The sequence below is a fragment of the Salvia splendens genome, chromosome 2 (genome assembly GCF_004379255.2).
Source record: "Salvia splendens isolate huo1 chromosome 2, SspV2, whole genome shotgun sequence".
In the NCBI taxonomy this organism is placed as follows: Eukaryota; Viridiplantae; Streptophyta; class Magnoliopsida; order Lamiales; family Lamiaceae; genus Salvia; species Salvia splendens.
The window spans coordinates 33619050-33691138 of NC_056033.1; the positions used below are offsets into that span (position 1 = coordinate 33619050).

Below are 72089 nucleotides of genomic sequence, written 5' to 3' on the forward strand. Positions count from 1 at the left end.
GAGCCTGTTCGGCCTGGTGACGAGCAGCATTCAACTTCCTCTGCATCTCAGCATAATCGTTGGACGCTTTGGAGAGTTCAACGGCGACGAGCTTGGAGAGCATATTGTTCCTCTGAAAATGGAAAAAGGAAAAAGTCAACAGAGGGGCCACAAAAAATATAGGAAAAAAGCAAGGCCAGAAAATCAAGAAGAGAATTCACCTCTACAAAGTCCGTTGGCCATGCAAAAGGCTCACAGACATGTTCCGAAGGGGCCGCCAAGACAATGTCTTTCTCCGGCGCTCTTGGGGGTTTCTGAATCTTCCCCTTCCCCTTTGCCGAAGTCGACTCCGGCTTTTTTGGATCCGAAGAAGAGGTCTTCTGCCTTTTCGGATTCTTCTCGGCATCAGACGCCGAGCCGGTGGCTTTCTGTCTCTCCGGCTCATTAGATTCGGAGGATTTGCGACCGAGCTTGTTTAGCATGTTCACTGCCAAAAAGCAAGAAAACAAGGTTAGTCTTCGTCGTTAAAGCAGTAAAGCATAAAAAAAAAATCCTCACCCTCAGTCTCTTCGTCCGAAGACGAGATATCGAACACGAAGTCACCCTTGACGAGCTCAGATTCCGAGTACTGTTTCCTAATCATAGGAATCTTATTGAGCTCGCCCTCGAGCTCGTTCAACGGTTCTAACCGAGGATGAGGAATTACGGACTTCGGCCCTCTCCAGGGAAAGCCCGGAGCCGCTGTCCTATTGTAAAAAAAGAAACGATTTTGCCATTTCGGCCATTTGGTTTTACAAAAGGCTCTAAAGGGCTGTAAAGGGATCAAGTAAAACCAGGATCCCTTCCTCTTAAACTGAAAGAAATTAAGGATTGCCCTCAGAGACAGATCCTTTCCTAATCTACGCAGTTCGGCAGCAAAGGCCGATAAGTGCCTCCAAGAATTCGGAGTCACTTGACCTAAAGGGAGTTGAAAAAAATCAAGAAGCTCTACAAAGGCAGGGGGAAGAGGGAAACGAAGCCCGCATTCCAAGCAGGCTTCGTAAACGGTTGCGTAACCCTCCGGCGGCGAATCAGCCCTATGAAGGTCGTAGGGAATTACCACTAAACCCCCAGGTAGAAAATATTTTCCGTGTAAGGATATCACAGTATCCTTACTCAAAATGCTCGGAAAATATTCTACCGTCTTCTCCCCGGACTTCTTCCGGCCAGAAGACCCCTTACCCCCCTTCCTACCGCTACCTGATTCAGAAACAGATTCAGAAGAAGAAGACATGATTCTTACTCTCTGATGGTCGAAAGTCTGAAGAAAGTCTTGAAGAAGCGGAAGAAAATTTTTCGAAAAAGGGAGAGAATACAGAAGAAATAATCGCAAAAGTGTTTCCAATGATGAAGAAAGGAAATATTTATCGGATTCGCAAAGGCATTTCAAATTCGTCGCACCGTTTCAAATCCCACTTTTTCCGGATTCTCTGGCCGGATTTGCTGTCACATTTAATGCAGACACGTGCGGAGCACGTCCCCTGACGTCAGCCTCCCCCTTACACTTATCCAAAATGCCGAAGTGATTCACTTCGCTTTTCGGGGGGGGTGGTGATGGGATACGGACTAAACAACTAAACAATAATTGCGAGCCCAATAGCAGTGACGGCCCATCAGCCCAAAATGGTGATGGGATACGGACTAAACAACTAAACAATAATTGCGAGCCCAATAGCAGTGACGGCCCATCAGCCCAAAACCCAAGAAAGAGTATCAGTTCGGCACAACCAAAGAGTTCGGTCATAGCCTATAGCTCGGTAAAAGTCGACCAATCGAGCTCAACTCTCAGATCGGCAAAAGCTGATATCAGTTCGGCACAACCAAAGAGTCCGGTCACAGCCTATAGCTCGGTAAAAGCCGACCAATCGAGCTCAACTCTCAGATCGGCAAAAGCTGATCGGCAAAGTTCAGCAGTTCGGTCTCAGTATTCGACCGAACAAGGAGATAGTGGACCCATGCAGGATCTCCACGACCTCCATTACACCCACGATCTATTTAGTGGTATTAAGCAGTTATCAACCCCACTACCAGGGCTGCAAACCACGATCTTAGTTCGAATGTATAAATAGAACTTAGATCAGATAGACCAGGGTTAAGCTCTCTAGATCCTGAATCTTATAGCAAATCAGTATTGTAATCTGTAAGCGAGACCAAGCAATACAAATTTGCCCTCTCTTCTTCCCGTGGACGTAGATTTACCTCAGTAAATCGAACCACGTAATTTCCCGTGTTGTGATCATTTATTACTTGCATTTATTCCCATCAAAAACTCGCCACTTCATCACTGGCGCCGTCTGTGGGAAACAGAGAACCAAAACTGTGATAAAAGCGAGTTTTTGATCCTTTTCTACCAAAAAAAAAAAATGCGTACCAGATCACATAATACCCATACTTCCGTCCGTGATGAAGGTGAGGAAGCTAGTCCAGTCCATAGGTCTGGAAAACAGCCTCGGGAGAAATCTGCCTCCAGTTCTCACGGTGAAGGAACAAACCACTCAAAAAGTCATCGCACCGAGCCTCCCCAGCAGCTCGCTTTGAATGAGGCTGTCAAGTTGTTCTTGGCTGAGAAGCAGGATGAGTTCCTAACATTCCTGCAAAAGAGCCAGAAGCCGGAGAAGAAAACAGCGGATTCTCCCTCCCCCTCCAGACATGAAAGTCACTACCGCAGTAGTGTCGCACCTTCCAGGAGAAAGAATCCTCACCACCGACATGTTCCTTCTCCTCCTTGTTACCGAAATCACAGGAGAACTCCATCTCCACCATACCGGAGAGATGTCGGATTCGCTATGTATGGAGCGCTGAAGACTCCATTCTCGGATGATATCACCAGAACTCCATTGCCACAGAATTACCGAACTCCGTCAATGACTTATGACGGGTTAGTGGATCCTCATGATTTCCTGGGACGCTATCAGTATAATATGGCGAACCAAGGTCTCAATGAGGTTCACATGTGTAAGCTGTTTCCCGAGCTGCTTATCGGGAACGCAAGAAGGTGGTTTGACAGCCTCCCTCAAGGGAGCATTAGATCTTACAGAGATCTAATGGATGCTTTTCACAGGAGATTCTTCCAGAAAGCGGAAGCCCGAATCACTTCGGCTCAGCTGCTTTCTATACGTCAAGGTCGCGATGAAAAAATTAGCGACTTCATGACGAGATTCCACAAGGAATGCCTACAAGTAGATGATCTCAATGATCTACTTGTCATTTCGGCATTCCAAAATGGAATTCTGCCCGGAGCTCTCTACAGAAAGCTCGTTGAGTGCAGTCCGCAAACAGCTCAAGAGATGTGGGACATTGCGGACCAGTTTTCTCGTGCCGATGAGGCGGACCGTCGAAAACGGTCTTTAGACAGCTCATCCAGAGGAGACAAAAAGAAGCCCGATCATAGCGATCAGGGGCTTCCTCGCCGAACTCCTTTTGAAAGAATTCAAAGGGCACCGGTACAAGGCAGATTGGGACCACGTCTCGATCTTGAGAAACCGCCCGCTCAGTTCGTACCATTGAACAAGTCGAGAGCGGAAATTTTCGAACTGCATTCTGATATGTTCGAAAAACCAAAGCGGATGACGAAATCAGCCACGCGCCGAAGTCAGGATACGTACTGCTCCTACCATCAAGACCACGGTCACGATACCGAGGAGTGCCGAAATTTGGCAGCAGGTATTGATGTTCTTGTGAAAGCAGGGACGTTAAAAAAATACCAAAGCAAGCTGCCGAAGAAGAATAAGAAACAGAGAGGTGCGAACTGCGCTCCTCAGGATCCTAAAAGGCAACAGGATCCCGAAGACGATGACGAGCCGCAATATGACGGAGTAATCCAGACTATTGACGCTCTCCCAGCCGGGAAGACTAAGTCGTCTCTAAAAGCAGAACGCAGAGGCGTCAATCGAGAGGAGCCTATGCATAAAAGGCTGAAGAAGGAGGAAGTAATCACGTTTTCAGATGCAGATCCCGTCCCGGCCATTTCTCCTCATCAAGACGCGATTGTCATTCAGGCCGGAGTGGCAAACAAACTGATCCACAGAGTGTTTGTGGATACAGGAGCGTCGGTTAGCATTCTTTTTAAAGAATGTTTTGATAAACTGGAAGTGGATCCAGCTCGGCTCAGTCCTGGCCCCACTTCCTCTGAAAAGTTTCGCCCAGGAAGACACCCGCCCTGAAGGTACTATCAGCCTTCCGATTACGGTGGGAAGAGCGCCTACTAGCTCCAGTACGATGATCGAGTTTTTTGTGGTAAAAGCTCGGTCCCCGTATAACATCATCCTGGGAAGAGACTGGCTCAACACAGTTCGGGCCATTTGCTCTACTTATCACCTCACAATCAAGATCCCCACTAAAGGAGGGATTGCAGTCATCCGAGGTGATCAAAAGAGAGCAAAAGAATGTTTGCAGATTGCGCTTAAAAGTGCCGAGCAATCAGATCGGCACCATCAAGCATAGCAATCACAGCAGCCGGAGTCAGAGGCAGGCGAAATGACCGAAGTCACACCGGAGCCGAACTCGATGACAGTTCAGTTATACGAAGATGATCCATCCAGAACGGTCAAGATCGGTTTCGCGGGAACACCTCTGCTCCGGGAAAAGACCATTCAGCTCCTCAAAGAGTACAAAGATGTCTTTGCGTGGTCTCCGTTGGACATGACCGGAGTGTCTTCCGAGGTAATTACACATCGGTTAAATATTGATCCCTCAGTCCGGCTTATAAAACAGAAGCAAAGACTCTTTGCGGCAGAAAGAAATCAAGTCATCCATGACGAAGTCCGCCAATTACTGAAAGCGGATGTATTATTCGAAGTAAAATATCCTTCTTGGGTGGCCAATCCTGTGATGATCAAGAAAAAAGAAGGATGGCGGATGTGCATAGATTTTACCGATCTAAATAAGCACTGTCCTAAAGATTGCTACCCCCTTCCGAACATAGATAAAAAAGTAGAAGCTTTGATAGGCTTCGAAATTTTCTGTTTTCTTGATTTGTATAAAGGATACCACCAAGTTTTAATGGATGAGAATGATGCTTCAAAAACGGCTTTCATTACTGACTTCGGCATTTTTGCTTATAAAAAGATGCCATTCGGTTTAAAGAATGCCGGAGCCACATATCAAAGGATGGTAGACAAGCTATTTCGGCACCTGATCGGAAAAGAGGTTGAAGTCTATGTTGACGACATAGTTGTTAAAAGTAGAAGCACTTCGGATTACGAAGACAATCTCAAATCAACTCTCGACGTGCTCAAAAAAGCCAACCTCAAACTCAATCCCCAAAAATGTACCTTTTTGGTAGATTCGGGAAAGTTTCTGGGTTGTTGGGTTTCAAAGGACGGACTCAAGGCAAATCCCCTAAAGGTTCAAGTTGTTCAGAACATGGCAATGCCGAAGTCCATACATGATGTGCAAAGGCTAACTGGATGTCTAGCCGCACTGAATAGATTCCTTTCCCAAGCAGCCGAAAAGCAACTGCCGTTCTTCAATGTTTTGAAGAAGGCACCAAAGTTTGAGTGGGGAGCCGAACAGAAAAAGGCTTTTGACGAACTCAAAAGTTATTTAGCCGAACTCCCTATTCTCTCTGCTCCAACAGATGCCGAAGTGATATTATTATATTTAGCGGCATCAGATCAAACCATTAGCGCGGTACTTGTACGAGAAGAAGGCCTAAAGCAGCGTCCTATCTACTTTACAAGCCGAGCATTAAGAGGTCCCGAAACAAGGTATCAACCTCTGGAAAAAATTGCTCTGGCATTAGTAAATGCAGCAAGGAGACTGCGGCCATATTTCTATGCTCACAAGGTATGCGTCTTAACCGATCTTCCACTTCGGCAAGTTTTGACTAAGCCTGAAGCATCAGGCAGAATTGCCAAGTGGGCCATAGAGTTGGGAGAACATTCAATAGAATATCTACCTCGGAAAGCCATCAAGGGACAAGCCTTGGCAGATTTTCTGGTAGAGGCAAAGTTCGATCAAGCAATCCCTATTATTGCCGAACAGAAAAGCCCTACCAATGATGAACCAACACAGCCCCAGGAACCCGAAGTAGAGCCGCCGGACTGTTGGATTGGATTCGTAGATGGAGCTTCGAATAAGACGGGAAGTGGAGCTGGTATTCTACTTATCGCTCCCGACGGACACGAGGTAACTTATTCACTTCGGTTCTTATTCCCAACCACTAATAACGAAGCCGAATACGAAGCCCTTCTTGCCGGACTTCGGTTAGCGCAAAGTCTATTTATCAAATCTCTCAAAATCCATTGTGATTCACAAGTCATAGTGAATCACATGTTGGGTACAAGTGAAGCCCGAGATGAAAGGATGAAAAAATACTTGGACAAAGCGCAAAGCATTAGCCGAAGTTTCTCTTATTTTCGGATAATCCGCATTCTCAGAGCGGAAAATGGCCGAGCAGATACTTTAAGCAAGTTGGCCTCATATCCGAGCTCAAAAGTGGAGGAATTACCGCACAGAAGCATTGATGATGCTGAGGTACTTTCAGTAACCAGCTCGCCGAACTGGATGACGCCAATATCAAAGTATCTAGATCAAGGACAACTGCCCGAGGATAAGAGAGAAGCTCGGAAAATCACATGCCGAGCACTTCGGTATGAACTTCATGAAGGAGTCCTATATAGAAAGTCCTACCTTCAACCGTTATTGCGATGTGTAGGACCAGAAGAGACGGACTACATCCTTAGAGAAGTTCATGAAGGATCGTGCGGCAGCCACATCGGAGCTAGAGCTTTAGCTAAAAAAGTTCTGAGATGGGGATATTATTGGCCAACTTTGGTACAAGAAGCAGTACAGCTCGTTAAGAAATGTACGAAGTGCCAAATCCATGCAAATATCCCAAGGATGCCGCAGACCGATCTATGTGCTATGCAAAGCCCTTGGCCTTTTATGCAATGGGGCATAGACATAGTAGGACCACTACCACAAGCTCCTCGGCAAATGAAATTCTTGATCGTTGCCGTGGACTACTTCACAAAGTGGGTGGAGGCTGAACCATTAGCTACGATAACGAGCTCGAAGGCATTGGATTTTGTTTGGAAGAACATAGTTTGCCGATTTGGCATACCCCATATCCTCATTTCGGACAATGGGACTCAGTTCACCGACAAGACATTCAAGAATTGGTGCCAAGAGTTGAATATTCAACAGCGGTTCACTTCGGTCTCTCACCCACAAGCAAACGGACAAACGGAAGTAACAAACCGTATTTTGGTGAAATGATTAAAAGCTCGGTTAGAACAAGCCAAAGGACAATGGGTAGAAAATCTTCCTCAAGTCCTATGGTCTTACCGAACTACACCAAAAACCTCCAACGGTGAAACTCCGTACAGTCTAGTGTACGGCACTGAAGCCGTAATTCCGGTTGAGATCGGCATACCAAGCCCCCGAACACTCAATTTCTCAACAGAACTGAATGATGACGGACTGAGAGCCGAACTAGATCTTGCCGAAGAAAGAAGAGAACTGGCCTGCATAAAAGCAGCCAAGTACAAGGAGCAAGTAACCCGGTATTATAACCAAAGGGTGAAAAAGCTGCAGTTTCAAGTGGGAGATCTCGTATTGAGAAACAATGAAGTAAGCCGAGCAGAAAAGCTGGGCAAACTTGAACCCACATGGGAAGGTCCGTATCGGGTGTCAGAAGTCCTGGGAAAAGGGTCTTATAAATTGACTCACATGTCAGGAGAACAAGTACCCCGAACATGGTATATTTCCAACCTCAAGAAGTTCCATTTGTAAGAGACAAGGTCCGGTTAGTCTTGTATCTAGTTCGGTCCTAGGGATATGTGCTTTCATGTTTCTATTTGTCCTTTATGCTGGTCGTTTTATAAAAGTTTAAAATCTTTTTCGTCTTTTTTATTTGTCTTTATGTGCGTTTAGTCTCTATGTGCGTTTTGTCTCTTATAAATATTACTGAGGTATATTGATCTTTAAAGGCTGATCCCCTTTTTAGATCATGTATTAAAGACAATTGTGAGTCCAAGCTTCTAAGGAAGATACAAGACCACAATTCAGCTTAAGAAACAAGCAGTTCGTCTGAAACGGACTGCAATAAGCCGAAAACCACTTCGGTCAATCAGGGAAAGTCCAATCCAAGCGATAAAACTCGCCAAATTAGGACACAAAAGGAAAGTCCAATCCAAGCGATAAAACTCGCCAAATTAGGACACAAAAGGAAAGTCCAATCCAAGCGATAAAACTCGCCAAATTAGGACACAAAGGGAAAGTCCAATCCAAGCGATAAAACTCGCCAAATAAGGACACAAACTAAGTCCGGTCAAAGAAGAGTTTTCTTCATAAGACCGAAGACGAGTCCGGTCAAAGAAGAGTTTTCTTCATAAGACTGAGGACGAGTCCGGCCAAAGAAGAGTTTTCTTCATAAGACCGCGGACGAGTACAATAAATGAAATAAAAAATCGCTGAACTGTAAATACGCAGTGATAGAAGCGAAATGAAAAAATTTCATTTATTAAGTCTTGTTCGGCATACAATTTCGCTGCACTACGAGAAGGCGTTACACCATTACAAAGGACTATTCTACTGTCCACGGTTGCTAAAGTTGAGCCACCTATCCAAAAAATCCTCATGATGCTGAGTTCGGGTGTTCCGAACAGTTGAAGAATAAGTAGGTCGACGAGATGCTCTGATCGACCTACCGCCCCTTCCCTGAGTCCGGGAAGTTCTAGCACCTCGGCGGCGAAGAGTCTCTTCACGAAGCATCCGCTGATCTTGCTCACTCATAGTCACAACTCCTCTACGAACTTCAGGGCGTTCTCGTCTTGACATTTCCGGTTGCTCCGGAGTCCGTTGCTGACTTGGAGTACGTTCTCGTCTTGACGTTTCCGGTTCATCCTGAGTCCGTTGTTGGTTTGGAGTAGAATCTTGAGCAAGTGGATTAGAGGTTTGAGTTGGAGTGTGAGCATCTGTTGGCGGGAAACGCCTAAGGAATCTCTCGATTGAGGGACGCCGGGAAAGAATGATGTCGTACCGAGAAGCCAAGCGCCGCAATGACTTCACAACTTGTTGGCAAGCCGAGCTCTCCAGCGCATTGTTCTTCCGGAGTACATGAAGCTCCTCCCACAGTTCATCAACTTGATTCTGAACTTCAGATATGGTCATTCCCCCGCGCCCGCAGATGAAATCCTCATATGCAGTCCTCTCAGCGATGACAGTGTTCAGCTCGGCCTCCAGATCTTTCTTTATGGACTTTAAGTCCTTATTGTTGGACTCCAGCTCCACTAACCGAGCCAAGAGTTCGTCATACTTCACCTGGTCATCTATGGCTTTTTTCTCAGCTTCGTTTAAAGCCGAAGAGTATAGCCGCTTCCAGTGAAGTACCTCCAGCTCCTTAGAGTTAAGAATACAAAGCAGCTATGTCAGTTCGGCATTTCAGTTTACCGAGCAGGCAGTAAACCACAACAGGAGTAAAAGAGATTACGAAAAGCTATAAAGAAGACACGAGTGTAGAAAGAAGAATTTTTTCATTCACAAGAAAAATTTTTTACACAAGGAGGGCTTCAAGGCCATTTTACAAGGAGAGAGAGAAACTAAACTAAGAGAAGGGAGACGAAATCATACTCCGCCAGTTTCGTCTCCGGCTCCTCTGTGGGTTTCAGCCTCCTTCTCCTTGTCTACTTCGGCTTCAGCCTCGGCCTCCCTACTCCCTCCAGCCTGCTCGGTGCCCCCATCGCCGATCTGCTGCACCTCCTGCTCGGCATGCCCGTCGCCGGCCTGCTGATCCGTCTGCTCGGTCTCCTTGCCGGCCTCGTTTTCCTGCCCACCCTCTTCGTTAAAGATTGAAGCGGGTGAAACAGGTCCCAAGGAGGCAAAGATGGCCTCCATGTTCTCGTCCCGGTCAGCGCGGCAGTTACGGACTCTTTCAGCAGAGAGCAGGACCGAGGAAGAAGCAAGCTCCTCAAGGAGCGGCAGACTCTGGAGACGAGCTGAAATCTCTCGGCCATACAGCGGCAGGACGACTTCGGGTCCCTGCTCAGCGTTATCGGTCATCAATTTCAGCAGATCACCGATAAAGGCCGAAAATTGATTGCTCAAAAAGAGTTTCTCCGCGAAAACACGGAGAGCCTCCCCCTGAGCAACCACGGCGGCAGCCTCCCTCTGTTTAGATTGCTCTCTCTGGATGATGAGCTGGTTTTTGGCACGCTGAGCTTCATCCTGAGCCGAGATCCTAGCGGCCCTTGCCTTCTCAAAGTCTGCCCGAGCCTGTTCGGCCTGGTGACGAGCAGCATTCAACTTCCTCTGCATCTCAGCATAATCGTTGGACGCTTTGGAGAGTTCAACAGCGACGAGCTTGGAGAGCATATTGTTCCTCTGAAAATGGAAAAAGGAAAAAGTCAACAGAGGGGCCACAAAAAATATAGGAAAAAAGCAAGGCCAGAAAATCAAGAAGAGAATTCACCTCTACAAAGTCCGTTGGCCATGCAAAAGGCTCACAGACATGTTCCGAAGGGGCCGCCAAGACAATGTCTTTCTCCGGCGCTCTTGGGGGTTTCTGAATCTTCCCCTTCCCCTTTGCCGAAGTCGACTCCGGCTTTTTTGGATCCGAAGAAGAGGTCTTCTGCCTTTTCGGATTCTTCTCGGCATCAGACGCCGAGCCGGTGGCTTTCTGTCTCTCCGGCTCATTAGATTCGGAGGATTTGCGACCGAGCTTGTTTAGCATGTTCACTGCCAAAAAGCAAGAAAACAAGGTTAGTCTTCGTCGTTAAAACAGTAAAGCATAAAAAAGAAATCCTCACCCTCAGTCTCTTCGTCCGAAGACGAGATATCGAACACGAAGTCACCCTTGACGAGCTCAGATTCCGAGTACTGTTTCCTAATCATAGGAATCTTATTGAGCTCGCCCTCGAGCTCGTTCAACGGTTCTAACCGAGGATGAGGAATTACGGACTTCGGCCCTCTCCAGGGAAAGCCCGGAGCCGCTGTCCTATTGTAAAAAAAGAAACGATTTTGCCATTTCGGCCATTTGGTTTTACAAAAGGCTCTAAAGGGCTGTAAAGGGATCAAGTAAAACCAGGATCCCTTCCTCTTAAACTGAAAGAAATTAAGGATTGCCCTCAGAGACAGATCCTTTCCTAATCTACTACGCAGTTCGGCAGCAAAGGCCGATAAGTGCCTCCAAGAATTCGGAGTCACTTGACCTAAAGGGAGTTGAAAAAAATCAAGAAGCTCTACAAAGGCAGGGGGAAGAGGGAAACGAAGCCCGCATTCCAAGCAGGCTTCGTAAACGGTGGCGTAACCCTCCGGCGGCGAATCAGCCCTATGAAGGTCGTAGGGAATTACCACTAAACCCCCAGGTAGAAAATATTTTCCGTGTAAGGATATCACAGTATCCTTACTCAAAATGCTCGGAAAATATTCTACCGTCTTCTCCCCGGACTTCTTCCGGCCAGAAGACCCCTTACCCCCCCTTCCTACCGCTACCTGATTCAGAAACAGATTCAGAAGAAGAAGACATGATTCTTACTCTCTGATGGTCGAAAGTCTGAAGAAAGTCTTGAAGAAGCGGAAGAAAATTTTTCGAAAAAGGGAGATAATACAGAAGAAATAATCGCAAAAGTGTTTCCAATGATGAAGAAAGGAAATATTTATCGGATTCGCAAAGGCATTTCAAATTCGTCGCACCGTTTCAAATCCCACTTTTTCCGGATTCTCTGGCCGGATTTGCTGTCACATTTAATGCAGACACGTGCGGAGCACGTCCCCTGACGTCAGCCTCCCCCTTACACTTATCCAAAATGCCGAAGTGATTCACTTCGCTTTTCGGGGGGGTGGTGATGGGATACGGACTAAACAACTAAACAATAATTGCGAGCCCAATAGCAGTGACGGCCCATCAGCCCAAAACCCAAGAAAGAGTATCAGTTCGGCACAACCAAAGAGTTCGGTCATAGCCTATAGCTCGGTAAAAGTCGACCAATCGAGCTCAACTCTCAGATCGGCAAAAGCTGATATCAGTTCGGCACAACCAAAGAGTCCGGTCACAGCCTATAGCTCGGTAAAAGCCGACCAATCGAGCTCAACTCTCAGATCGGCAAAAGCTGATCGGCAAAGTTCAGCAGTTCGGTCTCAGTATTCGACCGAACAAGGAGATAGTGGACCCATGCAGGATCTCCACGACCTCCATTACACCCACGATCTATTTAGTGGTATTAAGCAGTTATCAACCCCACTACCAGGGCTGCAAACCACGATCTTAGTTCGAATGTATAAATAGAACTTAGATCAGATAGACCAGGGTTAAGCTCTCTAGATCCTGAATCTTATAGCAAATCAGTATTGTAATCTGTAAGCGAGACCAAGCAATACAAATTTGCCCTCTCTTCTTCCCGTGGACGTAGATTTACCTCAGTAAATCGAACCACGTAATTTCCCGTGTTGTGATCATTTATTACTTGCATTTATTCCCATCAAAAATTCGCCACATCATCACACGTCATAAAAGGAAAAAAAAAGTCTCAAAAAGGAAAAATATCTTGTATTTTCAACGTCACCTATTCGGCTTTTCCTTCCATACTATACATTTTCTATAAACCGACTTGTTTTGTTTATTTATTAAATTAAATAAATGTTTGTTAGATATTAGAGTAAAGGCCAAAATTGGTCCTGAACATATAGCCATTTTACGATTTTGGTCCTAAACATTATCTTTTGGATTTTTTGGTCCTGCACATATGGACATTTGATCATTTTGGTCCTGCACATATGGAAATTTGATCATTTTGGTCCTCCGTCAACATTTTCGTTAAAAACTAACGGTCAACATTATCTTTTGGATTTTTTGGTCCTGTACATATGGATATTTGATCATTTTGGTCCTGCACATATGGAATTTTGATCATTTTGGTCCTCCGTCAACATTTTCGTTAAAAACTAACGGTCAACGGCCGATTTTTGACTAAAACAATGGGTTGGGTCGGGTCGTGTTTGGGTCGGGTTTGGGTTACACGTTAAGAAAAAAAATAATTATTTTTTATTAATTAAAAAATTATAAAACTTTAATTTTTAGTTATTTTTGTTGATTAAAAATATTATAACGACTAAAACATGATGTTATTATACGATTTAAACATGATATTACACGATAAAATAAAAAATTACCAAATTAAAATAATCATTTTTTAATCAAAACAATAAAATTAAAGTATACTAATATTAAATCTATATAATAAAATTAAATAATTAAAAAATTATTTTTAATAAAATCTAAGCATAATATTTTCTTCAAATTCATGAAAAAATTAATTAAAAAATACTATACTTTAATTTTATTAATTAAAAAATATTAATTAATTTTTTAAGAATATTATGCTTAGATTTTAACGAAAATATTATGCTTAGATTTTAAGAAAATATTATTTTTTTCTTAACGTGTAACCCAAACCCGACCCAAACACGACCCAACCCAACCCATTGTTTTAGTAAAAAATCGGCCGTTGACCGTTAGGTTTTAACGAAAATATTGACGGAGGACCAAAATGATCAAAATTCCATATGTGCAGGACCAAAATGATCAAATGTCCATATGTGCAGGACCAAAAAATCCAAAAGATAATGTTGACCGTTAGTTTTTAACGGAAATATTGACGGAGGACCAAAATGATCAAATGTCCATATGTGCAGGACCAAAAAATCCAAAAGATAATGTTTATGACCAAAATCGAAAAATGGCTATATATTCAGGACCAATTTTGGCCTTTACTCTAGATATTACCATGTCATGAAAGGAAAAAAAAGGCTACAAAGGAAAAATATCTTGTATTTTCAACGTCACCTATTCGGCTTTTCCTTCCATACTATACATTCTCTCTAAACCGACTTGTTTTGATCCAATCAATCGCAGCCGTCCATCTGCCGCCAACTCCAGATATATATATATAACCTCGGCAATTCCCCAACCATAAATCTACTTCTTATTCCATGTTTATTTTAAATTCTTGAGGTTTTGTGCTGCGATTTAGATTGGCGACTAGGTTTTCTGTAATCGATTGGATTACTTTCTCTGTGTGGTGCGATTTCTCTGTACTTTTCCCAATCTGGTATGACGGCGAGGATAGATGGGTTTATGATCAGTCCACTGTGAAGTTTCTTTTGTTGTGATTCTTCTTCGATATTGATTATTTGGTTATTTTAAACGATCGAAGCTCTAAGACTATTATGGTTCAAGTTTTGGCGGTCTTTCGTATCATGATTGGTTATGGGGACTCACTTTCGTTTGTTTATGTTGGTGCAATCGATTGTTAGTTCGTGATGTTTCGATTGAGAATGTTAACTTTGCCTCTCTGTCTATGTGAAATTCTATCCATTTGTTCTCCGAGTTTGATAGTTATCGGCAGTTGCGGGAAGATTAATTTACTCATTGTTTCTTCTTCTCTGGCCATGAATGGATATCTTGATGTTCTGTATTCGCGCTACGCCGGTGAGCAGCCTCAGTATCATACTTCAATTAATTTCTATGCAATTGAGGTATATCGTGATTTCCGCTCATCAGTCTTATGGCAAAAGTAGCTGATTCCCTAACTTGGTGTAGGACGTTTTCTCCCAGTGTCTCCATAAATAAATTGAAATAGGCTGTTTGGTATATGGAGTCATCTCTGGCAATGATAGTGTATATGGAGGGTGGTGAGGGAGTATAGTGTGGTATTATTTAAATTTTTTTATCTTCTACATAGACATTCCCCGGTGCCTATCGTTATACTCTTCAATTTCCAGTGTCTTACCAGTGGCTGGTTCTTAATCAACCTTCAGTGGAAGCCACTCCTGGTTTGGTGCTTGGTTATTTTTACTCCATTTCATCAGTTTCTTTTTTGTCACCTGTATATTGAGCTTGGCCTCAACATGTGACAAGAGATGCAAAATAAATTTTAGTTCTGTTGAAGGTGGAGCTTAAGGGGGGTCTGGCTGTGTTGGACTTGGACATGGACCAATATTTGATGCTGGCGTAGAATGAGTTTATGAAGAATGGCAGAGGGAGTATAGTATTTTTCTTCTGTGACATCGCCTTTGGTTATTGTTATGCTCTTTATTTTCCTGATTTCAGATATTTTGGTTCTTCAGTTTCCAAGAGAAGGCTGTTCTGGGCTTTTACAGTTTGACAGAGGGAGTATAGTATAGTGTAGTATAGTATTTTTCTCACTACCTGTTACCATCTACATAGACTTTCCCGTCCTTATTGTTTTTCTCTTTGATATCCAGCCTCTGACTTTTGGGTGGGTTCTTCATCACTGGAAGACAGCTCTTGTTTGATGCTTGGTTAACTGCTCTTTTTAATCTGTTTTTTGTTTAATGTTTAGTCAAATTTTCTGGTTTGATGCCTGGTTAACTTTTTTATGCTAAATGGTTGTTTATTTACCTTATGTGAATATTGTTTTCAGCCTTTGTTGCCGGTTGTTGACGCGGACCAATCTCTGATACTTGCGTTTATGGTGTTTATGAAGGCTGGCCTTTCTCCTGCCATTTATCTTCTAGCTGTGCTTTCCCTTATCTTATTATTATGCTCTTTCAGAGATACCTGATGTTGGGTTGCTCTACCAGTTTTCAGGGGAAGGCTGTTCTTTGTTTTTACGCGGGAGTATAGTATAGTGTTTTTTTTCTAACAACTTTTATCTTCTACCTAGACTTCCTGCCTAAAATTTCCTGTGTTTATCGTTTACTCTTCAGTTTCCAGTATCTGAGGGTTGGGTAGCTCTTAATCAGTTTTCATCGAAAGGCAGTTCTTGATGATGCTCAAGTATCTTTACTTTCTTTTATAAGTTTTTTACTTTTTTTACATAGATGTGTATAATGTTTCTGGCCTCACCCAGTGACACACAGGACATTTTATTTCCATACACATATCTGATGCTGGCAAAGATGGGGCTGGCATTGGGAGTACAGTTTTTCTGTGACGTTTTATCTTCTAGCTGACTTCTCTTCAATTTCCAGATGTATGTTATACATGTGGTTCTATCATAATAAAGGGAAGGTGATTCTCAGGTTTTATTATGTGGCAGTGGAAGGAAAGTATAGTATCTTCTTCTGCTACATTCTATCCTCTTCCTAGATACATACCTGTGCTTATTGTTGTTCTCTTCAGTTTTCAGTGTCTATTTGGGTGGTTCTTAATCAACCTTCACTGGAAGCTGGTTCGTACTTGGTTATCTTTGCTCCGTTTCAATAGTTTTTTTGTTATGTAGATTGTGGATGTTTCTTCTTCTTCTTCTTCTTCTTCATCCTTTGATAGGGATATACGATAAGTTTTGATTCTGTTAAGACTTGGAGCTTAAGGTTAAGCTATGTGGGTCTGGTTGTTGGATATGGACAAAAAGTGTTGATGACATTGTAGTGTTCATACGGCTTGGCAGAGGGAGTATCGTATTTTTTATTATCATTGATCTTCTAGCTGGACTTTCCCATTGCTTACCGGTATGCTCCTTAATTTCCAGATGTCTGCTCTTCGGGTTGTTCGATCAGTTTTCAAGGTATGTCGTTCTGTGTTTTTACAATGTAGGGAGTTTGTCTACTTCGTTTTATCTTCTTCGTCGACCTTTCCAATACTCGTCATTATACTCTTCAATTTCCTGTTTCTGGTCGTTGGCAAGTTCTCAACCTTCACGAAGAGAGTTCTTGTTTGATGATGCATTATCTTTACTCTTTTTCATCAGTATTTTGTTTGTTACACAGATGTAGATTTTATCTTCTACGTAGACATGCCTGGTGCTTACCATTATACTCTTTCAATTTCCAGTGTGTTACCGTTGGCTGGTTCGTAATCAACCTTCCGCGGAAGCCAGTTCTGGGTTGGTGCTTGGTTACTTTTACTCCACTTCATTTGTTACATTTTGTTACATGGATATCTGGTTTGGCCTAAACATGTGACAGGAGATACAAATAAATTTAGTTCTGTTGAAGGTGGAGCTTAAGGAGGGCTATCTTGGTCTGGCTGTTAAACATGGACCAATATTTGATGCTGGCGTTGACCGAGCTTATGAAGGGTGACAGAAGGAGTATATAATATTTTATACTTTCGTTTATCTTCTCCCTGGACATTTCCTTAGTTTATTGTTATGCTCTTCAGTTTCCTGATGTCAGATATTTGGGTACTTCAGTTTCCAAGAGAAGGCAGTTCTGGGCTTTTACATTGTGACATGGAGTATAGTATAGTGTTATTTCACTACCTCGTATTTCTACCTGGACCTCCCTGCCCTTATTGTTGCTCTCTTTGATATCCAGTCTCTGACCGTTGGGCGGATTCTTCATCAGGCTTCACTGGAAGGCAGCTCTAGTTTAACTTTGATGCTTGGTTAACTGTTCCCTCTAATCTGTTCGTTTGAACTTTGATGCTTGGTTAACTTTTCCCTTTAATCTGTTTGTTTATTTACCTATATGTGTATATCTATTTCAGCCATTGTACTGGGTCGTTGAAGTGGACCAATCTCTGATGCTTGCATTTATGGTGTTTATGAAGGGTGACATTTCTCCTGTCATTTATCTTCTAGCTGAGCTTTCTCTTTTCTTACTATTATAGTCTTCAATTTCCAGACGTCTGATCTTTGGGTCGTTCTATCAGTTTCTAGGGGAAGGCCGTTCTTTTTTATACTGTTTGGCAGAGGGAGTATAGTATAGTATTATTTTCTACTAATTTTTTTTTTCCTATATAGACCGTCTTCGCGTTTTTCTTTACTCTTCAATTTCCATTATCTGAGCGTTGGGTGGTTCTTAATCAGCCTTCAGCAGTTTACGTCGGAAGGCAAGTCTTGGTTGATGCTTGAGTATCTTTACTCTGTTTTTTGTTTGCTTATTTTTATGCTCTTCAATTTACAGATGTCAAATATTTGGGTTCTGTCTTCAAGAGAAGGCAGTTATGGACTTTTACAGTGGCAGAGGGAGTATAGTATGATATCTTTTATATTTTATCTTCTACGTAGACATTCCCTGTGATTATCGTTGTACTCTTGAATTTCTAGTGTCTGATCGTTGGATGCCCTTACGCTGTTTTGTCAAGTTTTTTTACTTGCTGTTTCATCATTTTTTGTTTGTTACATAGATATGGGTATTGTTTAACACCTCAACCTGGTACAGGTGATATAAGAACAAGCTATTGGTTTATCTAAGTTGGATCTTATGGTGTGGCTATCTGGTCATGTTGTTACCTGTTGGACATTGATGTAGTGTTTATGGAGGGTTGCATAGGGAGTATAGTATTTTCTGTTCACCACTTATCTTCCACCTAAATTTTCATCTTATCATTATCCTCTTCAATTTCTAGATATCTTTTGTTGTCCCTGATCAGTTTCCATCAGAAGGCAGTCTGGTTTGGTGGCTAGGTTGCTCTGATTTTTCAACTTCTCTTTGTTATTTAATATGGAAATTGTTTCTCTCTCGCCGTGTGACAGGATTACGAATAATTAATGGTTCTATCCAAGTTGGACCTTATGGTGCGGCTATCTTTATCCTGTTTTTGGACAAAACATGAACTCTTAGACGCCGGCATTGATGTAGTGTTTATTGTGGGTAGTAGTGGGAGTATATTGTTTTTTCTGCACCAGTAATCTTCCACTTAGAATTGCCTCTGGCTTATCTTAAGTTTTTCAATTTCCAGGGATCTTTGGGTGGTTCTTGATCAGTGACCATCAGAAGGCAGTTCTGGTTTGATGCTTGGCTCCCTTTGCTCTGTTTTTCAACTTCTATTTTTTTATGTAGAATTGTAGATATGGATATTGTTTTTCAACTCGCCCTGTGGCAGGATAAATTAAGAATAAGTTACGGTTCTATCCAAGTTGGTTCTTCTGGTATGGCTGTCTTTGTCCCTTTGTTTGACAAAGATTACTCTTTGATACTGGCTTTGATATAATGTTTATGGCGGGTAGTAGAGGGATTATATCATTCTTTTACACCAATTTTCTTCCATGTAGAACTTCCTCTTGCTTATTGTTATGCTCTTCAATTTCCAGAGATCTTTGGGTGGCTCTCAATCAGTTTCCATCAGAAGGAAGTTTTGTTTTCATGCTTGGTGTCCTGTGGTCTGTTTCATCCACTTCACTTTATTACGTAGATGTGATTTCTTCTTTCCTCACCCTGTGATATGACAGGCTGTCAGTGGTACACAATAGTTTTTCTAATTCATTTATTCTTCTATCTAGACTTTTTTGCTGCTTATTGTATGATTTACAATTTCCAGATCTTATCTTTTGATGGGTCTTAATTGATTTCCATTGGAAGGCCGCTCTGATTTTATAATTAGTTTCCTCTGTTCCGTATCATCAGCTTTTATTTTTTATGTTGTGGTGTGGATATTTTTTTCTGCCTCACCCTGTGACAGATGATATAAAGAACAGAAACGAATCAAAAGTGAGAAGATTATGGACTGAGCAGTTCAGAAGGGATAAGATAAGTCACCTTATTTCTTCAAAATGTTTGTGGGCCAAGCCAAAATGAGAATTTCTTGAGGATTAATCGAGTTCCATTTCTTTTAAAGAAAAAAGTAGGACATTTACCATTAAACTCTTCAATTTCCAGTATCTTATCATTGGCTGGTTTTTTTTATCGAACTTCAGTGGAAGCCTTCTAGTTTGATGCTTGGTTATTTTTACTCGCTTTCATCAGTTTCTTTTTAGTTAAATGGACATTTTTTTCGGCCTCCACCTGTGACTGAATGATGCAAAATAAATTTTGGTTCTGTTAAAGGTGGAGCTTAAGATGCTTTATCTTGGTCTGGCTTTTGGGCATGAGGATCTTCGATGCTGGCGTTGACAGTGTTTGTATGAGGGGGTGGGGGTGGGGGTGGGCAGAGGGAGTATAGTAATTTTCTACGTTGTTACCTTCTTGCTGGACATTCCCTGCTTATTGTTATGTATTTCAATTTCCAGGTGTCAAATATTTGGGTTCCTCAGTTTTCAAGAGAAAGCAGTTCTGGGCTTTTACATTGGCAGAGGGAGTTTAATTTGTTATCTTTTAGATTTTATCTTCTTCGTAGACATTCTTGTTCTTATCGTTATAGTACTTCTCATTTTCTAGTGTCTGAGCAATGGCTGGTTCTCAATCAACCTTCAGTGGAAGCCAGTTCCAGTTTGATGCTTGGCTGTCTCTACTTTGTTTCATCAGTTCCATTTTTTAACATGGATATTGTGTTTGGCCTCACCCTACAAGGGAAGATACGATCATACAAAATAAATTTGATTCTGTTAACTGCGGAGATTGAGGTGGCTATCTTTGTCTGGTTGTTGGACATGATATTAGGAACCAATCTTTGATGCTGGCCTTGACTTATTTCACTTGGAGCTTTAGGTCAGCTATTTCACTTTTTTACCTCAAAACTGTTCACCTTTCTTGTTGTAACGTGATCATTTTTCTTCGGCTTATGTGTTCAAAGCTGACAAGAAACCCATGATTTCACTGACTAACATTGTCCCACCAATTGTTCAATTTTCCTATGTGAACAAAATTTTCTTAGAACTTCAGTTTCGTATTTGATATGGTAGTAGATGAGTGCAACTATTTAATATAAGAAAAATACAGTCTTGCATGGAGGAGGTAGATAGGGGGCTGGGTTGGTCTACGAATTGGTTATAGAAGAAATGAACAACTAGTTGGCTCTCTACTTGAATCTATATGAACTTTTTAGTCTAGTGAATTTATACGTGTGCTTTTACATGTATTTGTGGGTAAGTAGAGTCGTGTAACTCTGCCTGTGTGCTGGGGTTTCCTGCCACAGCCGGTCCCAAGCCCGGGAAAAGACGAGGGGCGACAATATAATGTAGTAAGAGCATCAGTAGTGGCGGACGTCACCGCGGAATTTCCACCGGCGTGCGGGAATTCCGTGGCGGAAGTCCGCCATTGTGCGTGGCATGCACGGATCCGGAATTCCTCGGCGTGCGGGAATTCCGTGGCGGAAGTCCGCCATTGTGCGTGGCATGCACGGATCCGGAATTCCGTCGAGGAATTCGCAGTTCCTTGACGTTCCGCGGAATTCCACGGGGAATTTTCTAAATTTTAAATTTTCTTGTTTTAAAAATTTCTTGTTTCTCTTCTTCAAAAATTTTATAAATTTTAAAAAATTATGTTTAACCTTCACAGATATTGTTCTGCATAAGAGTCAATGGTCATTGTTGAATGATTGGAAAGAGCTGAATTCGTGAGATTATAAACTTACAAAGAATAAGAATGGTTTCTGAGAGCTTCAGGCAGCCTGATGATGCCGAAACCACAAACAAAGATCCTCAGGTTGCCTGATGATGCCATTCTAGTATTTATGGAGGGTGGCAGAGGGATTATAGTAATATTCTTTGGAATTTTGTGTTCTAGCCGACTTTTTCCTTGCTTACCATTATGCTCTTCAATTTCCAAATGTATGCTCTCTGTGGTTCTATCAGTAACCTGGAAATGGTGGTTCCAAGGTTTTATGTCGTGCTACATTTGATCTTCTACCTTGATTTTCCCCATGCTTATCGTTATCTTGACAATTTACAGTGTGTACTTGGGTGGTTCTTGATAAGCATTGACTGGTCTAATGATAGGAGACATGAAATTAAGTTTTGAAAATAAGGTGGTTTTGTTTTGTTGATTTTTTTTTCTTCTGCACCCATTGTTAGGAGACATGAAAATAAGTTTTGATTCTGATAAACTCGGAGCTTAAGATGGGGCTATCTTGGGCTACTCTTCAATTTACAGCCTCCCTCCCATGGTTATCAATATTGTTCAGTCTCTCTGCCATTACCAAGATGAAGATGAAGATGAAGATGAAGGTAGTTGTTGCCACTGTATTTAGCACTAGTATTGGGGTTTGAGATCATTTGAGGCGTGATTAGTAGCTCTCAAAGGGAGAGTTTTATGTACTGGTGATTATGAGAGACCTTTTTCCTGTACCAGGTTAGCAAAAGGAGTGTTGTAGAAAGAAGGTTGTTGTGAACCATGTTAGCCCTCGGCTGTGTGCCATCATTATTGACACCAATCGCCTTTGCCCACTCCAGCCTCGATTCAGCAAGGCCGCAACATCATGAATATTCAAGGCTCAATCCTTGAGGCATGGACAGCATGACCGAATCATACTCTCTTCCCAAATCAGTGCAAGATTTGATCTTCTTCTGGAACTCTGCATCCAGCTGACCCAAGCAAGTCGCATGACCGGATCATGCAGTCAGTCATACTCTGTTCCTGAACCAGTACAAGATTTGATCTTCTTGAACTCTGCATCCAGCTTACCCAAGCAAGTTCCAACACATTTTTATTTGATCTTAGATAAAAGCTTATTTTTGCTTATCCCATACTATATTTTAATTCTATCTTATCTAATATTTTTCACACTAGGTAAGCTATTCCAATATAATGGTCTAACAATCCACAAGATTGTCTCATAAAAAAATAAAAAAGAAGATGAGAATTCCATTTATAAAGATATAGAAAGGAATGAAATTGTTATTCCTTAATTGATTTTATTTCTATTAAATTAAAAGTAATAGTATAAAAATTGATTGGAATAATGTGTTGACAACTGCTAGTTTTCTAATGATAATTAAAAGTAATAATCGCAATATAAAAAATAAGATGAGGAAGGCGAGGCTTTCGGCTTGGAAAGAGCAACGTGTAATAACTGAATGAGAAAAGGAGAGGAGACGAAGTAAACCACAAACATTCTGCAATCACCATCATCTTTATTTTCAATTTCTCTCTTTTCACATCTTCTTTTCCTTTAACTTTGTTCCTATATATCTCAGCCTCCTTCTCTTTCTCTCCCTTTCTTCTTCTTTCAAGAGAAAGAAAGAGAGAGATACACACAAAAGACATCTCTCTCACCATTGACAGCCTGATTCCTATGTCACATTAGGCAGCACACTTTTTCACATTCAGATTGAGATTGAGGTACGCTTAAATCTCATCCACTGCTGTATAATAATTTATATACATATTTATTTTACCAAAAACCAAATGCATGCACACGAAAAACACACACAAAAAAAACATGATACCTCATATTTCTAAACCAGTTTTTTCTTGTTGTTTCAGAAAATGGCGGAAGAGGTGCTGCAATTCAATGTGGCGTCGGCGGTGGAAGATGTGCTCCAGCAGCACGGCAAGGCAAGAGACTCGCCAACAACGATAATTCCGCCTCTAGAAGAGCTGAAGAAGCTTGTATGATCGATCATCTTTCTTAACAACTCCTCATTTATCCATCTCAATCTTGCATAACTTTTCTTCATTATTCATTGACAAATTGATATGATCAAATGCATATTTTTTAAAAACAATCCTTCAAACGCTAGCCTTGCTAGGCCATCTGCAGATGCATTTTGTTGAACATATACATATTCATATTGGATGTTAATGTAAATGCAGCATTTAGAAGATACGAGGTGGCGGAATGGGTGAGGAAGATGGTAGGGGTAGTTTTAGGAAAAGATTTGCCTGCAGAGCCCTCTGAAGAGGACTTTAGAATTGGATTGAGAAGTGGCATTATTCTTCTTAACAAGATCCAGCCTGCTTCTGTCCCAAAAGTATGCCTTGTACCTCTTTTACTACTATTTCATTATGTTTTTTTGTTTCTCTATTTAATCACTATATTTTGATTTTGGTAGGTAGTTGATGCACCTGTTGATACTGTCATAATTCCTGATGGTGCTGCCCTCACCGCATTCCAATACTTCGAGAATGTGAGGAACTTCCTCACCGCCATACAGGAGATGGGGATTCCCACTTTCGAAGTCCCTGACTTGGAACAAGTATGTACATTCCATTGAACCTTAACTTATAACCATAATTGAATATATGATACAAGATCGTAACGACTAGTGTTGGATTTTTAGGGAGGCGAGTCATCCCAGATTGTGAACTGCATCGTTGCCCTCAAGTCATCACGAGTGGAAGCAGGCCGGTGCCAATGGTGTCTGGAAGTTCAGTGGAAACCCGATGCCTTGCATCACTGACGACGTTTCATCTGCTGATCTTAGTGAAATGGTTTGTTTTCTGACCATGTACCACCATGAAATTTTTTTGTTAGATTATTTTCTATAACATCAGATTTGTGACGCCCCAAATTGCAGTGCGCGTCTTCTTCATTGCAAAAGCTCCTGTGCGAGCTTCTTGCTGATCAGAGAGCAGAAGAAATCCCTATTGTGAGTGACAATGTGATATCATATTCCACCTCTGCCCTTTTGCAGCTTGTTGATTCTCTTTCTGGTGTCTTGTTTCGTGGCGATGAATAGATTGTGGAGAATATAATAGGTGAAGTTAAGGAAGAGTTCGAGCGCAGGCTGGAAAAGCAAACTAAACTAGTAAGCCTAATGTTTGCTGAGTTTAAAATAACTGCATGTTTAGTCACAGTACTTCTTGAAACAGCAATTTTTTTATATACTAGTACCTTTCTTAAGGAAGTTTTTGTTTTATTTTTGGCATGATAGATTAGCACGGTTTGCAAGATAAGGTCGTTCCAACGGGCGAGGAGAAGAAGGATGCGTACGCAGAGGTGGGGTTACATTATTGTTGAGCATATAATGAGGCATTTGACAGAATGTTGTCTGTCACATAACACTTGAATAATGCCAAAGACTAAAATGAGGAATTTTGACAGATGGGAGCAGCTTCACAGGATGAGAGCGACTCGACCTCGTGCATGAGTTCGGAGATTGAGGTCTGATAGCATTTGGCTTAGCCCTACTATATCCACCTCAAACCAAGCAATTCTATAAGGATGTTTTTTAGATCTTCCTTACATTGTAATGACCTGTGCTGTTTCTTGATTCAAGGCGACGTCAAATATAAGAAAACCACACGGTGGAGCTGGGAAAGATTTCTGTAACAAGGCTTCCGGTACTCTTTCCTCGAAACACCAAGATCTCCAGCACAGGACTGTAGAGGTAGGTCATCTGTCAAAAAATAGTGTTCATCATCTCAGGATTAACAGCTTACACGAAGCTGATCTCAATACCTTGTAGGAACTAAGGAAGATCATCGACTCGACAAAACAAGGCATGCACGTACTCCAGCTGAAGTATCAAGAAGATGTTGATAGTCTAGATTAAGACAAACCAGATTCTAAGCGACTTAAAATTTTGTTTTTGGTGTTAGGTAAACAAGTCGTGCGCCTATCTAGCCAAGCTTCTGGATACCAGAAGGTTCTTGAAGAGAACCGGAAGCTGTACAATCAAGTGCGAGACCTGAAAGGTGAAGAATTTGCATTTCAACATTGAATATAGGTGTGCTGAATGTTGATGATATGTGCTTGAATGTAACAGGAAGCATCAGAGTGTACTGCCGTGTGCGCCCTTTCTTACCCGGGCAGGCCAATGGGTTGAACATATTAGACGAGATAGTTGACAACTCGCTCACTATCCAAACAAGTGCAAAACATGGAAATGTGAAGAAAATATTCACTTTCAACAAGGCCTTTGGCACAAACTCAACTCAAGGTATGTAACATCTTCCTGCATTATGTGCCTACAATTTTAGTTTTTGAGAAAAACAAGATGAAGAAATTTGTGTTTCAATCTTTGCAGAAGAAGTATTTGCAGATACTCAGCCACTGGTCCGGTCAGTCCTTGATGGATACAACGTCTGCATATTTGCTTACGGCCAAATAGGATCCGGAAAGACCTACACAATGGTGGGGATTGAACTTGTGTTTGAGCCAGGGCTAATCAACGTGCGCTCGTGCTATAATTCTCACACTTTTTTGTCTGCAGACGGGGCCGAAGGAGCTGACAAAAGAAAGCTTGGGCGTAAACTACAGAGCATTGAGCGATTTATTCGAAATCTCAGAAGAGAGGAAAGACACGATTGATTACAACATCTCAGTTCAAATGATGGAAATCTACAATGAGCAGGTCCGAGATCTCCTTGTGACAGATGGTGGCAACACGAGATTGGAGATCCGCAATAACTCCTCCAATGGAATCAATGTCCCGAATGCTAATCTGGCGAATGTGACCTCAACATCGGATGTCATTGACCTCATGAACCTCGGCCACAAGAACCGCGCAGTGGGCTCCACCTCCATGAACGACCGGTCCAGTCGGTCCCACAGGTACATAGGTCTGATTTAGATGAGATGTATTTTGTTAATCCAAAACTAAAAGTGGAGTTGGTGTATATATCAGTTGCCTGAGGGTTCACGTCCAAGGCAAGGACTTGACATCAGGCACGACTCTGCGGGGGTGCATGCATCTGGTGGACCTGGCCGGGAGTGAGAGATGTGACAAAACGGACGCGGTTGGGGAGAGGTTGAAGGAGGCTCAGCACATCAACCGATCTCTGTCTGCTCTAGGAGACGTGATCGCTGCTGTAGCTCAGAAGAAGGCTCATGTTCCCTACCGCAACAGCAAGCTCACGCAGCTGCTTAAGGACTCACTCGGAGGGCAGGCCAAGACTCTCATGTTCGTCCACATCAGCCCGGAGCCAGACGCTCAGCACTCTCAAATTCGCGGAGCGTGTCTCCACTGTGGAGCTTGGCGCGGCCAAATCCAACAAGGACACCTCCGCCCCTGAGGTCAAGGAGCTCAAGGAACAGGTTTTCTGCTCTTTCTGTGTCTCTTGTTGTTGTTGTGCATTTCCTAATGTGATGCTGGTGAAGATTGCTATGCTGAAAGCGGAATTGGCACGAAAGGAAGAAGCTGCCAACAACCCGAGCAGCCCTACATCAGCAACGAAATTGGCACGAAAGGAAGAAGCTGCCAACGCCCTACATCAGCATCGAGATTGGCACGAAAGGAAGAAGCTACCAACAACCCGGGCACCCCTACATCAGCATCAAAATTGGCACGAAAGGACAAAATTGGCACGAAAGGAAGAAGCTGCCAACAACCCGAGCAGCCCTACATCAACATTAAAATTGGCACGAAAGGAAGAAGCTGCCAACAACCCGGGCACCCCTACATCAGCATCGAAATTGGCACGAAAGGAAGAAGCTGCCAACAACCTGGGCAGCCCTGCATCCAGTTTATGTTGCAAGACAGAGGATCAGAGCAATTTCTGTTCAAGAAGGTCCAGTTTGGACAGCCAAGACGCATGGTCGACGATTCAGGAAGCAGGCAGTCCCTGGCCTCACCAGTAAACACAAGGCACAGCCTAGACCATTCACAAACCCAATATTACATTCAGAAATCCACCATGGTCGCATCGAGGCTCAAACATCCCGTGGCCAAGCCGGTCAAGACCCAAGAGACCAGGTAGGTACAAGCACAAGTAAATAACATTCGGTTTGCAGTGTTTCAACTGAACTTGTTAATGGCTGCATGAGCAGGAGTCCGATTCCTCAGCCAAGTGGGAGGGTCCGAGGCCATTCTCCGTTGAACAAATCTTCACGGCCAACGTCAACACTTGTGAGGCGAAAGACGGCCGGTGGGAAATGAGGGGAGCTATAGCTATTCACTGCAATGAAGCTTAGCTAACTTTATTCTTGCTGCCTGTTTTTTGGAGCTTCTCGTTTTCACTACACATGAATTTAGTGTTGTTTAGAATGGAGTGAATTTCCTTTTTACATTTTCGGAAAAGGGCATCGACAATTTATTCTGACCATTTTCATCTTGTAAAACTTGCTTAGGAGATTTTCTTAGTGAGATATACTACATATAGCTGCGCCACTGTTGTTACACATAATTAAAGCTTGTATTGTAACCACTGTTAATAATAGGGTTTTTTTTTTCTGGACTAAAACTTAGATTCCGTAAGTGTACTGGAGTTTTTTTTTATTGCGGGTTTGGGAGAGACGCATGACCCTCATGCGTCTCCTTTTAATGAGACGCATCACGGACATGCGTCTTTTATAAAGACGCATGAGGGACATGCGTCTCTCAATTTTTTTCAAAATTTTGTATAACGACGCACAACCATCATGCGTCTTAAGGAGAGACACATCTCCCTCATGCGTCTTAGCCCATATATATTTGATGGGCTTGCGAATTTATGAAACCATTCTTGGTTGTTTCTCTTTTATAGAGACATCCTTGAATGTTTTATGTTTCACTTTCGATGTAGGACAAAATCATTCTTGGTTGTTTCTCTTTTATAGAGACATCCTTGAATGTTTTATGTTTCACTTTTGATGTGAGACAAAATCATTCTTGGTTATTTTTTTATTATTGAAATGATATTATTGAAATAAAAGTAGATGACACCGCCGCTGCACTTGGATACAAGAGTGAACTACAAGTTGCCGTAAATAACATGTGCAACTAATTAAAGTTTCTTCACAATTTCTTCATTGGCACGTTTGTAGTAAGTCAATCTGCGAATTGAAGCCAGGCCATCTTCAAAGTTTTGCCTCAAATATGCATCTTCAAATGCCTTGGACCAATCTCTCAATTTTTCTTGCAACTGCAAATGTTGGTACATGTTCAAATTTCAAATAACTAATGATGAGGCAGGGTCATTTTGAACATTGCGTGCATCCATAGTGTCTCACTTACTATATGAATTGATTTTAAATTTCAGCATTGGGGTTTGAATAGTTTCAACCCCAGTTGTGGTGGATATACGTTCGTAAGAGCATCTCCAGTGGTTCTGGACATGCAATAGCTAGAGTTGCCCACCGGTTCCGGTTCCGGCGGTTAACCGCCGAACCGGAACCGGCGGTTCCGGAACCGGAACCGGAACCGGCGCAATATTCCCGAACCGGAACCGGCGCAATTCGGTTCGCGGTCCGGTTCAGGTTCAAGATATTTCGAACCGGAACCGTCACCGAACCGGCGGTTCGGGACGGTTCGGAACCGGCGGTTAACCGTGGAACCGCCGGTTCCGGCGCTTAAATCGAGGCAGGGGGATGGGGGCCGGTGGTGATCTTCAAAAACGGTCGAAACCGCCGGTTTTTCGGCGGTTAACCGGCGGTTAACCGGAAAAAACCGGCGGTTAACCGCCGGTTTAGTGGCTTTCGAGGCGGCGCGGAGCACGAGGCGACAATGGAGCAGCTTTTGCAGACGGTTCGTTGACCGAACCGGCGGTTTTATTTCGGAAACCGGCGGTTTTGGCCCGGAAACCGGCGGTTCCGCCGGTTCCGGCGGTTTTCCGCCAAAACCGCCGGTTTTGTGAAAATTCAAATTTTTTTTTTTTTTAAATTTCAAATTCGAATTCTTCCATTTTCCCCCTCATTTTTTTCTATAAATACCCCCCTCTATCCTCATTTACATTCACCCCACTCTTGTGTTAATAAGAGTTTCTCTCTTCAATCTCTCAATTCTCTCTCTTTGTCTCCAATTTCTCATTTGTGCTATTGTGCTTCCATTTAATTACGCAATTGCTACTCTTATTACGCATTGTTATACACTTATACAGTTATACTTGTTCCCGTAGTTCTATAAGTTGTCTTTCTTTCTCAATTACTAAAACAAAAAAAAATATATTATTCCATATTTCTACATTTCTACATACCATTCCAATATGTCTTCATCTCGGAGATCCGTTATTGATGAAATTTCTCAAATGAACATGGATGAGTGGCAGGTTAATATTTATTATCTACTAATTTCATTAATTTTGAATTACATTTCATTATTGTTCATAATTTTATTTTGTATTTACAATACAAATATTATTTTGTAGGCTCGAGAAGAGCAAGATGTGGCACATGCTATTGCTCTCTCTCGCTCTCAATACCAAGGCGATGCTTATGTTGGTACCGGTAGTGGTGCTCCCGGTCGCGGTGCCTATTCCCAACAAAGTCCAACCCCCGTGAATGTTGATGAAGACGATGATGATGATGATGATGACGACGAGGAGGAGGGGGAGGAGGTAGAAGAGGTTCAAGAAATGCCACCCCCACCACCACCAAGGAGTCGGCGTGGTCGTGGTCGTGGACGTGGACAACCTCCTCAACCTCCTAGACCAGCTGAAAGGTCTTTAACCTCAAACATCTTCGTGAAACATTTCAAGAGGGTACAAGATAGTAACGATCCAAACACTTATAATGTGTATTGCAACTATTGCGAAAACGTATACACATTCCGAAAGGGTGGAGGGTACGGTACATTTACCCGTCACCTGGAGAAAGCGCATCCGGTCGAGTTTGGTATCGCTCCAACCCAAACTCAACTCAACTTTCAACATGGAGTCGGAAGTGGGACGACGGGTTCATCCCAAACATCAGGTATGTGTAGCAATACTCTTTTGAAATATGATCACAAAAATGCTCTTAATGTGATGTCTAGATTTGCCGTTATGAAACATTTTCCATTCAATGCTTTTGATAACGATGCTTTTGAGTCAAGTATGCGGCAAGTATATAATGCCGCTGCAAGAAAATTGAGTCGAACTTCAATGACGCGAGCCGTTGTTCGACAATGCATGGAAAAGAAGGCGCAATTAGGTACGTTTATTATTAACTTAGGGCATAAAGTTTCTATTTGTTCTGATGTGTGGACTGATTGTTTTTGTAAAAATTCGTATATGGGCATCACGGTGCATTTCGTTGATCACAGTTGGACTTTAAACAAACGTTTGATTGCATTTCGGGAATTTCCTGCACCACACACTGCACAAGCAATTGCTCAATTGATCATTCAAGTTTTGAATGAATTTCAATTGATCAATAAAATTTTTTCTATTGGTTTTGACAATGCTGGCGCTAACAATGCTAGCATAGATGATTTAATCAGTGCATGTTCTCCTGTTATTGATGGTAAATATTTCCATGTGCGATGTATTGCCCATATTTTGAATTTGTGTGTTCAAGATGCCATCGATTTGTGGCAAAAGTATGTTGATCCTATTAGAACTGCTGTGAAGTTGATTCATAACAAAGCTCCTATTGGTAGAGCTTGGAAGAGATATTGTCATGGTAAGCAATGCAGGTACACCAACTTTCGTTTGGATGTTTCAACTCGGTGGAACTCGACATATGATATGTTGGAGTCGACTTTGAACCACATTGAGTATTTATGTGATTTTTTTAGAAGTTGTCCTCATGTTCCTTCTGATTTGATTTTGATACCCGCTTGTTGGGACCACAGCATGGATTTATTTCGATTATTCCGCGCTTTCAAAAATGCCACTGTTGAGTTATCCGGTGTTTATTATCCTACTTCTGTGCGCGTTTTGGAGCATTGCATGTATGTGGCAATTGGTTTTAAAACTTGTGTGAAAAATACTCAATTCGTTGAGTTGAAGGCTATTTTGTTTTACATGGTTGAAAAATGGTTAAAATATTTTTCACGTATTCCAAATGTGTTTTTGATTGCAAAATGCTTGGATCCAAAGTGGAAGTTGCATGGTGTTTATAAAATTTTAGACATGTACTATGGTTGTTTGCACGCTTTGGATTTTTCTCAACTCCGCGAAATGGGCTTGACAAGAGGAGAATGCTTCGAACTAAGTATTCCGGATGTTGATGAAATCAAACATAGGTTAGATAGTGCACTTCGTTCTCTCTACGCGGAATATGAAATGCGGTATAACACCGCTCACCAGGTACGTGCTCCTCCTAGTCCTTCTACATTTGATTTTGGTGGAGGGGATTTTTCCAATGTCATGATCGATCCCGACGTAGTATCACAATTGCAAGATCTATACGGTACTACAACCAATAGGACTAGAGCGACTAGTGAATTAGATATATATTTGGAATCGCGCTCTATTTTTCAAGATGCAGGTCCTCCTACTCAACAAATTGACGTCCTTAATTGGTGGGGAACACATGACAAAGAGTTTCCGATACTCTCCATCATGGCTAAGGAGATATTCGCCGTTCCCGCTTCCACCGTCGCCGTTGAACAAGCTTTTAGTGTCGGCGGTTGTGTCCTAGACGACAAAAGGAGCAATCTCTCCGCCAAGAACATGGAAGCCACTATGTTACTTGACGATTGGGCAAAGGCGGACATGAGAGCACAAGAGCCGGATTTCGACTTCCGTGTAGAGAGTGATGGTGAAGAATTTTCTTCCGATGGCGATGACGAGGTCAGAAGCGATAGCACTCAACATTAGCAATGAGTCGACGGGGGCGGTGAACGGCGAGCACTGCCGACCAAAAAGGTAAGCAAGGTAAGAGAACTACGTGGGCTTTGATTCCTCAATAAAATTGTGGATACGTAGGCACCTCAACTTAAATTTGAAAAGTTTAACTTCGAAAGTTTAAGTTGAGCTCAAGCCCTTTTCAATTTTTTTTTTCCCCCCTATTTCATAGATCATTCAGGATGCGGCTATGTTGTACTTGAAGATCATTAAAATATATTCCCCATTTGATACAAATGCGGAATATATTTTAATGATCTTCAAGTACAACTTAGCCGCATCCTGAATGATCTATGAAATCTTACCTTGGAATCAACCTTTTTTTCTTGCAAAATGTTGCCCATTTTCTAAGCAAACACATATCAGCACGCTATATACACATTGCTGCATTTCTAATAGGGGCAATTTGATCTTCCAAAGCAATCAATGCATCTCGAACACACATAGTCAGAACATTATTCAAGCATCTAGCATGGAAAAAATCAGAACAAACTATCTATTAGTACTAATTTTTTCCATGCTAGATGCTTGAATAATATTCTGACTATGTGTGTTCGAGATGCATTGATTGCTTTGGAAGATCAAATTGCCCCTATTAGAAATGCAGCAATGTGTATATAGCGTGTTGATATGTGTTTGCTTAGAAAATGGGCAACATTTTGCAAGAAAAAAGGGTTGATCCCAAGGTAAGAGAACTACGTGGGCTTTGATTCCTCAATAAAATTGTGGATACGTAGGCAACTCAACTTAAATTTGAAAAGTTTAACTTTGAAAGTTTAAGTTGATCTCAAGCCCTTTTCAATTTTTCCTTTTTCCCCCCCATTTCATTTTTTTTTAAATTTACCTTCCGAGTCCGACGAGGCGACGAGCCGACGCCCGACGACACTTGTAAATTATATTACATTGTTGTATGTTGTTGTATTGTATACTTATGTATTGTAAATTGTAATGTATCGTTGTCCGTTACAACTCAAAATCAATAAAATTTATTTCATTTTCTCCTTATTCGTCTTATTTGTGCTTGAATTATGCATTGTCTTGTTCCGATTTGTTGTATAAAGCCAAATTTCAAATTTAAAAAAAAAAAAAAAAATAATTGAACCGGCGAAACCGCCGGTTCAAAAACCGGAACCGCCAAAACCGCCGGAAAACCGGCGGTTCCGAACCGGAACCGGAACCGCCCGGTTTTCGAACCGGAACCGGAACCGTGAAATAGCCTCACGGTCCGGTTCCGGTTCCGCTTCCGCCAAAACCGGAACCGGCGGTTCCGAACCGGAACCGCCGGTTTTCGAACCGTGGGCATCTCTAGCAATAGCCCTCCCATAGCCTTGTCACTGCCACATCATCAGCATTAAAATCCTCCTGCCACATCATCTGGACATGCAATAGCCCTCCCATAGCCTTGCCACATCACTAATAACAATTATATAATTTAATTTACAATCGTAGCAACATACAGAATTTAATTTACGAGACAAATACAGGAAAATTGAATAATACTATTAAAATTTTAAAAAGTACAATAATTTTAAAAAAAAGTACATTAATTTAATATAAATTTTAAAAAAAGTACAAAAATTTAAAAGTACAATAAAAAAATTACATAAAAAATCACTTCTCGCCGCCGTCCTCGCCTCCGTCGTCGCCCAGCCCTTCGTCGTCGCCGCTGCCGCCTCCGTCGCCACCAACGCCGTGGCTACTCCCGCCGGTATCCCTCTGCAACCCCTCCAATTCTTCACGCATGCTTCGGAGCAATACGCGAAGATAAGTCTTCTCCTCGGGGTCCACTGCCGTCCGGAAGTTGGCTAACGTCTTCACCATTTGAGCGCGCGTTTGTTGACGCCCAAAGAATTTGAGCTCCTAGGTGGACCTGCCGACTGGACCTCCTGGGAACTCGGGGTGCCCCCCTCGCATCCCGTTGCGCCCGCCTTTGGCTAACCGTGCGAGGTCGGCGACCGAACGAACGAGGGGTTGGGACCTCCTGGGCCGTCTCGGGGAGGTCGTGGGAACCACCGCTGCTGCCGCTATAATCACCGGTATAGTTCAGTTTCTGCTTCTTTGGCCAGCCAGCCATCGTCGACACCTGCTCGGAATTTCTCCGACTCGTTGAGCACAAGGTAGCAGTTCTAGTAGGTGAACTCATAGTACTTCCTGGGATCCGGGTAGGCTCTCTCCGCAATCCACCTGCAGTCTTCCTCTGTTTGGCCACTGGTCCGCATGCGGAGGGCGTTGGAGTACAAACCCAAAAATCAAGAGACGGCAGACCTGATTCGGTCCCAGCAGTTCCGGTACTCCTCCCCAGTGCGCGGTCTCCCTTCAGGGCAAAATGCCCTGTAGGCTGCGGCTATCTTGGCCCACAAGTTAACGATCCTCTGGTTGTTCGAAACGAGAGGATCATCGCAGACACTCACCCACGCCTTGGCCACCGCAACGTTCTCCGCGTCCGTCCACTTCCTCCGGACCCGGCTATCCTCACCCGGCTACGACGACTCGCCAACCTTCTTGGCCTTGCCCTTCTTCTTAGGGGCACTCCGACCCCGCCCTACTCCCCGGCTTTGAATGGGAGTTTTCGGAACCTCGTTAATATCAAAACCCAACTCCTCTAAGGAGAAGGTCTCATACTGCGTGTACTGTGCATCCGTTGGGGTCGATGTGTGCGAAGAACCGGTGGAAAAATCAAAAGCCGGCCGATAGACGTTTTCTCCCTCGGGCGTCCCATGCGGCGGTGGCATCATCTGCTGCGCCGGTGGCTGCATCCCGGGTGCCCACCCCGGTATCATCTGCATAGGGGGTTGCATCGGCGGTACCCCCTGCCAAGGTGGCACACTTCCCCCGGCGGCCATCGATGGCATCATCTGCTGCCACGGGTACATGTTGTAGTACCCGGTCATCGGAGGCCAACCACCTCCCACGGGAGCCGGGAGAGTCTGAGACCCTCCCTCGGGAGTCGGGGGAGTCTGAGACCCGGTCGTCACTGGAGTACCTTCGTAGTTGTTCTCCATTTCTCGTTGTTGATCTTGTACAGAAATGAAGATAGAGAGAGTACTCGTTAAAACAAGTGGTGTGAATGAAAATGATGTCCAGAGCGCGTATATATAGTGTTTCGAAAAATTTTAAAAAAATTAAAAATCTGACACTGGTCTGACGCCGATCCGGGGCCTACAATGGCGCCGTGAGGATCGGCGTGAGAATCAGCGTCAGCCCAAGAATCGGCGTGGGCACGCCGATTTTGACGCCGATTTCACCGACGCAGCTCACAATGGTTCGGCGTCAGCACCGGCGTCCGCGAAAAATCGGCGTGTCGGTGACGACGCCGCCATTGGAGGTGCTCTAACAGGAGAGGGTGTCTTTTCAATGCATGAATTCGTAGTAGTATGCTTACTTTAGTATTTCCTACTATCTCTACAGTTAGAACTTAATGAGACTCATAAATAAAATCTTAATCTTAATAGGATAAAGCAACTGTTATAGTATTAATAATGATCCAAAAAATGATATGTAGAGTAGATTTCAAATTGTGTTCAGGGGTTGTATAGCTGAGATTTTCATGGTTGACATGTAATCGGTCGAGATGTACATACCTGAGCCTGTGTAGTGCACCCTGTATCCAAGAGAAACAACATTTTGTCCCACATGGAAAGTGAAACATAAAACATTCAAGGATGTCTCTATAAAAGAGAAACAACAAAGAATGATTTTGTCCCACATCGAAAGTGAAGCATAAAACATTCAAGGATGTCTCTATAAAAGAGAAACAACCAAGAATGATTTCATAAATTCGCAAGCCCATCAAATATATATGGGCTAAGACGCATGAGGGACATGCGTCTCTCCCTAAGACGCATGATGGTTGTGCGTCGTTAAAAAAGTTTCGAAAAAATTGAGAGACGCATGTCCCTCATGCGTCTTTATAAAAGACGCATGTCCGTGATGCGTCTCATTAAAAGGAGACGCATGAGGGTCATGCGTCTCTCCCAAACCCGGAATAAAAAAAAACTCCAGTACATTTATGGAATCTAAGTTTTAGTCTAGAACAAAAAAGAAAAAAAACCCTTAATAATATCATGGAGTATATCTATACTTTTATGCTAATCTAATACTGCAGCATATTACATTTGTGGATATTTCATTGTTCTGTTTTCCAACAACTTAAATTTGTGTAATTGCAAAGTTAGAATAGTTGCCTTCATGTGTTGATGCTCGTACCTAGGGATGTATCGGTATGGTATACCTTACTGAGATGATAAAATATCATACTGAATTTTTGGTATACCGCAATCAAGTATACCGAAAATTAATTATGGGTAATAAATTACTTTAGCTTTCTTAGTTAGGGCAAATTCGAACCACTTTTCAAAATTGCCATGGTCACCTTTATGATCGGACATGTCTACCGCCAACTCTTTCATCGACCGCCTCTATGTGAATCCAAGAAATGGTCGACCATACTTACGTAATTTAATAAATCGTGAATCCCACGTCTATATTTTGGGAAATCGAGGTGATCAACGTAGTGATGGAGATGTCGCCAACGAGTCGCTGGTATGTTTAGTCGAAGTAGCTTCTTTCATTGATGTGCAACCGGGAAATTATAGATATCAGAATATCATTTGGCAATTCGGTAATTCAATCTTCACGCACAATCTGCAATATTTCACATATTATAATTATTCTACTCCTATCCAATAATATCTCATAAATCTTAACCTGTGAGATAATATCTCATACGGGTGGGTATTTTGCTATTCCCTCCGTCCCACTAAAGATAACTATATTCTTGAGTGACACGGGATTTTAGAAAGGGTTGTGAGTATTTTAATAAGGAGAGAAGAGAGAGGAGGTTATGTCCAAAATTCAAAAGTGATCATCTTAATTGGAACAAACACAAAAAAGGAAATGTGATCATCTTGAATGGGACGGAGAGAGTATTTAACTTCTCGATGCTATTAGCAACTCCAGAAAAATCCGACATATAGTAGTGGTGTTGACAGTTAGCAACACAAATTTAGATTGATATTTATAAATGTCAACACAAAGACAAAATATGTTAATCTAAATTTGTGTTGACATACTCATGTCATTGTATTGACATTTTTAACATAATGCCTCACAAACTAACAGGAGTGGATCCCCTGCTGTGTTTTCGGCTGCGCGGACCGCGTTTTTATCAGTTTCTACCAACTTCACTTCTATTAAGAGCATCCACAATCGTGCTTTTGCCAGCGGCACGGTTGTGGGCCCGGCCCCACTTTTTCAGCCTGCTCTCTGGCAAGAGCACAACACCCACATCTGTGCTCTTCCGCAAGGACGAGCACAATTAATTTAAAATTCAATTAAACAATAACATTTCCATAATAATAAAATTCATTAAAAAAACCTAAATAAAATTACAAATGGCAAATAAAATAAAAACGACATAATTAAAAGCCTAAAAATTAAAAATTACATAATTAAAATACTAAAAATTAAAAAAAACCACTACTCGTTGCCGAATTTCATCCACATGTGGTTGATTAGGTCTTCTTGTAACTGAATGTGGGTTCGGGTATCGCGCATTGTGTGCCTTGTCTCGATCCTCTGGCCAACCGTCGTATGCTCACCGCGGCGCGGGGGAGACCTCGTTGTTGAGCTTTCGGCTTCATCCTCGTCATAGAAGCTAGCCGCCCTCGGCCCTTCGTCGGCTATAATCATGTTGTGTAAGATAATACACGTGAACATGATGTCGGCGATATTATTCACGTACCACAGCCGAGCCGGGGCCTTCACAATGTTGAATCGGGCTTGAAGGACCCCGAAGGCTCTTTCGACGTCTTTCCGCGCGGACTCTTGACGCTGCGCAAAAAGAACCCATCTCGGGTCGTGCGGGTTGTGGAGCGTCTTCACGAACGTCAACCACCTTGGGTAGATACCATCGGCGAGATAGTAATCCATGTGGTATGTATTTCTGTTGATGGTGAAGTCGATCGCCGGTGCTACACCATTCATCACATCATTGAAGAGTGGTGAAGAATAGAGCACGTTCAAGTCGTTGTTGACTCCGGCAACGCCGAAATATGCATGCTAAATCCATAGGTGGTAGTCGGCGATCGCCTCAAGGATAAGTGTTGTTCGTAGTATTCTTGTTCTTCGCGCTCCGCTTCCGCCATAATATGAGTGAAATCCATTTGAGGTTTTGAGTGAGGGATGAATGTGTTGATAGTTTGTATGAGAATTATGAATGAGAGATGAATGAGAGATGATTTGATGTGATAAATGGATGATGAATGTGTGTATTTATAGATGATTTTGGGGAAAAAAATTTAAAAAAAATTCAAAAAAATTCAGAAAAACAGGAAAAAAACGGCCATATTTTTGGGATTTGGAAAATAAGTTTTTTTTTATATTTTTTTATCATTATTTAAAATTAATTAACGAATTTTAAAAAAAATATTCAAAGGCAACGGCATAGCCGTTGCCCAATCGTGTGCCGCCACGTCGACTGCTCGCTGGCACGGCGCTGCTCGATGCATCGAGCAGCGCCGTGCCAGCGGCGCGAGCGCAGCGGCGATGAGCCTCGTCCTCGCCGCTGGCACGGACGGCGGCATTCTTCCCCACCACCGTTGCGGATGCTCTAAGGTTACTCATGCTGTACTAAGTTCATGAATTAATTTAAACAATAATTAGGTTAAAAACAATTTATTAATGTTGCACTACCGTCGTTGATGAAACAAAAACTTTTTTAATAATTTGCTGCAGTGATTTGACTTATATGGAGTATTAATTTGTTCAATGTTAATATTAATTTTGCTAATTAAATTTTTTTCTCATTTAAAAATTATTTTAACTAGTAGTATTATCTATAAACTAATGTCAATATCAATAAATTATTATTTGAATTAATAATTAGAGCTTATTGTTTCGATCGGGAGAATAAATCCAATTCTAATTTGTTTTGACTAAAAAATTATCAAATTTGTAAGCCCATATTTTATTTAAATTTAGGGATAATTGTTCTGAAAATTATAACTTTTCATTGATTTTAGCCAATTCCATACTGTGGAAACTCAAATATTAACTCCAACCCCTTAAAAATAGAAACTATTTTCATATGTCTCTTAAAAATAGAAACTTTTAAATATTTGTATTTTAGGATGTGGATCCTACATCCCACTTTTCTCTTCTTCACTCTTAATTTACCCATTTTTCTTTTTCTCTCTCCTACTTTACAAATTTTTCTCTCTTACTTTACCAATTGTGCATTAAAATATGTGTCGTTTTAAAAAGTTTCTATTTTTCAAAGACCGAGCTAGTATAACATTTCAATTTTCTAAATTATCTCATGATGGTTAAAATTGAAACTAATATAGCAAAATCAATTTAAATTTAAAATGACTTTGATACATACATATTGAGAGTTAAAATGATTATATTATAATTAAGAGTTATAATTTAAATTTAAAATGAGTTTCCAAATTTGATGGATTTTTTAGTTAAAAGGAATTTTAACTAGAAATTGGTAACTCCTATAATATTGATAATAATTTATTGATAGTATATTAATTTGTCATAATATTAATAGTTAAATAGTATTTAAATGACCCTGATGCAACTGAATTAAAAAAAATGAAATTCCAGTTAGTAAGATAAAAATTCCAGAAATTATTATATGATTAAAAAACAATATTTAGCAAATAATTAAAGAATTGTTTCATGAGCGGCGTTACTACTTAATTGCTTCAACATAAATCACTTAATTATGGATTACTTAGTGCTTGTGTTGAATCGTAGTTTGGCACAGCTGCCCCTGCTTACAGCAGGGGATCCACTCCCCAAACCAACCAACCCATCTCATGTTCAGCACAACATGAAAAATTTATGCAAATGGAAATTGATTACATAAATTAATCTGATAACACAGATACTGCACACAATATGATTATCTCTAAGCGTCTCAATTCTTGACTTAATGAGAGTTACAAGGGTGACTGAATACCTACAGACTACACTAATAAGATGAATGTAGAGAAGAAGCAAGGAAAAAAGAAGAAAAAATCATCTTTGGGGCTGTTCGGCTGCATGGTTGTTGGCTGTGGACGGTGAACCGGTCCTGCCATTTAGTAGTCCGTTGTCAGCAGGAGGTGACACTCCCCACTTGCCATCGGATTCTGTCGGTTCTATCACTTTAACAGACCCATCTGTCAATCCAACCGCAAATTGGTTCGCTTCCTGAGGATGTGCTGCAACCACCACCGGAGATACAGCTTGGCTTCTGCGAACATCAAAATTAAACATGGTCAGCACTCAAAGATTCCCTGAATGCAGAGACAGAGCTCAGTGCAACGTTTTAAATGTAATCCAGGAAATCTAACTCAAAAATTTCACATATAAACAAAATGATGAGGATGAAGGTATTAAGAATAAACAGTAATCTCACCCATTTATTGCTGACGGGGACAAATATGCGGTGGGAGCAACTCGGCATCTTAATCTCAGTGTATCAGCGTCAAACACTCCAACATTCCCATCGAAAAAGGAAGCAAAAACAAGCTGACTGTTACACGAATATGATGCACATGATATAGGAGCTGAGAGGGCATCTTGTGGGACCCACTACAATACAAAGAAGCCATCAGATACATATCAAAAGTGGATGAAATGACAAACGACCTGACATGGTATTTACCTGTCGTATACGTTCCATCTTGGAAGCATCATATATCGCCAACTGAGTTTCATGGGCTACAAGCAACCGAACTTGGTCCGCGTGGAACTGCACTCGGGTGTCACCACTGGGTGCTTTACCTGCTGGAAGTTGTATTTGAACTGTCTTTCTCTTCTCCCATGTGTCAATGCTCCATATGCAAAGCTGCAGAAAATAAGTCATTTATCAAGGAAGGAAGAAACTCAAAATTTAATCCCCACAAATCCAGCAAAAGATGCTTTTGTTTCTCTGTTGTAATAACAGAACATATATAAGAACTGTAAAGTAATTGAAAGGTGGCATACTTGAGCATCGGCACCAGAAGACACCAATATGTTTAGAGTGGTAGAAAAAGCTAATCCAGTAATGCGCTTCTGGTGGCCTTTCAGTTTTGATTTCACCTGTTAAATTTACAGTCGACGTAATTAATTGTAGCAGCTTAGGAGTGTACACCCAAATAATTCAATGAAAAGGGTCGAATAATTACCTCATCAACCCTCACATTGTAGATGTGGATAGTTGAGTCCTCCATTCCAATTGCTATAATGTTGTTATCTTGTGGGTGGAATGCCAAGAAAGTAGAAGCAGGTGGTGGTGGCATAAATGTTGTCATTACCTGTTGAGGAATATTTATTGTTTATCAAAACTAGAGACCTACTCTCAGTAAACAGGTCCTTATGATTATTTACTTACTTTGAATGTCATCATATTGAACAATGAAACTTTTCCACCTGCAGCTGACATTACATAGGAGTCATTCTTCGAGAGAGCAATGCATGGAACGGCTTCCTCAAGGTTAATGCCTGAGATGTCATTAGTCATGACAAGACCACTGTTTGGTTGCCAATGTTGAGGAACAACACTGGCAGTGGCCTTCAAAAATTTAAAAGAAAATCAGATATCATTCAATGAAATAGTCCGAGAGGGATAAATATGAAGTATACAAAAATGAAACAAAGGTAATCAAACTTCAGTTTCGTTACCTTTCCACTCGGGTTTTGCTCATTGCGGACCCACTTCCAAAGCTTTTGAGTGCCATTTGATCCAAGGGCCAATATGCCAACACCAGAATTTGTATAAAGGAGCCTAGCAACCTAGAAAAAAGATGCAGTTATGCATTATGTGGTGGAGAAAAAAACAAGAAAGTATGGGCTACTAGGATACCTTGTTGGCAGCATCAGCACTATCCGGCATGGTGACCATGCGGCAATGGGCAGGATCCATGATTTCAGTTAACTGCCAGGGTTTTGTCTTATCATTCGCATCATCCAGAGCTCTAGGCTTTTCCACGCTTCTAGCCATGGAATCTACACCATTCTGAAACAAAAACCCAAAAATTTACATTAACCATGGAGCACAAACCATGCGCATTAATGAATACAAGAATTAATATTACATACTTGGTTAATCAAAAAAAAGAAAATGCATTTGAATATATAGTTATGCTAGAAATAATTGAACAATGACATACAAGGATGGGAGATGGCCTAACAGGGGAGCTTCGTTCCACTTTCGGAGCGACATTTGGAATGGCAGATCCTGAAGCCTGCTCAGTACAATGGAAGAATATGTCACACAATGCTTCCAGCCAGTGAGCTAAAGATCAGGAGAAATATGGATTTAGATGAAAAACACCTTGATGGCTGCAGCTTCCAGTGGAGACCTTAATGCCTCAAAAGGTGGGGTTTCAACTGCTCTCAAGGATCTCATGCCATTAGCATTCGCTAGTATCTTGATTCCCTTGTCAGCAGTAGTAACAGCAAGCAGATTGCCTTCCTTATTAAATCTCAAGCGTGGAAGACTCTACATGAATAAAAAATACTTCAAAAGAGGGCTTATCAAATAATGATGCATTTACAGGTGAACAAAGGCAATCGACACAATTTCAGCATTCATGTGACATGATAACACAAACACTCACCGGAATACCACCATCGCAATCTGTAGTTGTAAGTACACTGATATTATCCATGTCCCAGAACTTTATCTGGTAATCTTCACCTACAGCAAGAAAATGATTTTGTGTAGTATCAAACTGCAGAACACCAGTACACTTCTTCCTAAATCCAGTGTAAGTTCTTTTTATTGCCCCTTCACTTTCGTTCCATTCCACCAGATGAGCGTCCCCATCTTTGCTATTTCCACAGGAGAACAGCCTGAAAAGGAGTAAGATCCCATTAAATTAAACACTTTCTGGAAACAATGGCATCTATAAACCCACTCCTGGCATAACTTAACAGAGCATAGCTGAGCAGCAAGAGGTAATAAAATATTACCTGCTTCCATCTGCACTGTAGAGCATAGTGGTACACCAAAGCCCAGGAGCATCATAGTCGACTCTAGATCCCATGTTATCATAAAGCCAAGCTTTGATTTTTCCATCAACAGCAGTTGAGAAAATAAACTGCATGCATAGAGCAGAAATAGTTGATAACTTTATATCAAAGAATATCATCTCATTAGGAATTGGTCAATTCAGAGAGTCATGGTCTGATCCAGTGACTCAGGATTATAGTAAAAATAACTTTTACGTAACATATTTATGCTGTTCCACGGCAAGATCATGTTAGCAAGAAGGGTTCAAAACAATTAGCAAGATCTTTTTTTAATCTGATTCTCTATTAAGAAGGGAGCAAGTCAGCAGGGACTGCTGCAAGGGTCAACTATTCTGGAAAAGTTAGGGGAAAGAAGTGTGGTAAAGTACAGAGTTCCAGCGAGCAGCAGCCCTCAAGAAGTTTTTATGGATACTAACTTGGAAGAGCTGTAAGAATCACAATTGATCTAAATCTCAGTATGTATATTACACAAAATAAGCATCATCCATGCACAATTTGCAACTGTACCTGAATGTTTTCTTTCTGATGAGGACAAATTGAATAAACAGGCGATTCATGGCCTTCAAAGTTGAAAAGCTTTCTTCCAGTCATATCCCACACCTGCAACAGTCTCTCTCCCTTAGTTGTTCTGCTGCAAGAATCTTAAACTATGTTTCAGAAAATAAAATGAAGTTTAACTACCCACCTTTATAAGCTTGTCATCCCCACAAGTCACTACACAGAGTTGCTTATTTGGATGAGCAAAAGCAATGTCATTGACTCCTCCTGAGTGAGCATCAATCTACGTAAAAAAATTGAATATGATGACCATTTTCTCAACTTTCCATCAAACTAACAAGTAAAAAATCACAGCATACCTCCAAATGATGGCGTAGATCATTTGGCCCCGCATATGCATACAAATGGACTAAGTGCTTGGAAAATGCAGCTCCTGAAACATAAAATATATTACTTGATTTGATAATGAAAAATCACGACAAACTCAAAGAGAGTAATTCACAAAATTATACCACAGAAAGTCCCATCTGGACTCCAAGTAACACGGCTCACAGAAAATGGTGCCTCCTTGGCAGCAGAAGCCTATTCAGAAATTCAGTTTGTAAGGGAACAGTAATAACTTCACAAGGCATAAAGAAAATACCGACTAATTCTAGCAAGACAATGAACTACTTGTGTTTCAACTTTCACCATGCAAACCTTTTTCATGATATTGTGGTTAATAACTAAAAGCAAGGTGAACTAGCACATGGAAACACTAAATGAAACCCTGGAAAATAAGGTATAAACCTGGAATGTTAATGTGCAAGTTTGCATATCCCAAATCTTAAATGGCTTTGAACATAACTTTTCTCTTATTCCTGCTTCCCAGAGAGTTATTTCGCCACTATTGCAGCCCACTGTTAAGGGACATACCATATTTAAGATCATAGAGTAGCAACATTAACACATGATGGTAAATAGGAAATGGTTTAGATTTTAAAAGAAGAGAAGCAATACCAAGAAGTAATGTTTGGTGTGACGGATGAAAGTCCATGCTTGTTACACCAGATCCCTGATGCAGCGTGAAAGCCACAGTTCTTGGCAAATCATCAAGTGACCAAGATGCCTGTTGACGAACTGTAGGATATGTAACCTGAAAGAAAATGCCTTATTCTTATAAAAAATAAGTTGTTAATATGCAAAAATAAATAGCATTTGATAAAAACATGAATTTATTTTATCAAACAGTTCTATCCAGCCATCCAACAATTAGAAAGAAAATTACCTCTTCAACAGACTGTGCAGGACGTAAACGCTTCATAAGTTGCTCATGATCAGCATTTTGATAGTCAAGCATACCAAGGGTTGCCGGGGGAGTCATTGGGCGCTTTAGTATTGAAACTATTTAAAATTGCAGAACACATCAGCATATTAAAGGAAAATATGTAAAGTCACAAGAAAAAACTATTCTTCTACTAGCATCTCTGCAAGATTGAGCTTCTTCAAAATCGTGACTGAAGCTAACCACCGTTACCTTGATTAAGTGGGACAGGCAAGGAAGAAGCTGTAACAACAGCTGCTTGAACAGATGAAGATGCTGCAGCATTTACCATCCAACCGGCTAAGGCATTAGCATTGGCTGCAGCTGCAGTAGGTGGGAATGGCTGCCAACATAAAACTCAGACGTTACAGTTTAACAAACCCTATAAGACAAAATTAATCTAATACTCATACAAGGTCAGATAATAATCATCAAAAGGTAACCAATTATACCCCATGTGCTCCAAGAGATGTGTAAACAGCAGGCTTTGCAACTGCAGCTGTGGGAAGATTAACAGGAGCAGGTGCATGAGCCCCATTTGAGGGACTGCATGTATGGTCATTGAATAAAGTCTTAATATCTGGATTTGGCCTAGGATTCTTACAGAGTTGGTGCTGCCAATTCAAACTGCACGAATGACACAGTCAGAATCCGGGTTTGAGACAATCAATAATGTCAACAGCACAATCAAGTACATTACATTAAAGACTGATTGGTAAATTACTACATTCTAAAGCAGCAAGCATGTTGAATCAGAGAACTGTACCTTTGGTTAATAAGTGTTCTCAATCTAGATGACTTCAAAGTAGGAAAAACAAGCTTTTCACGGAAAAGAGGATTTGCTTCAATAAGCTTTTTGAGCTCTATTAACATTATGCTGCGAGCAGTCTTAGTGTCACCATATTTGGAAAGCTGCTCATTCTCCCTGTCAATAATTCACATCGATAAGATTAAACGAATACAAAATATCTTCACAACAAAAGACAGGAAACATCCAGAAAAAACTCAGAAGCCCAATGCTCACGAGGCAAGATATATGTACCAAAGTAAATATCTCTCAAAAAAGAAAATCGCGACATGGAAACTTATCCATTTATGCTATAACATGTCATCAAATGTAACCAGTTTTAAAAAGTTGCTGAATAAACTCCTTCCTGGTATAAGGCCACAAGGGAATCAGAAGCCCCGGGTAATCTGATCAAACTTGAAGTGAACCCTTAATCCCAATTACCATAGAAAAAGAACAGATATGCAATGGCCTTATAAAACCTGAACAGAACAAATGGAATACCTAATACCTGAAATTGCTTAGCGTCAGTAACTGAGTTATTTCCTTGTAAAGATCTTCATTAAATGTTGAGAAGACCTTCAAGTCATTCACCAGAATCTCAACAGCCTTAGCTTTGTCTTGCCTAATGATACCAGACAATACTAAGTAAGAAGCAGAAAAGTAGAGGCAGAAAGAGAAAACAAATGATGATACAATTCAAGCATGGAGAAATGAATTCACAACTTTCCAAACAGTGGTAGGCCATAGTAACTCATAAGATTACCTATCAAGAGCTTCAAGATACTTCTGCTTTCGGATTTCAAAAAATATCTTCATTGAGTATCTGTTATCGTCAACTTTAGTAAAACCAGACAAGTACTTCTCAACTTCATCCCATTCACCAGCATGCACCTTCTCCTCAAAGTATTTCATGTTAAAGTAAAAGCCTGATTCTTGTTCAAGCCTACAAAAAAGACAATTTAATATGATGATCAAGGCATAAACATCTCAGAAAACCAGTTAAGACAATAATGTAGTCCCACTTCATTCAAGCAAGACAAAACCGTTTCTCCAAATCATTTGAGGATCGAGAGCGAGGATCCTTAAAAGATGCCAATGACGATATTGCGATGAAATTTTTTTAACACGGATGGCAAAACCCATTACTTCAGCTAAGTTTTATGTAGTTGTTAACTTTTCCTTTTCAAGACTCTGCAGTTGTTCATTTAATTTTCCATTGAGAGATAAAACTATTAGACCTTCTTCGATCCAGTAAAAACAGAGAATTTTCAAGAAATCATTGCATAGCAGCAGTCAAATACTAAAGGCTAGCAATCTCTTTAAACCCAATCAAAACAGCATATTCACCACTGGAATAAAACCTTGATAAACTAAATCGAATCAATTAGCCAACTGCAACCTTCATCCTCCTCTGCTCTTCTTAGTGAATTGATAACCAAGCAAAAAGGTAAAAACTTCCATATCAATTTCACCATAAAAAGCTCCAAAATCATTAACCACGTCTATCCCCAATACACCACACGCCCATAAAGGCAGAAAATAATCCAACGGTAAAGCCACAAAGAACTCAAAACAGGAAACAAATACCAAATTAGAAAAAGCAAAAAAAAAATAGAGTGAAAAGCTGCAGGAATGTACTTGTGAACGGACTCCTTGAATTTCTCCTCCTCGAGGAACTGGAGAATTAAGAAAACCAATTCTCTGCTGAGCGACGACATTCCGACCTCAGATTTCGCAAAATCTAAAGCCAAAATCCACAGATCGAACCCCCGAAAACAAAATTCCGATGGCTCCCGACTAGGATATTTTCCCCTTTCTAGGGTTTCTCTAAAAACACAGGCTGCTACGACAAAGAAAGGTATAGAGAGAGGGATAGAACTTGTTCTATATATATGGAGAGATAGAGATAGAGAAAGTTGTATATATAGAAAGAGAGAGAAATGGAAAGTAGAATTAGAGGTGGTGGTGGGGAAATTAAGACTTGGTCTCGCTATCTTCGATGCGTTTGGCAGGAGTCTCTTTTTCCCACTGACTTATCACTGATTATCTATCGTACATATTAATAAGCTATTTAACTTATATATTATAAGCACGCCTGCTTATCTTATAGATTATCATTGCGTGAGGTGGAGGGGAAAGTATAGGGGTTGGCGGATTTGAAACGGGCGATCAAATCTAGTTGAATATTCGGGTTGGGTTACAGACGCGCTGTCCTAATTAATGAAATCGTCGCGGTTATCGCGATATATACGGGCACGATATTTTGTTTAGATCTGATACTGAACATGGACATGTTTTGGGTCAGACACTATTAACTTTATCTAACAAAAAGAATTATTGAGTCATCAAAACGCAATTATTTTTTGTCCACTTCTACTCGTGTATTTATGGTATTTATTTTATTTTCGCAATTTTCATTTCACATAAGTTGCAAGTACTTTGGTTTTATTTTTTATTGAAAACTATTTGCAGTTCAAATCACACGAGAAAATAGTATTGAAGAAATTCAAATTTAAGATCTTTGACCATAAATGTTCTCACTCAATATAGAAATTCTTAATTGAATCATTTAATAATTATACAATGTACATATATATTGTGTGCTCATGGAAGATGCGAAATCCATAAACTACAACTTGTAGTTATTACATAAAAATACAAAATAAAAATTTATGTAAAGGGAAATAATATATCACCATAGATATGAAAGCTTTACAAGGCATTCAAATTTTTGGGAATTATCACGATTCGCGATAAATTCATACTCCTTTGGTCTAATAAGATATGCGATTGTCATTTTAGTCCATTTTATAAAAATAACAATTTCTATTTTAAAATATTTTTCTATCTACTAGAGTGGGTTTCATTCATCCATTAACAATACTTCAATGACTTTTTTATTTACCTATCTCTTATTTTATTAATTGTATATTAAATCTCGCATCATTTCAAAAGTGGTATATTTTTATGGGATTGATGAAGTATAAAATTATTACTCCGTCTATCTCAAGTTAATTGATTCAAATTCTTTTTCGGAACCTCCCATATTAATTGTCTCATTTCATTTTTCGCCAAAAATTAACTCCCTTTTCTCTTCTACTTTTGTCTATTTCCTATTTTATTCTTCATTTTTTCTATTTTATTCTTTTTCCTACTTTATTATCTTATAACTTGTTCACTAAAGATATTTTTCTTAATTCATACTCCCCCCATCCCAATAAAAAAATGGGCATATGATATGACACGAGAATTAAGACAAAATTGATAAATAAGAGAGAGAATGAGAAGAATAGTTAAAGTAGCATGACCCATATTATTATTAGTCTTTTGATAGTGGTATAAGTTGTAAATAACTTGATGTATAGTGGCAACAAATTGACATAACTTTCCATAAATGGAAATGCTCATACTCCCTCCGTCCATGAAGAGTATGCACTATTTCCTTTTTCGTCCGTCCCAAAAAAGTATGAACATTCCAATTTTGTAACTCTCTTCTCTCTAATGATGTTGGACTCATTCTCCACTAACAATGCTTAAAAAACTTTATCTATCCCTCTCTCTCTTACTTTAACAATAATGAATTAAAACTCGTACCGAACTCAAAGTGCATACTCTTTGTGGACGGATGGAGTATTTTTTATGGGATGGACGAAAATAAAATGCACATATTTTAATAGAACGGATGGAGTATTTCCAAAAGAACTTGTTTAGTTGAACCGACACAGATAGAATATTTATAAATAAGATATTTTCCATAATTTTAAAGAGAAATCACTTGTCAAAATACAAGAAAATTTTGATTGTTCTGATGTTACCATGATAGCTTAATTAACTACTAAAAATTTATAGTACTCTCTTCGTTCCTCTATAAGTAAGATATTTATTTGGGTTTGAAATTTAAGAAAATTTCTAAAAGCAAGGTATTTATTTGGTACTGAGATTTAAGAAGTTAGGAGAAAAACTAATCAAAATCACAAGTGTATCAAATGACACAATGAAATACATTACCCTAAACTTCACGGAAACTATCAACACGTATAGACTTGACAAATATAAAAATATGATCTATTCATAAGTAGAAAGAAGTGGACAATTTATGTTTACAATGTGTAAAAAAATTGATTTTAGCACAATTGCTCACATATCAATTATACGGAGTAGTACTATTTTTTTACCATTGGCAATATAAAACCAAGCACATACTACATAACTTACTAATTTGGTATTTGAAATGAGAACAGTTCCGACCCGATTATTGACCGTTACGTATTCGAGCATGAATATCGCGATATTTTGAAGGAATTAAAAGGCTCTGATATATTCCCATTTTTATGCCCTATAACGATTCTCACGGAATGTGAGAAAACGTAAAAATGAGTTGAGAAGTTTTTTGTCAGTGGGCCCCCAGTTGAGGCTGATGGTAGTGGCCACCTGTCTGATTAATGTTCTTTAAATTTTATTTTATTATTATTTTTTTATTCAGATTTTGATGAGGCCATTTATAATCCAGCCATTCATAACCCATACATATCTCCAGATCTCAATTTATCATCTTCTTTGTTATATCATCCTTCCTCCCAAAATCTACGTCAGGCCACAATACATACCTTTTCTTATACATTTTCCTATATTTCTACTTTAATACTCCATCGGTCCGCCATTAAATGTCACATTTTTCCTTTTCTGTCCGTCCGCCAATAAATATCACATTTCACTTTTACTATATTTGGTAAGTGGACCCTACATTCCATTAAATCATTCCACTCATATTTTATTATAAAACCAATATATAAAAGTAGGTCTCACATTCCACTAACTTTTCTGCCCACTTTACTACGTAAAGTCAAATAATTTCTTAAAACTCGCGCCGGTCAAATATGCGACATTTAATCACGGACGGAGGAAGTAACATTAACTTTTAATTATTTAATCACCATCCAGTCCACTTTGAAATTAAATAACAATATAAAGCAGCAAAATTATCCACTAATTAAAATTCTTTAAATTATAATAACTAAAATTTATAAAAAATGAAAAATTGAAATTCCTAAATTAAATCTTCTTTAAGTCTTTCCAAAGTTGAGCTAGCACCTTTTTATGCACCTTTCGAACACAATCAGACATAGACGACGTATTTCGGACAAGCTTGTCCGCATTGTACTTCAAGACAGTCTTATCTCAAAACATCTTTATTTTTTTGTTGTTGTTGAGGATATGTCTGCCGATACATCAATAAAAATGCACGCCAAAATTCTTCGTCTCCACTACTTCTTCGGGCCATCTTCGATAGCCACCTGTTTTCCCTTGCCCTTCCCATGCCGTGTCAGTTCTATATCATTGATTTTGTTTCGTCTGTATTTACCGTTGACAAATGAAAAAAGGATATTATTCGACCATGTCAATCGATTAGCAGTGGCATAATCCAATTTGGTGTTCCAGCCGGCCTTACTAGATCCCAATCATTTGTACAAACAATTTAAAAGAAACATTTACCATTTAAAAGACACATGATATTAAATAACTTATTGGATATTTTTTGTTGATTTTGGTTCAAGTCAATTTAAATAATACTCTCTTCTTTCCAAAATAATACTACTAGTTTTTTTTTTTACTTTTTAGTCTGTCCTATAATTTTGGTCCACTTTCATTTTTGGCAATTTTTTTCTTATTAGGTGGCTTACATTCTGTACTAATAATCATTTTTTTCTTTCTATCTTTTTTTATTTTATCAATTTCACAATAAAATTCGTTGTCAATATTCTTATTTTTAATTATGAATTGGAAAGAGTATTGATTATATAAAATAGTTGTAGCTGAAATTGCTAATTTCACAATAAAATTCGTTGTCAATATTCTTATTTTTAATTATAAATTGGAAAGAGGCCCGCAGGGGCAGTGCAGTTGGTAACGAAGGGGCAAATCTTGCTGCAATGAGTCTAAGTTCAAATCTCACTGTTGACGTGTAATTGCTTCTATCTCTCAGGCACAAGTGTGAGGCCTTGAGAGATGGGCTTCTGGCAGCTAGTGAGTTAAGGCCTCCCCCTTAACGGGCTACAACATACCCTGATTTAACCCCTCACATAATGTCGGGCCGGAGTGTGGGGCCGCCGAGGCGACGAAATCGCCTTTTTTGCGGCAAGGAATTGGAAAGAGTGTTGATTATAGAAAATAATTGTAGCTGAAATTGAGCTGATAATTTAATTAATATTGTGGATGTCCTGAATGCGCACATGATATCTAGAAAGAATTACTACCACTTTACAATCAAGCAAATGAAAAGTCAGCAAAACTAACCCTTTCATAATCTCATAATACATTGATTCGTGCGTAAAATAATTTTTTAGGAGGTTGTATAATAACATAAATATCAGTCTCAATATATAAGCCTGCATATGTTGACTTGAGACACAACTACGAGTTCTCCTATAATTAATTTAGTGTTGCAAACACAACTGCTACAATTTATCCTAAAATTAATTTAGTGAGGCAAACACAAACTACACAATTCTCTATGGGACCCACCCGAGAGATTTTTATAAAACATTAAATTCGTTGTTTTTTAGAATTTGACTTTTTAGAATATGTGATGAAGTCATACGAATTTTTCAAAATAAAATATTTTTTTGCTTCTTTTTCTTTTTTCCGCTTCTTTTTTATTATTTTCCTCACAATATTTATAAATTAATCAAACTACTCGTATCAAAATTTGAACCTCATGCAATTCTGATATTTTGATATTTCATCGCTATATGATTATAATTCATATCTTACTTTTCCTTTATATAATCCAAAAATATCTGTCTACGTAAGGCAATAAATATATGAGGAAGCTAGCAAAGAATTACAAAGTAGGAGTAGTATATTATAATGACCAACAATCAAGAAATTTCTTAACCTGGCCATGATCAACATGCCTCATTATAGTCACTACATGAGGTCTATTTTCTAGTTTATCAAAATCATCTTAGTCAAGAATTTCCTTCTTTTTAGCCATTTTCCATCCACCCTGACAGGGACAGCATTAACGACTTCCAAGGCAATAAAAATACCCAAGAATTTCCCCTTCCCTGATGGCCAAGTTCTCCGCCAGCTCTTCAGTCTACATTTCATCTTCGCCAACTTCCATTATTTCCAGTTTGGGAGGAGGAGGAGGAGAATGGAGGCGGCAGAAATTTAATCCCTTTTAGAATTATCGCCATTGGTATCATAATTGGGGTTCGAATTTTATGTGGGTACTTTGGTCAAACTTATGTGAGCATTTCCAACTTTTACACTAAAACTTAAACTCATTTTAGTATAAATATTACTCCACATCAAATAGTGATTTTACTCTAACTATTTCCACTAAACTCAAATTTACAATAATATTATCTATATTATACTTTTTTTACTCACAAAAGTTGAAAACATGATTTAATTTGCCTAAAAATTTACTCAAAAATAAAAAAAATGAGTTTAATTTTGGAGTACCATTAAAGCTAACTGTCAACTCCATTTTGAGTTTTAATGGTATATCATTGAGATGATCTAAATGTTGAGAGAGAAATATTAAAAAAAGAAGGAAAAAAATCTCTTACTCCAAAAAATTCACTGGTTTAATCCTAAATTTTAAAAAATTCAGCAGAATTAAATTTTAAAAGGTGATCAACTTTTTTTAAATCTCTCGGATCCACCCACATTATAGAAACCATATTTTATCACGGTAGAGAATTTTTTGACAAAAAAGTCTAAATATTTAATGCAGTTATTTCGAACACTTCTACTTAAAAATATATTCGTAATATTCCAACTCATAATTTTAACCACATAGTTAGTCAGTACAACTCTATTAATCTAGGTTCTGGGTCCCCGCATTTATTGAATATGCACAGGCTTAATTTTTTTTTTATTTGATAGTCATGTATTGAAATGTCAAATACTACTAGTCAGGGGCGGACACACATAGGAGAAAGATGGGGCTTAAGCCCTCACCCAAAAGGTAATTTTTTGTTTTTTCTACTTCTAAGTTCTTTTATATTTTTGAAAAATCATCTATAGCCCTTACTAAATAAGTGTCTTTGAAGACTAAATCATCAAAAATTATGTGACAAAAGAGTTGAAATAAATCTGAAAATAAAAATTGCAGATAAAAATGGACAACAATGGCCGCCGAGTATTTGTGAAGAAGATGATTCAATTTATAATATAATAATAATACTAATGTCTCAAAAACTGTGTCAATTTATTTATTGAATTAAAATATAAGTAAAAGACTTTTATTGATTGTTCATTTATTGTTTTAAATTAATAGTGCTACACTATTCTTTTCCAATAACGATACAATGGATAAAATCATTAAATACGATGGTTTTATTTTTCTTTTTCTCAATAGATTAAATATACTATGATGGAATCACAAATTATATAGTACGGAGTATTAATTTTCCTTCCAAATTCAAAACCTATTTTCAATAATCTATATTCTATATGTCCCAATAAAAATAATATATTTTTTTTGAGTTATTCCATTAATAATGAAACATTTCCTTAACTAAGAATACCATTATTTCTACTTTCTCTTTCTTACTTTTATCTCTTTTCATTAACTTACAATATAACATTATATCAAATCTTATGACAAAAAACAAACGTTTCATCTTTAATGAGACGGAGGAGTACTATATTAACAATTATAAATCCATCAACATATTTAATGTTTTGGGTTTAATGCATTTTTATAGTTATTGTGTTTGTGATTTTTAATAGTTTAATATTTTTTATGTACTATTTTCGTTGTGTAAAAGTAGACAATTTTGAAACTATACGAGTTTTTAATGTGCAATTTGTGAATTAAAAGAGGGATCGAAAGAAAATGATTTAAATATTGTTAGTGGAGAACTAACAAAAATAAAAAGAGTACTTACTATTCTGGAACAAATAAAAATTAAAATAGTGTCTATTTCTATGTAACGAATGAAATATAGTAATACTCCTATATATAGCAGTTATAAGATATATAGTCAGCCCCTACTAGGATATTTTTCTGCGTCCGCCCCTAACTACTATTACATCCAAAAATATGTTGCCCGGCGAATTTTTTTTATTCTTTTTATCTAATTGTTGACTTGTAGCATTGCTTCAATCTCTAAGACCATCCACAACGGGACTCGCCGGCGTCTCGCGTCTCGTCTCAGCGAGACGAGACCCCGGCGAGACGCGTTGCAGCCTCCATCTCGTCCCGTCTCGTCGCGCGTCTCGTCGCGCGACTCGACTCGCCGAGCCAGGAGACGAGCTGGCTCGCCACGCGCCTCGGCGACGTGGCGCAGCCCGGCGTCGTGCGTGACGCCCACTCGCCGGCCCGCGAGTGGGCGTCGTCACGTGCTGACGCAATAAATATTTTTTTTTAAAAAAAATTCGAATTTAAATAAATAAAAAAATTTTTGTAACGGTATTATTACCGTTTTTTTGTTTTTTTTTTTTATATTTTTTTTGTTTTTTGTAACGGTATTAACGGTAAAAAAAAAAATTTTGTAAGCGGCTAGAGCAAGGAAGGGCCGAGGCGAATCAAGCCAGCCGGCCTCAGGATCGGGCTCGCGAGGAGGCTCGGACACACTTATGGTGGCGTACATGACCGCCACAATGGCGGACACTTCCCGCTTCTCGCACTCCCAATACGCGGCCTGGTGGAACGGAATTGTGCATATGGCAGCACAACTTGGCCTTCCGACTCCCCCTCAACCTCGACCGCCTCCGGAGGATGATTAGCCCTTCCGATTAATTTTTTTTATTTTGTGTGTTTTTTTTATTTTGTGTGTTTTTTTATTTTGTGTGTTTTTTAATTTTGTTTTAATTTTAATAAAGTGTGTTTGTTTAAATTGAATTGGGTTTTAAAAAAAATTATAAATTAAATTGAATGAATAGTAATTAAGAGACGGTATAGAGACGGTTAAGAGACGGAGCGTTGCAGCCTCCGTCTCTTAGTTAAGAGATGGAGGAAAAAAGGACAGTGGGGCCCTCAAATAGTGCTCAAATAGTAGTTAAGAGACGGTTTAAGAGACGGTATAGAGACAGCGTTGTGGATGGCCTAAGCTTTGGTATACAATAAATTTATTGAAGAACGTGTTTTGAATGGAAAAAACCTTTCGTATTTATCGAAGAACGTGTTTTTTATGGAAAAAACCTTTCTTTTTATTTCATTGAAATCATGTCTTTTAATTACATAGACAAAATAATTGTAAAAAATTTAAAAATTAAAACATTAAAATTTAATACTATTACTTTTTCAAACATTATAAAACTAATACTCCCCTCGGTCCTTAAAATAAACTACTTTTGAAACGGCACAAACTTTATTTCACAATTGATAAAGTAAGAGAGATATGATGAAAAAATTATTGGAGTATTATTAGTGGAGAATGAGACCCAAATTAGAGAGAAAAAAGTTTCTATAAATAGAATTAGTCTATTTTATGGTTTAGGGTTAGTGGTGAATGAGACCTAAATTAGAGATTTTTTTTCCATAAATAGAATTAGTCTATTTTTAAAAGACACTTCAAAACGACAAATATAATTTATTTTTAAGGGATTGAAGAAATATTAATTTAAAATACTACTCCTTATTCATTTAAAATTTGATACAGTACTAGTATATATGTTTTCACTGTTATTTTAGGAAATATTATACGGCGTGTTTGAACGTCCAATAAAGCGATTCCGATCTCTTTGTAGCCGTGACGACCACATGTTGCTTCAATTGCGCTGCCTCGACAAGCACCAATTCTCTATTAATCAATTTCTCTCCAATTCGCAATAAATTATTTCTTCTTCTCGAATGTTTTTGAATTCAAAATTAGCTCGTGGTGTGATTTGGAGAATATTTGTTTTCAACTAAATAAATTTTCAAATTTTATTAAGTCAACGGGCAATTTGGCGTGATCGATTACGAGTGAAAATTTAATAGTGTGGACATATTATCAATCATAAGAGAGGAATTAAAAGAAATAAAAAAATATTTTTATAATCTTAATTAATTAGACACACCACATGTAATATACTCGAACTATTATAATTATTGCTCGATTGATTATAGGATTATTTTTTGTAGTGATGTGAATTACATTTGCATGGTTTTCCCTCTTGGTTTGATGTACTTTTATGTGTTTTACATTAGTTTGTTTATATAGGAAGTAAGTTAAGATAAAATTGAACAGAGGAAGGAAGTCTAAACGAAAACAGACGCTCTTATAAGACCATCAATATCTCCATTTTTGAAAGGGCTTCGCGTAGGTACCATGCACGCCTCAATCGGAGTCCGGTAGTAAAAGTTATAGTTATTTTACGAAAGTTGCACAATGCAGTCGAGAAGTGATGAAACTTTGGCGAAAACTCGGGTTTAACCCAATATTCTCCCACTTCAAATAGGCTTCAAGAATTAAAATTAAAATCCCATCAAATCTCAACCTTCTCCACATTTATAAAAAAAGGGTCTCTGGGTTCATAATTCACATATTTTAGTCTATCTTTCATTTCATCATCTTTTCCATCTCTTTTTTCTACTTTTATATTTCTCAGACGCCGCTAGACGGAAAACCATAGGGATCCACAAACCATATGGATCCACATACGAGAGGATTGAAGACGGTCTCTATCTCATCTAACAGAAGAGCCATCGACTGTGGTATTTGTATTTAGATTTTCTTTATTAAGCCACAAGTAAGCTAATTTTCTGAATTGCTTCTAGTTGTAGGAATTGTTTTGAATTATATTACTCCAATTGATAAGGCATGTTTCTTGTAGTAGGACTGTTGATTGTTTGGGCTGTTAAGTTGGTGGACTATTATTGTTGGGCCTGGAATTAATCTGGCCCATCAGGTAAGTTGGGCTAGTTATTGCCCTAGCCCATTCCCGGTTTGATATACCCCCCTCTCTCCACTCACCGCCTCACTTCACTCTCTACTCTCTGATTTCTCACACTTCTCTCTCGAGTTCTTGAGTTTCCCTTGAGTTTTCCTTCTCTGATGTTTCTCTGGTTGTTCCACTGTGGTTTATCACTGATATTTGTGTGATTAAACGAGTGTGTGGGTTTGAGATTAGCAACTACTTCGGTTGCTGGGGTTCCAGAGAAGTTAGGGTTTCTTGTGGAGAGGTTTCTGTGGTTGTGAGCTTTGAGATCGGCTAGATCCGGTCCAGTGGAGTGGTTTGGGGTTGCAACCTATGGTTTGTGAAGAGTTTCACGGTTGAACTCAACGTTGCTCCCTTGGATTGTTGTTTTGGTGAATAGATATGTACTATTGGCGGGTGGCTGAGCCATTGCTTATAGATCTATGCGATTCCTTTGTTATATTGCTTATTACTGCTTGGTTTGTGTAGATCCGAAAGGATCTTTCTTATTTTACTAACTAGGGTTTCTAGTTGTGCAGGGTTCTCGGTGAATCTTGAGGATTCTGGTTCGTGAAGGCAGTGTTTAAGTTCTTTAGCTCATTGGTTGTAATAGCTAGTGTCCTTGTATTAAATCAGTCGCTTGGTTGGTGGTTTGACTGAGCCATCTTGTAAACAAGACCAAAGAGGTCTCGGTAAATAGTGAATCCGGATAGTCTGATCCCTACAGTGGTATCAGAGCCACGGGGGGACTACTCCGGCACGCCGAGTCGCTAAAGGAGGTGGGCAAGTGGAACCCTCCCTCGAGTGGGGGTTTGCTCTGGTAAATTGGCTAAATCTTTCTGGATATTTCTGTTTTCTGTTTAGTGCCAACTATAGGATTGGGTTTTTTGTTGCTGGTAGACAGTCTTGGCAAGACTTAGGGTTTCTTGGTGTGTTTTTCACTGTGTTTCTTGCTTCCGTGGTGTGTGTCGGTTTTTTTTTTCCTTTGCGCTCTCTACTTTAAAATCTCTTATTACTTGACCACCAAGCATTTTGTGCTGCCTAAGTGACCCCCTGCGCCCTCCACAAGCGAGTGATTGCGAACTGGGATAGCCTTAGCCGGCCTTGCTCGTGACAGTCAAGGATTTGAGGTTCGTGTGAAAACTCTGTGAAATCTGAGTAAATTTTTTTCTTGTTCCCTGTGAATCTGTGTTCTCTTGCTGCCTGAAAGGCTGTCTGTGTGATTGATTGGTTGCCTGCTGAGGGTTTTAATTGCCTTTCTTGCTCTCTGTGCTGCTTGAAAATTTTTTCTTTTGTTTGCTTCTAAAATGGCTAAACCTGTCAGTTTGGTCCCTTTCAATGACAAAAATGACTTTGTGATTTAGAAACAGAAGCTTAAATGTGTTCTTATTCAGCAAAAAGTGTTTAAATGTGTTGATGGTACTGTGCCTACTGATACCCCACAAGATAAGCTTGATGAAATGAATGAATTGGCAAAAGCAACTATAATTCTCAATTTGTCTGACTCTGTGATTAGGAAGATAAATCACATTGAATCTGCCTCTGAAATGTGGAAATATCTTGATACCTTGTACACTGAAACTTCTATGTCTTCAAGGATGTATTTGCTTGAAAAACTTTTTAAATTTAAGCTTGATTTGTCAAAAGATATTGATGACAATGTGGATAGATTTCAAAAGCTTGTTCAAGACATTAAGAGGTCAGGAGATAAAACTATTGATGAATATACCAGTATTGCTTTGATGAATGCCATACCTGATTCATACAGTGATGTTAAAGCAGCTATTAAATATGGCAGAGATGCTGCTCCTCTTGATTTGATAATTAGCTCTCTTAAATCAAAAGAATTGGATCTAAGGGAAAGAGCTTCTGATAAGGCTACTCCTAATAAGGCTTTAAATGTTAGGGGAAGGTCTAACTCAAGAGGGGGGAATGAATCTAATGGAGGGTCTAACTCCAGAAGGAAGGTCAGATCTAGGTCCAACAGTAAGGACCCTAGATTTATCAGGAAATGTTATAATTGTGGGGAACCTGGGCACTCTAAGAAGAACTGTAATAAGCCAAAGAAGTATAAACCTCCTAACAATAATAATGGAAACTCACAGATTGAAAATGTGGCAAATATTGTCAAATTTGAAAATGAAAATGACTCTGTGTTTATGCTGCATGGTCTGATGTATATTAATGCCTCCCCCAAATGTGCTTTCTCTTCAAATGATTGGCTATGTGACTCTGGCTGTGCATACCATGTAAGTCCTTTTAAGGAAGTGTTCACTGATATAAAGCCTGTAACTAATACCTATGTCTCTATGGCTGATGATAAAAAGTGTGTTGTTCAAGGTATTGGCACTGTGTATTTGAAGTTTGAGAATGGCTATGTGTTGAACATGAATGATGTAAGATATGTGCCTGAATTATGCTACAATTTGATGTCATGTACTGCACTTGAGCACTCTGGCCTGAGTGGAAAGTGGGGAGATGGAAGTATGAAGATCTGTAAGGGTTCTATGTGTCTTTTTAAGGCAAAGAGAAAATGTGGCTTGTATGTGTGTAATGCTGTGCCTCTGACTTGTGATAAAGCCTGTGCTAATGTGGTAAATTCTGATAAATTGTTACTGTGGCACAATAGGCTAGGTCATATGAGTGAAAAGGGGTTAAACATTTTGAAAAAACATGCAATATTGTCTGATTCTGATGTAATGGGCAACATGCCTTTCTGTGACACATGTGTTTTGGGTAAACAACATAGGGTTTCTTTTCCCACCCCTGTCCCTGCAAACATTAGTAAAAATGTCTTGGAATACTTGCATATGGATGTGTGGGGCCCTGCCTCTGTGTCTTCCCACTCTGGGTCTGTGTATTTTCTGTCAATCATTGATGATTTTTCAAGGAAAGTATGGTGTTTTCTTATGAAGCACAAGTATGATGTGTTTGGAAAGTTTACTACTTGGAAAACCTTTATTGAGACTCAAACTGGGAATAAGATTAAAGTTATCAGAACTGACAATGGTTTAGAGTTTTGTAATAAACAATTTGATGATTTGTGTGCTTGTCATGGCATTAAAAGACATAAGACAGTCCCTTATACCCCTGAATAGAACTTTACTTGATAAAGTGAGATGTATGTTGGCTAAGTCTGGATTGTCCAAGAAATTTTGGGGTGAAGCTTTAATGACTGCAACTTATCTTGTGAATAGATCTCCCTCTGTGCCTTTGCAAGGACTCTGTCCTGAGTATGTGTTCTTTGGGAAATCCCTTGATCTTTCTAATCTGAGAGTGTTTGGTTGCTCTGCTTTTGTGCATACTAAAACTGATAAATTAGAACCAAGGTCTAGGAAAGGTGTTTTTTTGGGATATCCTGAAGGTGTGAAAGGGTATAGGATATGGCTAAGAGATGAGCCAGGGTTTAAAGTCATTATTAGTAGGGATGTTGTGTTCAATGAATCTGAATTCCCTTGCTTGCAAATGGCTGAAAACCCTGCTCCACAGAATGTGGACAGTGACCCTCTTATTGAGGTGGAGTCCACAGATACACCCACTGCTGTGGAACATCCTCAGGATGTTCCAAGTGAGGTGGAGCAGCCTTATTGGAACTGTACTCCAATCTATACTCCTAATGAAACACCTAATGAAGGGGGTCCACAAGATAATGATATGAATGTGCCCTCAAATGATAATATGGACAATGTTGCTGACTTACCTGGTAGTCCTGTCAGTAATCCTCCTATAATGCCTGTCCAGAATGTACTTAATTCTCCCTCTGGTATTCAAAATGCTATTGATGCTCCAAATCTAAATGATTACATCTTATCTAGAGATAGACCTAGGAGGCAAATTCATAAACCTGCTAGATATGATGGTTATGTAGGCTTGGTTGCTTTAATCAATTTGGCTTTCAATGTTCATGAAGCTGATGGGGAAGAGCCTCAATCTTATAAACAAGCTACTAGGTCTAAATTCTGGAATGAATGGCATAAAGCCATGTTAGAGGAAATGAACTCTCTGAAAATTAATCATACTTGGATACTTGTTCCTCTACCTCTGGGTGCCTCTGTTGTGGATTGCAGGTGGTTGTATAAACTTAAAAGTGAGGTGGAGGGTTTAAGATATAAGGCCAGATTAGTGGCCAAGGGTTTTACTCAACAAGAGGGGGTAGATTACACTGAGATCTTTGCCCCTGTGGTTAAATTTACAACTATGAGATTGATGCTTACTTTGTGTGCTCATTTTGATTGGGAACTGAAACAAATGGATGTTAAAACTGCTTTCTTGCATGGTGACTTGGATAAACCTATTTACATGAGACAGCCTGAAGGCTTTGTTGATCCTAAGTTTCCTAATCATGTGTGTTTGCTCAAGAAAGCTTTGTATGGTCTGAAACAGTCACCTAGGCAGTGGAATATTAAGTTTAATACTTGCATGCATGATCTAGGTTTTGTTAGGAGCACTTTTGATGCTTGCTTGTATGTTAAAAACTTGAATACTGCTGCTCCTGTCTTCCTTCTGTTGTATGTGGATGACATGTTAATAATGGGTCCCTGCTTGAAGACTATAACTGCTGTGCAAACTGCTCTGAGCAAGAATTTTGACATGAAAGATCTAGGGGATGCTCAGAAAATATTAGGCATTAATATTATCAGAAATAGAAAAGAGTGTGTACTTGTTTTGCATCAAGAACCCTATGTGCTCAAAATTCTGAAGAAGTTTAACATGTTTGATGCTAAGCCTACATCTGTTCCCTTAGCTGCTCATTTCATGTTGAGTAAAGACTTGTGCCCCAAATCTGATTATGATATCAATGCCATGAAAAAGGTTCCATATGCTAATGCTATTGGATCTGTGATGTATTTGATGGTTAGTACTAGGCCTGATATTGCCTATGCTGTGTCTTGTTTGAGTAGATACATGTCAAATCCTGGTCCTGTTCATTGGGAAGCCTTGAAGTGGTTGTTAAGATATCTGAAACATACTTCTAAGTATGGATTGTGCTATTCCAGATGTGAAGATGGTGTAAAACTGACTGGTTATGTTGATTCTAACTATGCTAATGATAGAGACAAGAAGAAGTCCACCACCTCCTATGTCTTTACTGTTTGCAGGTCCTGCATAAGTTGGAAATCACAGCTGCAACATATTGTAGCTCTCTCTACCACTGAATCTGAATACATTGCCATTACAGAGGCAATGAAGGAGGCTGTATGGTTAAAGGGAGTGCTCTCTGAACTCAATTTTGTGAAAACTCCTCCTGTTTTGTTTTCAGATTCTCAGTCTGCCATTCAACTGTGTAAAAATCCAGTCTTCCATGATAGGACTAAGCACATTGATGTAAGGTTTCATTACATCAGAGATATTGTAGAAAAGAATGAGGTTTCTCTTTTAAAAGTACACACTGATAAGAACCCAGCTGACATGGGAACTAAATGCTTACCACTTGAAAAACTTCTTTTCTGCATTAAATATCTGCATTTTGACCTAGGATAGCTGCATGTCCCGGGGGTTAAAGACCTCAGCCTCTAAGCTTACTGTGGTAAGGGTAGCTGGTGGCTGGAGGCACTAAGTCCTCAAGACTAATGGGTGTCAGCCCCTCAGGAGTCTTGTAGGCAAACCTGGCTGCTTCCCTATGCAATTGAACTTTGTTCTTTGGTGCTGTGGGAACTGCCTTGTAGGCTATGATGATTAAAACCTTAGCTAATAGTGCAATTGGTTTCCCAAAAAATAATGTCCAAGGTGGAGTATGTTGATTGTTTGGGCTGTTAAGTTGGTGGACTATTATTGTTGGGCCTGGAATTAATCTGGCCCATCAGGTAAGTTGGGCTAGTTATTGCCCTAGCCCATTCCCGGTTTGATATACCCCCCTCTCTCCACTCACCGCCTCACTTCACTCTCTACTCTATGATTTCTCACACTTCTCTCTCGAGTTCTTGAGTTTCCCTTGAGTTTTCCTTCTCTGATGTTTCTCTGGTTGTTCCACTGTGGTTTATCACTGATATTTGTGTGATTAAACGAGTGTGTGGGTTTGAGATTAGCAACTACTTCGGTTGCTGGGGTTCCAGAGAAGTTAGGGTTTCTTGTGGAGAGGTTTCTGTGGTTGTGAGCTTTGAGATCGGCTATATCCGGTGCAGTGGAGTGGTTTGGGGTTGCAACCTATGGTTTGTGAAGAGTTTCACGGTTGAACTCAACGTTGCTCCCTTGGATTGTTGTTTTGGTGAATAGATCTGTACTATTGGCGGGTGGCTGAGCCATTGCTTATAGATCTATGCGATTCCTTTGTTATATTGCTTATTACTGCTTGGTTTGTGTAGATCCGAAAGGATCTTTCTTATTTTACTAACTAGGGTTTCTAGTTGTGCAGGGTTCTCGGTGAATCTTGAGGATTCTGGTTCGTGAAGGTAGTGTTTAAGTTCTTTAGCTCATTGGTTGTAATAGCTAGTGTCCTTGTATTAAATCAGTCGCTTGGTTGGTGGTTTGACTGAGCCATCTTGTAAACAAGACCAAAAAGGTCTCGGTAAATAGTGAATCCGGATAGTCTGATCCCTACAAGGACAATTCAGGCCGACGACTCACCAATTGTAAGAGAACAGTGTCAGAAACAATACTTAAGAGGCGAATAACATGTAGTTTGATGTTGTTGAAGATAATTCACAAATTACATGGATAAGACGTCCTTTAAATAAAATGTGATAAAATGAACATGTTTATTGACATTAAAATTAATTTATTTGACGACGTGCCAAAATTTAATTATAACATTTGATTGAAAATTGAGTAACAAATTTTCAATACTTCACATATCAAATCTAATGTTTATTTAAACTATCTCTCTTTATCTTTTGTTAATTGACATTGTTTCACTTGGTTCGAGACTTAGTAAAAATGAATGGAAAAAGTTAGTAGAATGTGAACCTTCTTTTTATGTCCTTAAGATATACTATAATTATTAAAAATACTCCATTTGTCCTATATTAATTGACACTGTTGCATTGTTTGACTTGGTTCGGATTTTTAAGAAAATGTGAAAAGTGAATAGAAAAAATTAGTGGAATGTGAACCCACTTTTTTGTCCTTAAAAGATGAGAATTTACTGATTATTCCTATTACAAAAATTGCTCTAATTCAGATGAATGAAAGCTATACTTTTTTTGGGCCTTTTAATTTTCAATGCTTACAAGCCCAAAATGAGAAGAAGTTGTTGGGCTTACAAGTTTCCGTACGCAGATGGGTAGTGCCTAATTTTGTTTCCACTCTCTTTTTTATTTCTATATTTTATTGATACTTCTTTGAGATCTTTCTATGGACTTACGTGATATTCTTCATATTTTATTATAAGTGATCATTCTGACCGTTGTTAAGCACATTATTATTATTATTATTATTATTATTATTATTATTATTATTATTATTATTATTATTATTAGCACATGATCCATAATTTATTTGTTATACAAATCATCATTATTATTCCATAAACTAATGGGAATACAACTATTCGGGTCTTAAATTATGAGCTTTTGAAAATTAATTAAATACGTTTTTAATTGCTAGCCTAGCTGTCAATGATTTTGTCTGGATTATGACGATTCACTAATTAATTAAGACATAAAAATTATGTAAATGTACGAAACATCTTTGAATTTAGTTATTGTGCGAGCGAGATATGTATTGGTAGTAGTATTATTTAGAGCACAAGCAAGATTGGGCTGTCTGAAAATATCTAGGAGACAGACAGACAATTCACCCAAAATGAGGTGGGGCTAAGGCATATTATCATTGAAGATTCTATAGATGAGAATGGTTCCATCCCTCAGTAATAACACTTTCAAGAATTTGATTGATCAATTTATTTTGCAAAAAAATTATTCGGATATTATTTACCACGTCATAGGCGCTTATATGACAAAATATTAGTGTAATTGTAAATAAATAGCTTTAATTTGTCGTATATGAATCTAATTTGAAATTTGACTTGTTTGACGATTTAAAATTTTTGCACAAGTGATGTCTCGTGGTAGATCGTTAATTAGTAAGATTAAAAAATAGCTATAAGTACAGAGATATATGAATAATTAGCTTATATCAAAATGTTAACGAACTTATGAAAATCTTTATATTTTTATTTTAAAATTACATTACATGTGCACCTTCATAGCCAACGAAGATATATCTTCCTTTAATTAGCATTAGACGACAAAAAACAAGAACAAGACATTGTAGCTATCTAAGGTAGACAAAAACTCTAGCAAATGAAAAAAGAATACTCTTTAATTCTTAATTATAGTCCAACTAAACCAAAATCTTTCTTTAAGAAAAAAAAACGAAGAGATCATAATAGACCAAACGAAATTTATATTGATGTGGGTGGGATAGGGAAAATAATTCAATGAAGTCTTGAGGCCACTAATGAAATGTTGGTGCCCTTTAATTTGCCCTTTATATTCATTGAAAGAGCATAATTGAAAATCAGTTATTTAATTAACCCCTTGCTTTTATTATTTTACAAACTCCATTGACTGAGTATTCGCCATGCATGTATACACATTTAGATACATTCAAGCATTCCAATTAAAAAAAATAACTTCCACATAATATATGCTTTACGTAGAATGCCAATGTCCTACACATTCTTGTGCAAAAAAAATTATTTTTTAATTCTTTTATGGACCTTCTATATATATTTCTTTGAGTTAGTTCTCTAAAAAGTTGCTAATGGTACTTGTATCGAATTAATTATTAAATTTAAATTTGTTTCTCAAAATGCTAACAACTTAGACAATCCACTACTCTGTCTCTATACCGTCTCTTAAACCGTCCCTTAACTACTATTTAAACAAACACAATTCATTAAAATTAAAACAACATTACAACTTAAACTTAAAAAAAAGAAAAAAAGACATAATTAAAATTCTAAAAAAATAAAAAATGACATAATTTAATCTTCTCCGCCAAAGTTTTCCCAAATGTGCTCAATTAGATCCTCTTGGAGTTGGGTGTGGGCGCTAGAGTCGCGTGTCCTTGCCCAAATAGCCAACCGTTCTTGTATAGACGGATGCGCTCCACTTCGCGGCGGACTACTTGCGGTTGAGCTTCCGGGAGATTCGGGGTCGAACCAATTTCCCGCATCGGGTCCTTCGTCTCGGATAATCATGTTGTGCAAGATTATGCACGTATACATGATGTCGACCATGCTCTCCATGAACCAGGAACGAGCCGGGGCTTTGATGATGTTGAAGCGCGCTTGGAGAACCCCGAACGCCCTCTCCACATCCTTGCGCGCAGCCTCCTGCTTCTGCGCAAAAAGAGTCTGCTTTGGGTTCGCAGGCCTGCTGCACGTCTTCACAAAGGTCGGCCACTTCGGGTAGATGCCGTCGGCGAGATAGTACCCCATTTTATACAGCCGGTTGTTGGCGACGAAGTTGATGGCCGGCGCTTTACCATCCAAAACTTCGGTAAAGAGATCGGACTGGTGGAGCACGTTTACGTCGTTGTTCGAGCCAGAGACCCTGAAGTACGCGTGCCAGATCCAAAACCGGTAGTCGGCAACGGCCTCGAGTACAACGGTTGGGTGGGTGCCTTTGTGGCCGCTCGTGTAGGACCCCCTCCAAGCCACCGGGCAATTCTTCCATTGCCAGTGCATGCAATCGACACTGCCAAGCATCCCGGGGAATCCGTGCACTTGTTCATGCAGGTTGAGGAGGAACTGACAATCGTCCGTGCTTGGCCTCCGGAGAAATTCGTCACTGAAGGCTGCCCGGACGCCTCTGCAGAAGTTGAGCAAGCACATGCGCCCAGTGGTGTCTCCGATGTGGAGGTATTCGTCGAATATGTCGGCCGTTTGTCCAGTAGCAAGCTGACGGATGGCTGCAGTACATTTCTGTAGCGTCGTGTGGCTGGGACGGCCGACCGCGTCGAACCCTTCTCGGAAGAACTCTTCCCTGGCCGCCAAAGTATTCGCTATGTGGAGAAATAGCGGTTTACTCATGCGGAAACGGTGACGGAAGTAGGTATCTCCCCAAATCGGGTTATCGCAGAAGTAGTCGCGTACTAACCGTGCGGCGGCTTCCTCCCGGTTCCGATTGATGTACTTCCGGGAGCGTCGTGGGGGTGGCGCGACTTCCTCCGCCTCTCGTCGTCGATCTTCTTCAAGTGATTGTTCCATTAATTGACGCATTTGCTCAAAAGGATCCATTTGTTTGAGTTGATTTAAGATGGAAATTGGAGTGATAGAGAGGATTTGAGAGGAATAGATGTGTGTTTGTGTGTGAAATGAGTATGAAATAGGATTATTTATAGAGTAAATAAATAAATAAAATTAAAAAAAAAAAGAAAATAAAAAATTAACGGTAACATTACCGTTTGAAAATTTTTTTATTAAAATTCGATTTTTTTATAAAAAATCAATTTTTTATAAAAAAAATGAATTATTGCGTCATCCGTGACGACGCCCACTCGCTGGCCAGCGAGTGGGCGTCACGCATGCATCGGGGGCGCGCCACGTCGCCCGGGCGCGTCCCTTGTCTCGCGGATGCGGGCTACGGGACGGGACGAGGGTTGCAACGCGTCCCGCGGCGGAACCGTCCCTCCGGGACGGAACGCGAGCCGCGCGCGGGACGCGTAGTGGATGCTCTTAGTGTTGGTTTCTGGGATTACAAGATAACAAAACCGGGCGTAATACAACCCAAAAGAAGGAATACAAAAAAGAACTGAAGTTACAACGAAAATGAAACAACTAAACCAGTATGCTATGACAGCCGAGTCGAGGAGGCCTCTTCCCGCAAGACGAGATACGCCCCGGTAGTGCTCTCGGTTTGGCGTGTCGTCCCCAAAGGTAAAACGGCTACGTCTCTTCTGATGCAGCACCGCAATCAGCAGAGCTCCGGCGAACGGGATGGAGGAGAGGGCAGAGCTTCGACAGAAAGACAATGCAGGGAGAGGGAGAGAGCTTATGCAGAGAATGCTTGTAGGTGTGTGTCCTAATGCAGTGGTATGGCTAGCCTATTTATAGGCCAACCACCATGCAGGGTCAACCAGCCATTGAAGGCTCATCATGGCAAAAACGTAACCGACGTCGGTTACAGGCGTGTGGCTGTAATGTGCCACCCGTGTGTGGAGCGTGTGGATTTCTCACGTGGCAACCGTGACTGTGCCTCGCTTGACGACGTGTCAAGCCGATCCAAGATCGAGATCGAGATCGAGATCGAGGCCCGCGGCCCGCGAGCGCGAGCGCGAGCACGTGCACGGGCTCGGGCTCGGGCGGGCGGCGGCGGCGGCGCGCGCGTGTGCGCGCGTGTGGGCTCTTTCACCCATCTTGGTCCACTATAATTATTAAGTAACATAAAGTCACTTAATTTATACACATTAAAGATGTGTTAATCCTCCAATGTGGGATAATTAACACTAGTTAATTATTCCCTAAGCTCCATCTCCAAGCTTTAATTAAAAGCTAATTATGCCCAACTTTAATCCACTATTTCTCACTCACCGGAAATCGGATTTGAGAAAGTGAATATACTACATTTACCTACGTAAAATGTAGATCGACGCTATGTCATTTAATTTCACAAAATTAAATGTCTCGTCACATTTATTATTTGGTCAAAATCCATTGACCGGGCATATTTAATCCATGATTTTTTACACTTAGTAGAGTACTATTTAAAGATAGTTGAGGCCAGCGAGTGGGCGTCACGCATGCATCGGGGGCGCGCCACGTCGCCCGGGCGCGTCCCTTGTCTCGCGGATGCGGGCTACGGGACGGGACGAGGGTTGCAACGCGTCCCGCGGCGGAACCGTCCCTCCGGGACGGAACGCGAGCCGCGCGCGGGACGCGTAGTGGATGCTCTTAGTAGAGTACTATTTAAAGATAGTTGAAAGTGGAAAGACCAGAGGAAATAAAGGAAGTACCAGTGAAATTTAGTAATCGATTGTGTACAGGCACAAGAGTTTAGTAACTTTGCCTTTATAAAGTTCTCAATTACTTTGTCAAAACATTTATTTTATAATGAAGTATTTAATTTATTGAGTTGTGTGTGTAACTGACTGGCTGTGGAAGATGTCCAGAGAGTTGTAGAAATTTGGTTAATTTTAATGTACAAATAAACTAGGAGTGTTATAAACTAGCTGACAAACAGGTGGGGTAGTCAGACAATACATACAATTCGACCACAATTAATTATTGAAAGTGAAACCAATAAAAAATTAGGATTAAATCCAAACATTATTTTGGGTGGGGACTTGGTCTTAGAATTTGGAATCTCAAAACAAGTCATAAATGTATGGCCTCATTGCAAGATACTCCTACTAAGTTTTTTTTATTAGCATCTATATAAAATATATGCTTTTTATTAATATCGATTTTAAACGGCATTTGATATTTAAATAAATATTTGGATATTTTTTCTTCATTTAAATATGTTAATTTTTCTAAATATATCAATTACGTTTCAAATAACGTTCAACTAAAAATAAGGAGATCAATAGAAGCGTAAAAAAAATTTAAAATATAATTGCCAATGTATTTTCAACTTATACTACTATGGACATTTTTTTTGCTGTCCTAAAATTTGGCCACTTTTAAAAATATTTAAATACAAATAAATATGCCCAATTTCGTGTCTTTAGTACTACTCCTATGAGTTTGCAGTGTTAATAGAATTTTGTAAGTAGCATATATATAGTGTTATTACTTTTTGATAAAATATTTAATTAAAGATAAACGTACGTACTTAGGTCGACCAATTGGCATTTTCTGCTCCCCATAATTTTGGATTCGACTCTGCATGGGAATTGATACCAACTAATTAATGACTTACGAATTAATGGGATAGGATTAGTTATTATGGAAATTAATAACGTACACATCGTGATAAATAAATAACTGCTACTACTAATTAATGAAGTATTTATACTTATTTTGAAGGTTTATTAATTATTATTATCGTTATTAAGTAGTATTATTTTTTTTTGGTGAAGATTGTTAAGGAAACATAATCCCATAATATATAGCTAACCGATGAATAAGTACGATCCATACATAGTATCTCTTCTCATATAATGCGGTTGATAAAATGTTTTTTTCTTAACAGTTCTGATTTGTTCAAATTGTGATTGTGTGTGGAGCATGTGAATTGTAACTAAGAAAATAACACATGTTATTGTCATGGGATCATATATTCACATCCATACAAAATATTCAAAGCACATAAAAAATAACCAGTTTTCATTACATTGGTGTGTATACAAAAATTATTCATACTTTTATTTAAATACTATCCTTAACAAATTAATAGATTTATCTTTTTACTAAACTCATATATTTTCACTCTTACTATATTTATTGATCATTACTAGCTAACACTAATTTCTCTAACACTGATAAAATATACGGAGTTATATAGTACTCCCTCCGTCCCGCACTACTCGCACTTATTTCCTTTTTGGGCGTCCCAAGTTACTTGCACTCTTTCCATTTTTAGTAAAAAATTTCACCTACAGCCGTCATTTTTGACTTTCCTATACACTCATTCCTTAATCTCCGAGCCGAAAAGGAAATGAGCGAGTAGCTCGGGACGGAGGGAGTATAATTTTTTGATCTGATGAAATATCTGCGAGACAGCTCATGTTTCCTAGCACATTTATCATAGTATATGTGGACCTAAGTTTCATGTACATAATTTTTGGTATCAACTGTACTGACAAAATATTGCATCGATATGATGACAATCTGATCCTTTATTAATTCCTTTATTAATTTTTGGTATCAATGATTTTTTTTTTTATCTTTATATTCATATAAAAAAATCGATCTCAAAATCTACCAATATCTGTATTAATCTAGACGACGGGATTCCCTGTGCCTCTTCATTGTATAAATACATGCAATTTAGGGGCGACACACTTAGCCAGATGGTAGGCTTAGAGCATCTCCAATAAGCACGGACGTCAAATAGCCATCAAATAGTCTTCACACTGCCACATCATCAGCACTACAATTCTCCTGCCACATCAGCTTGCCACATTAACTGGACATCAAATAGCCCTCACATAGCCTTCACACTACCTATCCACATCACTAGTATAATTTAATTTACACTTGTATCAACATACGGAATTTAATTTACGAGACAAATACGGAAAATTCGAATAATAATATTAAAATTTAAAAAGTACATTACTTTTAAAAAAAGTACAATAATATAAAAAAAGTACAAAAATTAAAAAGTACATTAATTTAAAAAAGTAAAACAAAATCACTCATCGCCGCCGTCCTCGTCTCCGTCGTCGCCCAGCGCTTCTTCACCGTCGTCGCCGCCGCCTCCGTCGCCACCTACGCCGCGGCTATTCCCGCCGGTGTCCCTCCTCATCGCCTCCAATTCTTCACGCTGGCTCTGGAGCAATACACGAAGAAAATCCTTCACCTCGGGGTCCACCGCCGCTTGGAAGTCGGCTAAGGTCTTCACCATTTGAGCGCGCGTTTGTTGGCGCGCGAAGAATTTGAGCTCCTCGGTAGACCTGCCGAGGGGGGATGCCGAATGGACGTCCTGGGAACTCGGGGTGCCCCCCCTCGCAACCTGCTGCGCCCGCCTTTGCCCAACCGGGCGAGGTCGGCGACCGAACGACCGAGGAGTCGGGACCTCCTGGGCCGTCTCAGGGAGGTGTGACGTACCACCGCTGCTGCCGCTATAATCTCCGGTA

The 72089-nt window shown here is 39.8% G+C and overlaps 1 protein-coding gene, 1 long non-coding RNA gene and 1 pseudogene across 3 annotated transcripts; 2 read left to right on the forward strand and 1 right to left on the reverse strand.

The window, feature by feature from the left end:
- The first annotated feature begins 13956 nt into the window (after positions 1-13956).
- Positions 13957-22313, forward strand: LOC121792320. 2 transcript variants are annotated; one of them, XR_006048864.1, is made up of 5 exons: positions 13957-16490; positions 16757-18518; positions 18611-20295; positions 21600-21752; positions 21877-22313. It is a non-coding gene; the product is annotated as an uncharacterized LOC121792320 (long non-coding RNA). The 2 variants fall into 2 exon arrangements; XR_006048863.1 differs by having other exon boundaries at positions 16757-20295.
- A 615-nt stretch (positions 22314-22928) lies between these two features.
- Positions 22929-27563, forward strand: LOC121778748 (annotated as a pseudogene).
- Positions 27564-39786: 12223 nt separating this feature from the next.
- On the reverse strand, positions 39787-47477 carry LOC121792321 (topless-related protein 3-like). Its single transcript, XM_042190219.1, has 25 exons — positions 47181-47477; positions 46306-46485; positions 46051-46164; positions 45519-45677; positions 45205-45379; positions 44966-45095; positions 44717-44832; positions 44449-44584; positions 44239-44348; positions 43962-44031; positions 43809-43882; positions 43637-43732; positions 43459-43551; positions 42892-43019; positions 42537-42771; positions 42251-42418; positions 42087-42161; positions 41780-41932; positions 41599-41709; positions 41309-41488; positions 41103-41231; positions 40921-41016; positions 40598-40780; positions 40349-40524; positions 39787-40183 (listed from the first exon to the last, which is right to left on the reverse strand). Exons 1-25 carry the CDS (start codon positions 47258-47260, stop codon positions 39967-39969), a joined length of 3384 nt encoding a protein of 1127 aa, XP_042046153.1. The 5' UTR covers positions 47261-47477; the 3' UTR covers positions 39787-39966.
- Between the last annotated feature and the right edge of the window lie 24612 nt (positions 47478-72089).

Coding starts and splice junctions, on each gene's coding strand:
- LOC121792321 (XM_042190219.1), bottom strand. CDS start 47,260: ATGTCGTCGCTCAGCAGAGAATTGGTTTTCTTAATTCTCCAGTTCCTC. Junction 46,165..46,305: donor TATCTTGAAGCTCTTGATAG/GTAATCTTATGA, acceptor TGGTATCATTAG/GCAAGACAAAGCTAAGGCTG. Junction 40,525..40,597: donor AGATGGAACGTATACGACAG/GTAAATACCATG, acceptor TTTGTATTGTAG/TGGGTCCCACAAGATGCCCT.